Raw genomic sequence first — 72,089 nt, forward strand, 5'->3', positions numbered from 1 at the left:
CGGAGCTCTCAGTAGAATAACAAAATAACTTCCCCAAGACATAAAGTCAGATTACAGCCACAAATAAGGACTACGGAGAATACATACAGTGTGCTACTGTCTGGGTACAAATGCCAAGATCCTTAAAATATTCCCTCTACTACATCTAGAGAATCAACATACAAGACCAGAATAACAAGTGAGACAAACAGAATGGTCTTTACTTATCTGAATCTCCCCACAACCCATTTCAAAACCAGTCTGTACATTTTAAACTTCAACATGTTGGTAACCATCCTTCTTCTTCTTCCATCAATCTTACAACAAACTCAAAGGGCCCTATCTGCAACCCAGCGCACAGTGCAAGCGCCATTGCTAGTTTCCATTTGACGCAGTTGTCATTTTCATACCAAGGGCCAAGTCAAGTCTGAGAGGATGCTGGGAGTTGCCTTATCCACACCATGAAACTGCACTGGATCCTGGCTAGCAATCACCCAGGCAGACAACCAGCCTATCTTGGAAGTAACAGTCTACGTGCTGGAGCCAGGTAAAATATGGGCTTCCCCTTGGCCTTATCCAGCCAATGGGGTCCTCAACACTGAGGCACGTGAGTGCTGGATCGTGCCTTGAGGAACACACGTCCAAAATGTCATAGCGGATGCTTCCTCACAATGTAACTGGTATTCCTCATTTGAACCTCCCAAAATAAACATTCATTCGAGCGGGACCAAAGAATCTTCAGATGAGACCTAGTACCGGACATATCTAGTCATCACCTTAGGTCAATGGTTATCGTCCAAGGCCTACAACCATACAGTAAGTCAGGAAGCCGCCCCAGGACCCTAAAGACTTGTACCTTCATTGTCCTGCAAAGGTATCAGCATTACAAAGTGCTCACATTCTTTAAATTTTAAGTGCCCTAGAGCCCATCCATGTGCCTATGGGGGTATTTATCTTTAAACTGGGTGCAGTCAGGGGTGTAGGAAAACCCCCCAGCAACAAAATGTATGTTATTTATCACAATTTATTGTCAGCATAACATAGAATTTACATCCATAGTTCTGCCACTCTAATCCTAACCTTAAACACCCTGTCTTGAAACAATTCTCTTTTTAATCAGAAACTTTGCATGATATAAGTTTTGTTCCTGGGGTTTTTTATGAACCCGGTAGTCAGGTGCCGTGCTGGTGTGTTGGTATCATGATGAAGCAGAAAGCTACAGACCACAAAAGAACATGGTGAATCAAGGTTTTCTGTCCCTCTCTGCATTATTCATATGCATGTTACATATGCGGGTTCACAATGTGTGTGTATTCACTCTGCCTGTACAAACAGGGATTCACATTCTTCATTCATTCACCTACAACCACTCCAAATTAAACATGAAGATTTTAAATGAAAAAGTCAACAGAAATGGAAAAATATCTACATTTAGACATTTGGACGGATGGAGCGTAAGACTGATTTACAGATCGATCTACGTTCCGACCCTCACCTATGGTCATGAGGTTTGGCTCATGACCAAAAGAACAAGATCACAAGTACAAGCGGCTGAGATGAGTTTCCTCCGCAGGGTGGCTGGGCGCTCCCTTAGAGATAGGGTGAGGAGCTCTGTCACTCGGGAGGAGCTCAGAGTCGAGCCGCTGCTCCTCCACGTCGAAAGGAGCCAGCTGAGGTGGCTCGGGCATCTTTTCCGGATGCCCCCTAGACGCCTTGCTGCAGAGGTGTTCCGGGCACGTCCCATCGGGAGGAGGCCCCGGGGAAGAGCCAGGACACGGTGGAGGGACTACGTCTCTCAGCTGGCTTGGGAATGCCTCAGGGTTCCCCCGGAGGAGCTGGCGGAGGTGTGTGTGGATCGGAGGTCTGGGCAGCTTTGCTTGAGCTGCTGCCCCCGCAACCCGACCTAGGATAAGCGGAAGAAAATGGATGGATGGATTAATAAATCTGTTTCTGATTTTAATGTTCTTCATCCCATGACGGACATAAGACCATTAAAATCAGCACACTGTGCCTCTCCCCAGGTTAGGCTCATCTCTGCTAGATCAGATGTCACAGTCCTCCTGCACGTCATTTTAGGCCTTCCTTGTTTTCTGTTAACTAGACAGTGTCCGTTTTAGAACTGGCCTACTCTGAAAATGCCGAAGTCATGCCATAAAATCTGGTTTGTACAGTTTTTTTTCCACACTGGTTTTCTTCCTCCTGAGATTTGTAGGTGGGTAGCACCTAGACAGGGTTGGCCATAGTCTCCAATTACAATGGGGATTTTTGGGGGGGGAGGGGGGGGGGGACCTCAGTACCTCAGAGAGCTGAGGAGAACCCTTTCCTTTCCAGAAAACCTCTCACTTCTAAGTTCACCATCTAAACAGCAAAGTGTCAGCTGCTGGAGCACCTGCCTCTAAAATGGAATGATGTGAATTATTTTAAGCACAAAGTTCCTGATTTTCTTCTCAGATTATGTGCTGTGTGAATGGTAAAGTGCAGGTTGATGCCCCAGAACATTTGCACTGTGTGCTATAAAGCTTCAAGATAGGGCCCAAAGTCTTAAAATGTTAACAGATTATTTTTTAAACCAGAAAGCAAACCTAAATATAAACATGTAAAAGAAGACTAAACACACAATAACAACAGGTGTACAGAATAAGTATCCATATATCAACTTTTCATCTAAAAACTCCTGTATAGTAAAAAGAGGGTGCAAATAGAGCAGATAAAATCAAGCATCAAAGGGTCTAGCAAACTTTCTCAGCAAAGCATTGAAATTTCAACTGTCATACATCGTGTGAAAAAGTATGCATACTTCAAATTAACCTGAATATAGTCTCATTGCAGCACAAATCACGTTAATTATAAATAGAAAAATCATGAAAAATGCATAAAGTATTGATTAAAAGGTCGGCAGCAATCTTCATTAGGCAGTATATCGTTAATTACAACGTGTCACAATGTCAGGAGCTGTGAGGATTCTCTTTGACTCTTATTTCATTATTTTAGGCACAAATTTTGAACTGCATGAATGTGTATAAAGATTTCTGTGCAATACAAAGTATGAGGGAGAAAAAAACAACGCTAAAAATCCACATCACCAGCAAGTAAATCATCATGTAATTTCAATCACTCTAAAAGATAAAATCCTGACTGTTTCGCGAGCAAAAATGGAGACTGATCTACGATGTGAGCTTTAGTTTTATACAAACGATATGTGAGGTTACTGAAGTCGCGTGTAACTAACCTTTAAACACAATCTGTTCGATGCCCTCTCCGCTTCTAACATTCGTCCATATTAACTTATCTCTGCATCGCTGCATCTGCATAACAATAAACTGCTGCCGTGTACGAGAAAGTGCACATCAAAACTTATATGCCAGTAAATGGAGGAGAAACATGACGCAATAGGCCTAAATTATGTTATAATTCTAGCAGGATGCTGATGCTTTATGCCTTCATGAATAGTGTTTGAAGCTTCTATCCAGAATTCAGAATGGTGATTTTCAGTGGAGCCGGTGCCTGCACAAAACATCATAATTACAGTGCCCGACATGACTCCTAATCACAAATGTTATAAAAAGTGACATAACACCCGCCGTAAAGCTTTCGACACAGCAATGATTCACCACAAATCGCTGCGCTATAGCCTGAAAACTTAAACCGCCGGCGCCCGTAGCTGGCTTTGAAGCTGTGAAACCGTCTTCTGTATGTCATAAACATGTTGTTGACCTGCCACCGCCAGCATTATGTCATTTCCTAACAGCAAACCAGAAATAACAGAACAGTATGGAAGGAACAAACAAAGGTAGGTACAATGTATATTTGCATATGAACACTTTGTGTGTGTGCAAGTTGTTAGTAGAAGGAATGAAGAACCGCACTGATCCACACAGCATCCTCTTCTGCTCGTTTTGGTCAGTTGCTGCAGCCGTAGGCGGGTCTCCGGTTACCACAGCGACGTGTCCACCAAATCGCTGGAAGAAGGCAAAGGGTGCATGTGTGTGGAAACAGCGCAGAAATGCACACAGCCTGCTTCAAAGAGTGGGGAATGAAAGAGCGTGTGAGTGGGAGAGCAAGGGCTTTAATGATGCTGAAAATTGGCCTGTGACTGCGGTACACCCCTCAGGTAAATCATTGCTACAGCTTGCTGTCAACTTATCTGTCCCCTTGTCCTCTCATCTCGCCCCTCCCGCGCGTCTCACACGCTCTCCCCCTCCTTGCCCAGGCTCAACTTCTTTTACGAGCACATATTCAAAACTTCCATCTTCCAGCCATATTCACCCTGTCACCATAAATAATTGGCTGCCTGCATCAGTGTGCTTCAGCAAACACTGAATTCAATGCGCACGCGTGTGTGTGAGACACATTTCCTATGGGACACCAGAAGAGATAGGTAACGAAGCAGAATTAATCAGGTGTTACACTCAAGAACAACTTTGGGATCATTTATGTTTTTTGTCTGAGGGCTATGTTCCCTAATTGCTCTGCAGATTAACAATGTACACGCAAATCAAACGATGTGCCCATAAAATGCGACACATTGCTGGAATTTAAACCTGCAATCCATGCATGTGAGTGTTTTATGATTTAAGTCGTAAAAACAATTTTCCGTGGCACCACTATAATTTTATTCCATACTATTCAAATAAAGGATTTACAATCTTATATATGATCAAAATTAGCCAAACCTGAATCGTGTGGGTAAAAATTGTGACAAGACACTGCAACATGCTGGGAATCAAGAGTCAAAGGACGCCGCAAGATATATTTGCTGGTATTAGCTTCTTGAGTGAAAAGAAACACAGTAGTGCTTCAATTGTGACTGAAAGAGCAAAATACAAAAAAATAAAAAAGACCCTAACAATGCACACAACTCATAAATACGATCTCGCTGGGGAAAAAAATTCCAGATAAAACCAAAACGAATTTCCCAAACATTTTGCTGGATACCTGCTAGACCCAGGCACGGACACTGTCACACAGGTCTGCTGTGTTAGGTGTCAGTGATGAAGTCAGTTACAGTCAAAGTTTTTACTCGAGTTAGTGGGGAGGGTAACGTTTTAGCACAGCTTTATTAAATGGATTTTTCCAAGTTGGAACTTCCGAATTCCAAGTTTCACTCAGATGCAGCATAAACTTTGAACACTGGCCATGCACTTCATCTGCAAAATCTCACTATACGAGGTCTCTCAGATAATAAACCGACCCTTTTATTTATTTTTTTTAACTATATGGATTTGAATGACATGCGATTACACCAATCATGCTTGAACCCTCATGCGCATGCGTGAGTTTTTTCACGCGTCGGTGACGTCATTTCCCTGTGGGCAGGCCTTGAGTGAGATGTGGTCCCGCCCTCTCGGCTGAATTCCTTTGTTTCACACGCTGCTCGAGACGACATGCGTTGCTTTATCAAAATTTTTTCTGGACCTGTGAAGAATATCCGAGTGGACACTATTCGAGAAATTAAGCTCGTTTTCGGTGAAAAGTTTAACGGCTGATGAGAGATTATGGGGTGTTTCTGTCGCTGTAAGGACTTCCCACGGAGCGGGACGTCCTGCAGCGCTTCCAGGCGCCATCGTCGGCCTGTTTCGAGCTGAAAACATCCTAATTTAAGGCTTAATTCATCCAGGACGTCGTGAGAGAACAGAGAAGATTCAGAAGAGGCCGGCATGAGGACTTTATGCGGACATTCCACTGTTTAAGGACATTTTTTAATGAAAGACGTGCGCGCAAATTCGCCGAGTCGTTTCCGTGACGACTCGGCGAATCTGTGTGCGCCGCGACAGGAAAAACACCTCCGTGTTGAAAACCATTTGTAAAATTCAGGCGGCTTTTGATGGCTTTCAACAAGTGAGTAACTGATAAATTGTTTAACAGCTTGGGCATGTTCCAACTTGCCCGTTAAGGTTTCCAACGGAGGTGTTTTTCCTGTCGCGACCCCCCGCGGTCGGGTCCGGCCCGACATGCGACTTTGCCCGCATGTTCTTTCATTACAAAATGTCCGTTAACAATGGAATGTCCGAATAAACTCCTCATGCCGACTTCTTCTGAAAGTTCTCTGTTCTCTGATGACTTCCTGGGTCAACAGAGCCTGAAATGTGGAAGTTTTCAACTTGAAACGGTGAGACGCTGCTGCCTCAAAGCACAGATGCCGTCAGGCGCCGTGGGCCGTCCTTGAAGCAACACTACCAGACCAAAATCTCTCATCAGCCGTTAAAATTTTTTACCGAAAACCAGATGAATTTATCGAATGGTGTCCACTCAGTTGTGCCTTACAGTTTTGAAAAATTCTGATCAAACAAAGCAGCAGTCTCTGAGCCATTCCTAAACAATGAAAAAAATCGACGAGAGGGTGGGCGACTCCTCACTCAAAGACTGCCCACAGGCGAATGACGTAACCGACAGGCGTGAAAAAACTCTCGCATGCCCACGAGGGTTTAAGCATGTCTGATGTAATCACACGTGATTCAAATCCATATGGTTTTTGAAAAAAATAATAAGGTCGGATACTTTTCTAATAGACCTCGTATTTGAAAAGGAATCTCCCCCAAAATAAATACTTTTTCTGTGATATTGCATACTGCATACAGTAGTGTTCAGAATAATAGGAGTGCTATGTGACTAAAAAGATTAATCCAGGTTTTGAGTATATTTCTTATTGTTACATGGGAAACAAGGTACCAGTAGATTCAGTAGATTCTTACAAATCCAACAAGACCAAGCATTCATGATATGCACACTCTTAAGGCTATGAAATTGGGCCATTAGTAAAAAAAAAAGTAGGGGGTGTTCACAATAATAGTACCATCTGCTGTTGATGCTACAAACTCAAAACTATTATGTTCAAACTGCTTTTTAGCAATCCTGTGAATCACTAAACTAGTATTTAGTTGTATAACCACAGTTTTTCATGATTTTTTCCATATCTGTGAGGCATTAATTTTGTTGGTTTGGAACCAAGATTTTGCTTGTTTACTAGTGTGCTTGGGGTCATTGTCATGTTGAAACACCCATTTCAAGGGCATGTCCCCTTCAGCATAAGGCAACATGACCTCTTCAAGTATTCTGACATATCCAAACTGATCCATGATACCTGGTATGCGATATATAGGCCCAACACCATAGTAGGAGAAACATGCCCATATCATGATGCTTGCACCACCATGCTTCACTGTCTTCACTGTGAACTGTGGCTTGAATTCAGAGTTTGGGGGTCGTCTCACAAACTGTCTGCGGCCCTTGGACCCAAAAAGAACAATTTTACTCTCATCAGTCCACAAAATATTCCTCCATTTCTCTTTAGGCCAGTTGATGTGTTCTTTGGCAAATTGTAACCTCTTCTGCACATGTCTTTTATTTAACAGAGGGACTTTGCAGGGGATTCTTGCAAATAAATTAGCTTTACACAGGCGTCTTCTAACTGTCACAGCACTTACAGGTAACTCCAGACTGTCTTTGATCATCCTGGAGCTGATCAATGGGTGAGCCTTTGCCATTCTGGTTATTCTTCTATCCATTTTGATGGTTGTTTTCCATTTTCTTCCACACATCTCTGTTTTCTTTTGTCCATTTTAAAGCATTGGAGATCACTGTAGATGAACAGCCTATAATTTTTTGCACCTGCGTATAAGTTTTCCCCTCTCCAATCAACTTTTTAATCAAACTACTGTTCTTCTGAACAATGTCTTGAACGTCCCATTTTCCTCAGGCTTTCAAAGAGAAAAGCATGTTCAACAGGTGCTGGCTTTATCATTAAATAGGGGACACCTGATTCACACCTGTTTGTTCCACAAAATTGACGAACTCACTGACTGAATGCCACACTACTATTATTGTGAACTTTATTATTGATTATACAATATTACTTTATTATTGTGAATTTTTTTTATTAATAGCCCAATTTCATAGCTTTAAGAGTGTGCATATCATGAATGGTTGGTCTTGTTGGATTTGTGAGAATCTACTGAATCTACTGGTACTTTGTTTCCCATGTAACAATAAGAAATATACTCAAAACCTGGATTAATCTTTTTAGTCACATAGCACTACTATTATTCTGAACACTACTGTATATGATCCCTGTAGATCTTTCATGCACTTATGGGGCTGTTTCTCTAAAGGTTAGTGACATCTGGGAACTAAGTCGAATTCCAGAGGTGGAAACGGACTTGGCAGTTTGTGTGTTGTGAGTGATATGTGAGGCTACCTGAGAACCGCATCCATGTGTTCGTGCAGCAACAGTGCCGTGTCCTCTCCAGAGCTGTGCCTTCTCCTCTGAAGTTTATCTGAATCCTCCTCCTGAACACCAGAAACACACACACACAAACATCTGTGTAGCAACAAGTATTATAATCCAATAACTATCCTACTAGCAGGCTAATTGCTTTTTAGGAGATAATGTCTGTATCAAACAATCCGCTGCCCGGGTTTAATTGGTGTGCATAAAGACAGCTCATTTCCACCATCATGTGTAATTATAACCAAGATAACGCTGAGTGGCTCAGACGGCGCATCTCACCGAATCAGAGCTGTGCGCCAGAGTGTCAGTGCCAGCCTGATGTGGCGAGGAGAGCGGGGCAGGCTGGTTAATGACCACTGCGCCCCTCTGCACCTCCCTGGAGGAGGGTGGCGGGGTGGCAGAGAGCAGAGAGTCTGGCTGGCCCTGCTCGCACAGGCTGTAGTGCACCAGGTGTCTCTGTGGCTGCAGAGCCTCGGGGTTCTCATCCTCAGAGTCAGACAGCGCGCCGTCTGGAAGCTCTGTGAAATACAAACAGAAAGGAGGCGGATACGTCACCTCGCAGCGCAATCTGACTTGCTCATGACACAGGATATGCTTAAAGGTCACAGATTAGACTGAGGCTTCTTCACCTGTTGGGGTTTTTGGGGTGGCTCTCCACTCGGCGAAGTTTGCCGCTCCCACCTTCTGCTCCAGCTGACAGATGTACTCCATCAGCTCCTGCAGAGGACAATACAGCATCATATCACACGGCAACCCAACCAGAGCTCCTGTGAAGATGCACAGCTCTTACAAACCAAAACATTTTGTTTAACCATTTAATGCTCAGCCATTTGGTAGAGCATATTGATATCTACTGCACTCTACTGAAAGATATGAGGCCACTAATGGGTTAATTCATTATCTGCCTCACATCATCTGCTAACATACCGACCTTGCTCGCTGGATGTTTAAACTGACCTATACTCTCAATCAAGACCTTATCAGTCCATAAGAAACAGATCACAGGGGCACACAGAGTGCACAGTGCATGCCCTTCAACCAACTCATCTTCGAACCCTTTGACCTTTAATCTTATCAACTCATGTCATTTTAACTCATCTTTGCTGGATCTGCACCAATATTCAGCTCTAGCTCTACAACCCCAATTCCAATGAAGTTGGGACGTTGTGTGAAAGGTAAATAACAACAGAATACAACGATTTGCAAATCCTCTTCAACCTATATTCCATTGAATACACCACAAAGACAAGATATTTAATGTTTAAACTGATAAACTTTATTGTTATTGTGCAAATATTTGCTCATTTTGAAATGGATGCCTGCAACACGTTTCAAAAAAAGCTGGAAACAGTGGTATGTTTCCCACTGTGTTACGTCACCTTTCCTTCTCACAACACTAAAAATGCAATGCTAAAATACCCTCAGTGGAATCAGCATAAAAATAAGAAACAGAATGTGACGTTTAACCTCTTAAAATAGGTCAAGTTGAGCGATCTTCAAACTTGTCGAAGGTCTGTGACTCAAGAATGTTCTCTGTGAATTTGAAGACCCTGGCAGTAATAAGACTGGACTTATGCTGAGCAGACAGATGGACGGATGGATGCAAGGCCTTCGCAATACCAGATGGCCACATTTTGGCCTCTGGGAAAAATTGAACAGTGCAGCGGAGTGAGCTGAATACGCGTTTACTCAATAAACGCCATACCGTAAGTCCCATATAGTCTATTCTGGACTCTTATAAAATAAATAAATAAAACATTGACATCATACATTCACACTGTTTATGTCTAATCTGAAAACAATGGTTTCTTCACTCCCTTATTTGTTTTGGGATCAAAGTTCGATTTTGAGCTGATTCTGACCCGTTTCTCTGCAAGCAGATGCTCTTTCTCCTTTTGGGCGACCCTCAGACTGGCCTTCAGCTCCTGCAGCTCCCTGCGGGTTTCACTCAGCTGGACCTGCACATCAGGGGTCAAAGTACACCAAGATATGCCAGAACCAACAAAAACAAAAGCCTCATGTGCTTTTAATGTTCCAGAATCTAAAGATTTGTCTGACCTAATGGTAACTTCATTTAAAGTAACAGTAACAGAATTTATATATATATTTTTTTATTAAAGGCCTCTTCACACATGATTGAAGCTGACTGGTGCACAAAGGAGAAATTGCATGCCACCCGTGAAAAATCGGAGCAGCCTCGAACGCCTCGCCACAATCATTCACGCACAGCACATGCACTCTACATTCACGTGGCTGATGTGTCGATGTTATGAGTGCACGGGTTCATTCATGTCAGTCCATCAGCGTGTATACGTGCATGACCATTGGTCACGTACAGAGAGGAACAGAATGATACCACTCTTTATAACAGGAATTAATTATGAGAAACTGCGGTGTTTTCTTATTTTTTTTTTTTAGAGTGACAAAAGATTCAAGACCAGTACCATGATTGTGTTACATTTAAACAGTACATTCATTGTTCCTATGATGTTCTGAATCTGTGCTTCGCATTATTAGTTGATTTATGTACATATGTCCAGCATCTCCACTGCTGTGGGAGTGCACTGTGTTCGTGTGCTCACATGAGTGTGCACGAAACCATCACTGCGCTATCATTCACACCTGTCTGATTATGTGTCCCTCCCGACAGCAGGTGGAATTGTTCGCGGTTACCAAATTTGTTTTTTGTCACAGTTTTTCAGCCGGTTCCTGCTTTTTTTGCCCAACTTCGTGTTATGTGTGAAGGGGCCCTAAGGATCTCAGCTTTTTTTCCCCCTTTGTCTCCAAACTTTAACACAGTTTTAAGACTTCTGGCAACCTGTATTAGTCTGCTGAAAATGTGGCTAATAGGATCCCATTAATGAGCAATTATGGAACTGGACTGAGAAAACGTGTGTTTCTGTTGTGGAACATAAACTCAGGCTACGGTACTTCTAGGCTGTGGGACTTGTAATAAATATATGCTTCATTTTTCATTTTCATGCAACACAGGTGGGGGCAACCTAAAACTGGTATGACTTTGTAGGAAATGTGTCCCTGATCAGGAATATCAATGTCCCCACCCTAGGGGGAGGGTACTCACGAATTTATGACATGCAGTTGATGAAAATGCCTGTTTTCCTATGGTACACCAAGTGGATTGTGGTTAATGTTTTCCACAGATCATCGCATTGATAATTAAAATTGATTGAGAACATTATCCAAAGTATTTCGAAGTATTACAAGGTCTTTTCTTGCATCTGCAGGGGTGTGGTGGGGAAAGAGAGCAAATTTATACCACATATTTGATGAAAAATTATTATTAGCAGGTCATGTAATGATATTTCCTATTACATTTTGGAGGGGTAAAGTAAAGCAGACCATGTTGGAAAATAATTATAGATTACAATGTACTAATATTAAATTATTATAATATTATATTATGCTGGGGTGGGGTCAATTATTGTCATACCTCTTTTGTTTGAAATATGAAGTCCACAAATTTTGTAGTAATATGTTTGACAAGACTGACCAACGTGTTACCTATTTGAAATTATCACTTGACTTCTCTTTGATACAAGTGTCAGGACCCCAAAGATAGGACAAGATCCCAGGACCCTTCCCCAAGGACCCCATGGACCCTTACCAAAAAATAGTACTGATAAGTATATAAAAAGTAAACTGGAAGTATACTTGAAACATACTTGCATGTACTACTTTTTGGTAAGGGGAATGGATGAGACCCAGACTGAACAAGATCTTACAATGTACATAAACACAAAATACCAAATTTTCTGCACACTAGATCTTTATTTTTAGGCAGTTGCTACTGAAAAATGTAAAGGATTGAAATTGTAGAAACTGTCCTATTATGTGCACTGTACATCATGGTCTGCTTAAAGTTTCTTCCTCAAATCATCAGAAGGAGTTTTTCCTTACCACTGTCGTCTGTGTGTTTGCTCTAGAGGTTGCTAAGGTTAGCCCTTGTATGAAGCACCTTGAGGCAGCTTTATTGTGATTTGGTGCTATATAAATGAAATAAATTGAATGGGAAAAGTGTATTAAAAAAACAAAAACAAAAAAGAAGCAAAAAGCAAACTGGACGCTACACCATCATCTCCCGCAGACAGACGGATGCCAGGACATCATGTAAACAAAAACACAATATGACTAACAATCAACACAGACAAGTTACATTCTTAAATAGTTTCTAATTCTCACCTTTTCATCAATATACAATGAGGTACTGTAGCTTTGAACCATTTGGCACGTCAAAACATGTTTTTGAATCATATATTTTCCTAATTCTTTAAGCACCTTCAGTAATTTGGTGGCTATGGATGGTGCGTAAAACAATCAATAATACATTGTACATAACCAAGTTATTAAAGAATTAGAAAAAGATTTGTAAAAAATATTTTCTGATGTGCCAAATGGTGCGATTCTACAGTATTATGTTCTGTTTAATATATTGCATTATAGTGGAACCTATTTATGAAACATCCATGGGACAAGTAAGTTACTTGATATCCAAATTTTTATAATATTAAGGTTGCAAAAATAATGAATAACAAAAAAAAAAAAAATCAACACTTGGATGTAAAAATTACTTTATTTTATGAGGAATTTGTTATTGTAATAGAGTTATTTATAACAAGTTCCCATTGTATCATGTGCCATATAATCAACTGTAAAGAATTATCAATTGCGCAGTATTATATTTTACTGAGTGACAATAAATACTCTACAGATAATAAGTACATGTACAGATACTTGACAATTGACACTTGTATGGTGAAAATTGAGAGAAGTTAATTTAAAAATTTGATATCAAGCATGTTTTCTGTCCATTTTGTTTCGTTATCCGAGATAACGACCAAAGGTATTTTAACCTTCGTGGCAGAAAAGATTTCCATTTTAGACTAAATGTTTTGAGACATTTTTGTCATTAATTTTATATAAAATTACTGGACAACAAAAACATATTATTGTAATCCAACAAGCCCACACAGTAAATTTTGCAGAGTAAAATTAACTCTGGCAGGATAACATTTGGTCCTAGTACAAATAGAGTTAAATATACTCTATCACAGTGCTAAATCAGTTCAATCACAGGGTAAAATCAGCTTTATCATGCTGTAAATGACTCTTATTGGAGTTGAAAAATGTAATTTGACAAGACGGTAGAGCTAATTTCACTCTATAATATACTATATTTAACTCCATTTGGACTGGGACCAAATCAATCAATTCAATCAATCAATTTTATTTATATAGGGCCAAATCAAAACAAACAGTTGCCCCAAGGCGCTTTATATTGTAAGGCAAGGCCATACAATAATTACGTAAAAACCCCAATGGTCAAAACGACCCCCTGTGAGCAAGCACTTGGCGACAGTGGGAAGGAAAAACTCCCTTTTAACAGGAAGAAACCTCCAGCAGAACCAGGCTCAGGGAGGGGCAGTCTTCTGCTGGGACTGGTTGGGGCTGAGGGAGCGAACCAGGAAAAAGACATGCTGTGGAGGGGAGCAGAGATCAATCACTAATGATTAAATGCAGAGTGGTGCATACAGAGCAAAAAGAGAAAGAAACACTCAGTGCATTATGGGAACCCCCCAGCAGTCTACGTCTATAGCAGCATAACTAAGGGATGGTTCAGGGTGACCTGATCCAGCCCTAACTATAAGCTTTAGCAAAAAGGAAAGTTTTAAGCCTAATCTTGAAAGTAGAGAGGGTATCTGTCTCCCTGATCCGAATTGAGAGCTGGTTCCACAGGAGAGGAGCCTGAAAGCTGAAGGCTCTGCCTCCCATTCTACTCTTACAAACCCTAGGAACTACAAGTAAGCCTGCAGTCTGAGAGCGAAGCGCTCTATTGGGGTGATATGGTACTATGAGGTTCCTAAGATAAGAAGGGACCTGATTATTCAAAACCTTATAAGTAAGAAGAAGAATTTTAATTTCTATTCTAGAATTAACAGGAAGCCGCAGCATTTTGAATTAACTGCAGCATTTTGAATTAACTGAAGGCTTTTCAGGGAACTTTTAGGACAACCTGATAATAATGAATTACAATAGTCCAGCCTAGAGGAAATAAATGCATGAATTAGTTTTTCAGCATCACTCTGAGACAAGACCTTTCTAATTTTAGAGATATTGCGTAAATGCAAAAAAGCAGTCTTACATATTTGTTTAATATGCGCTTTGAATGACATATCCTGATCAAAAATGACTCCAAGATTTCTCACAGTATTACTAGAGGTCAGGGTAATGCCATCCAGAGTAAGGATCTGGTTAGACACCATGTTTCTAAGATTTGTGGGGCCAAGTACAATAACTTCAGTTTTATCTGAGTTTAAAAGCAGGAAATTAGAGGTCATCCATGTCCTTATGTCTGTAAGACAATCCTGCAGTTTAGCTAATTGGTGTGTGTCCTCTGGTTTCATGGATAGATAAAGCTGGGTATCATCTGCATAACAATGAAAATTTAAGCAATGCCGTCTAATAATACCGCCTATAAGCATGTATAAAGTGAATAAAATTGGTCCTAGCACAGAACCTTGTGGAACTCCATAATTAACCTTAGTCTGTGAAGAAGATTCCCCATTTACATGAACAAATTGTAATCTATTAGATAAATATGATTCAAACCACCGCAGCGCAGTGCCTTTAATACCTATGGCATGCTCTAATCTCTGTAATAAAATTTTATGGTCAACAGTATCAAAAGCAGCACTGAGGTCTAACAGAACAAGCACAGAGATGAGTCCACTGTCTGAGGCCATAAGAAGATCATTTGTAACCTTCACTAATTCTGTTTCTGTACTATGATGAATTCTAAAACCTGACTGAAACTCTTCAAATAGACCATTCCTCTGCAGATGATCAGTTAGCTGTTTTACAACTACCCTTTCAAGAATTTTTGAGAGAAAAGGAAGGTTGGAGATTGGCCTATAATTAGCTAAGATAGCTGGGTCAAGTGATGGCTTTTTAAGTAATGGTTTAATTACTGCCACCTTAAAAGCCTGTGGTACATAGCCAACTAATAAAGATAGATTGATCATATTTAAGATCGAAGCATTAAATAATGGTAGGGCTTCCTTGAGCAGCCTGGTAGGAATGGGGTCTAATAGACATGTTGATGGTTTGGATGAAGTTGTTGTCCTGGCAGAGTATATTTTACTCTGCAAAATTTACTGTGCATGACAGTCGGCCAATTTCCTGAATTAGACTGTGTACTTGGGTTTTAAATGGAATTCATGAGTATGGAGAACACAAAATGCTAAAAAGAGTGTTTTATAGATTTGGATCTCAGAATGATACCATGGTGATCAAGACTGGTTTACTACACCATCGTGTCTAATATGATATCGCTGATTGGTTGGGCGATAGACTTGGCCTCAGAAGTAAAAGTGAAAATAACTGCTGAAATTATTTGTTTTCACGCTTTTGTGAGTAGCTTTTTGATGTGTGGATAAACATTCTCTGAACAACAATATTTTTTGAATTTCCGCTCAAGAATAAAGTTGCCCCCTGTGTGTTGCACAAAACAGAGCTTTAGAGGGGCATGTATCGTGGCCAATTCTGAGTCATCTTTCTCACCCGATTGCAGTCTTTTTCTCTCCCAAGCTCTACCTCAACTTTCACTCTCTCCATCCTCTCCTCCTGCAGTTTCTCCTCCATCTTCTGCACCTCTGCATTCAGTTCTTCCAGATGCTCCTGGTCTTTCTGGTGGGATTAGACAGGAACTATAAATTTGGACTTTCATTCACTTTTAATCTGCAAGGCATAATAAATATGCACACAGGGGATTATGAGGACATCTCATCTTAAAGCCATCAGGTACTGCTTTTACAGATGACAGTATGAGGCAACATAACTCAAATGTTTGACAGAAAAGGGTCATAGCTGCGCTCAATTAGATCTCAGTGCTCATTTATAGTTTAACCCTCGTCCTATTCTTTGTCACCAGATGACAGAAAAGATATAGACTGGTTTTCTGAGACTTGGTACAGGGTGAAGCATGGGCCCAAGAAGAAGGCTTTAAATTAGAGGCCAAATCCAAATCCAACGGCAGAGGCAGACTTTTTCATCCCACATTTTGCACCATGCCAATTTAGAACATTTGTCAAAATTTTCTTCGATGTCTTAAAACAACACACAGAAGTCGATGAAAATAACACATTCAGTCAGAGGTTTGGAGTTAATAATGTTAAAGGCAGTGGTGGGCACGATTCAGCTAATCAGCTGATTAGCAAACTTAACTTTTCTGACAGCGGGTTACCTTTTCAGCTACCTTTGAAAGCCCTTAATGGACCAATTAGATTCCACTAAATTAAATCAGCTAACTTTTTGAATAAAGGTTAATGGTCAGAAATGTCTGGTGCACATATTTCCAGCAGACTGATGCTGCTCTTTTTCTCTCTGTCCAAGGCACTGACAAGACCTTTAATGGATGCTGGCCCTGCACCCCAGGATGTCAGACTGATCCCAGGAGGCCCTACACTTCCATCATCTGATCTGAGCATGCTTTTTGGGGACCTCCATGTTTATGCTTCCACATATAGAGTCTTCCCCTGTGCAGTTGCAGGGGTTCTTGTCCAATTCACCAGTTGTAAATAACGAAAATGGAATCATGGCATGTCATGCACAAGAAAAAAAGCCCCCCCAAAAATGCAAACCACCATGAAATGCTGTCACTGAAGGCATTCAAATGTAAGTTAATGTATATATCAAAAACTGCGCCTTTCTCTGCCCCGGAGTGTCTCTACATCTGGAGTTGGTCCCCGTGCACTGGACTCTGGCTGCCCACTGCTCCTAGTGGCTGGATTGTTTAACTTTAATTAGGATTCAATACAGAGGACAAATTTCAATGTATGTATGTACAACGACAAATAAAGGAAATTATGATTATTATTATATAGATTAAAATTATTTTTATTTCAAACCAAATCCCATGACAAATCACACCCACAGTACATGCCATCAATATTTCCATTCCAGAAGGCACTTATTTCCTGATAACTATGAGAAAACAATAAATCTTCACGCAACACAGCGTATTTACAGCATTTCACATTATCCATATTTTATGTTACAGCCTTATTCAAATTTTTTTCCCTTAAAAATTGTACTCACATCACCCTATAATGACAACATGAAAAAACTTTTTGAATTTTTTTTTGCAAATATATATATATATATATGTAATCTAAAAACTCCCATGTACATAAGTATTCATACACTTTGCTCAATCAATACAAAGGGCAGCAATTACAACCTCAAGTCTCCTTGAATATGATGCCACATCTTGGTGCACCTATCTTTGGGCAGTTTTGCCCATTCCTCTTTGCAGCATGTCCCAATCTTCATCAGGTTGGATGTGGAGCGTTGGTGCACAGCCATTTTCAGATATCGTCAGAGATGTTCAATCGGATTCAGGTCTGGGCCACTCTAGGACATTCACAGAGTTATCCAGAAGCCACTCCAGTGATGTCTTGGCTGTGTGCTTAGGGTCATTGTCCTGCTGAAAAATGAACTGTGACTCCAGTCTGAGGTCAAGAGCGTTCTGGAGCAGGTTTTCATCCAGGATGTCTCTGTACATTGCTGCATTCATCCGTTCCTCAATCCTGACTAGTCTCCCAGTTCTTGCCGCTGAAAAATGGCTCCACAGCATGATGCTTCCACCACCATGCTTCACTGTAGAGATTGTGCCTGGTATCCTCCCAACATGATGCCTGGCATTCATGCCAAAGAGTTCAATCTTTGTCCCATCAGACCAGAGAATTTTGTTTCTCATGGTCTGAGAGTCTTTCAGGTCCCTTTTGGGAAACTCTAGGCGGGCTCCCATGTGCCTTTTACTAAAGAGTGGCTTCCGTCTTGTCATTCTACCATATAGGCCTGATTGATGGATTGTTGCAGAGATGGCTGTCCTTTTGGAAGGTTCTCCTCTCTCCGCAGAGGAATGCTGGAGCTCTGACAGAGTGACCATCGGGTTCTTGGTCACTTCCCCGATTAAGGCCCTTCTCCTTCGATTGCTCAGTTTAGACGGGCAGCCAGCTCTAGGAAGAGTCCTGGTGGATCGGAACTTCTTTTATTTATGGATGATGGAGACCACTGTGCTCATTGGGGCCTTCAAAGCAGCAAAAATGTTTCTGTACCCTTCCCCAGATTTGTGCCTCAAGACAACCCCTCAAAGGTCTACAGACAATTCCTTTGACTTCATGTTTGGTTTATGCTCTGATATGCACTGTCAACTGTGGGACCTTGTATGTAGACAGGTGAGTCTCTTTCCAAATCATGTCCAATCAACCGAATATATCCCAGGTGGACTCCAATTAAGCTGTAGAAACATCTCATGGATGATTTTTTTTATGTTGCCATTATGGGGTGTTGTGAGTAGTATTTTGAGACAAAAAATGAATTTCCTCCATTTTTGAATAAGGCTGTAACATAACAAAATGTGGAAAAAGTGAAGCACTGTGAATACTTTCCGGATGCACCGTAGCTCTGAATCTGTGTGCATTTTTCAGACGCTGTAATTTTTTATTTTATTTTTATCAGCTACATCAGGAATCACACAAGTTAAAGAGCTGGAAGTAATGAGTCATAATCTGGTATATAATTTTTAAAAGACAGTGTTGACTGGAGTGCGATATGCCCCCTTTAAATTCATATAATAGAATTTAGGGGCTATTTGTAGCTTCAACTAAATGTTTTGGCAGTTTAATGATTTAGTCTTAATCACATTTAACTTTTCAGTTAGTGGATTAGCAGTTACTGAAATTTACTTTTAGGTTGCCTGTGCCCACCACTGGGCAGCAAAGGATTACACTGGTGGAAGTATATTATACTCGGGGCACCATACCATGCAGTACCTCAGTGGTGCGTTGCAGATTCTGCCTCTCTTGGGCCCAGTGGGCTCTGCCTTCTCTCAGGGATAAACTGGAGTCTGCAAGCTGAAGGGTGAGCTGTGCGGCCTGTAGACGAGCCTGATGCAACTCTGTCTGCCCGCGATCCCTCTGTGCCATCATGGCACTCAGGTCATTCTTCAACCCATCCACAGTACGTTCGCTTGCAATGAGACGCTCCCGTAGGCTCCGCATTTCCTTCAGCGCCGCCTCGCTCTCTGTCTGCTCATAAACGAACAAAGCAGGGTTTGTTGGCTCCTTAAGTGTTGATTTGCTGCATAATACCGACCATGAACAAAAGATAAATGCTGAAGTCGAATGTCAAAGTCATATCTAAACACTAGCGAGGATATGCTAATATATTTATTTATAGGTGCATTGGAAAACATAAAGTACAACATAAATCATGACATAAAAGAATAACGGAGAATCAAATCGCACAGCCAGTGAAGGTGTGCTGCTGAAGAAATTCTGGTGGCTACTTTGCAGAAATATTAAATAGAGCCGGGAAACAAATACCAGATAAATGCAACAATGTAATTCTAATTCCAGAAAGCATGTGAAGATGGAATAACAACTGCAAACACCATCTGCAGCAAACCTTGAGTGGTCTCAGTAACAAAGTCAGTCACAAGCAGAAAACCTCAGCAAGGTGCTGAAATCCCCAAACGTAGCTCTAAACAATAAGGTCTGCACACACTAATCGATCAGTCAACCTTGCAGCTTGACGTCAATGAGTTACTGATCATGTGATTATGACAACTGCAATGACAGTGGTAATGCAGAGGAGACTCTTTCCAGGCTACCTTCATTGCAGACAGAAGTTTCAAAAACATTTGCAAAATCCACTGCTGTGACTGCAACCCCTTTCTCTACATCTGGCACCAGATTGTGGCTGTCCACTGCTCCTAGTGGTTGGATTGTGTCTAACTGCAATTAGGATGGGTTAAATGCAGAGGACTAATTTGGTTGTTTGTATTCATATCTGCACAATGACAATCTAGGCCCTCCTTCTTCTTCTGGTCAGAACTGCAAAAATTTGCCAATGTTCTGTGCTTACCTGAACACAGCACCAGTCTGAGATGTCCTCCACACTTCATGTCAGCACCTTCCACATCCTGTTACTCCATACATGCACACAACAGAGCCTCACAGTATTCACTATAGGAGGCACACTCATAGCTAGCGGCTAACATGGACTATGGAAGGAATTAAACCAGCCGCTCAAGGAAAACAGTCCACGGGGTTTCGGTGTTATTAGGATGTTTGTACATGTGCTTTCGGTGCTTTGTGCAAACCTATGTTTTAGCAGCAGGAACCAGACAACATGGATAGCAGCGTTTTAGTAGAGTTAGGGCCTCCCCCTTTGAACCCCACCATAACTAAACCAAACCAACTTTTCTCAGTTCCTGAGAAACACAATCTTTGAACAAAATCATGTTCCCAAAAATGGCCTCAAGCTACACATTCAAGTTGGTGTGCAGGGGAGATGATGGTCTTAGTGGTTAAGTGTTGGACTTGAGACCAGAAGATCCTCTGTTCAAATCCCAGCCTGACTGGAAAATCACTTAGGGCCCTTGGGCAAGGTCCTTAATCCCCTAGTTGCGCTTCCGGTGTGTAGTGAGCAACTTGTATGGCAGTACTCTCACATCGGGGTTAATGTGAGGCATTACTGTAAAGCGCTTTGAGCGTCTGATGCAGATGGAAAAGCGCTATATAAATGCAGTTCATTTGTGCAGAGCTGCACCAAAATACAGTAGTTTTTCCCCCCGTTTCTTCTTCTTCATTAAAATTACATATAAAGGACTTAATTTTCCAAAACATTCCATGAAAAGAAAGTTTGAAATCACAAGAAATAATACATCTGTGCCAAAATAATTTTATTTGTGAGTTTTAAATTCAAAATGGCCACCAAATGACTGTTTCCCATTAAAATGCAGAATTGCAACAAACAAGAGAATTCATAAGAACAAAACATCGTATCTTGGTGGTCATTTTGGATGGACTGGTTGTTTGCCTGAGTGGTTACCATACAGGACCCAGGGTGGGTCTGTGGTATGGTGGATGCGGAAGCAGGGCAGTTCCATGGTGCAGTGGGTGCAGGAATGCGTAGCACCAGTGCATGCTTCCAGAATTGACTTGACTTGACTCTGAATGCCACCTTGAGTGTCTGGCTTGTCGGCAGTTTTTATTTAGAGAACATCCTGATTGTGTTTTAGGGGCTGTCCAAGAAGCATAAAAAAGTTGGTTTGGTTTAGTTTTGGGGGCGTCAAGGAAGTGGACCGATCTCCCCAACAGTTTGTCATTACTTTATACTTTGTAAGTGAAATGATTACTGATTAATAATAATAAACAAATAATTAATAATGACATCAGGGGTTAGTCAACCTTTGTTTGACTTTTGTGACATAAATGTCAACTTTAAAATAATGTGAAGCAGTGCAATCACTACTTAAAAATGTCTCTTTCATATCTGACATCAGTAACCGTTAGTTTTCATGTTCTCAATGAAAACAAACAGGCCAAAGCCTTTCCACTCCACCATGGAGTGGAAAGGCGAGTGTGCGAGTTCTCAGATGGTGAGAGCAGAAACTTTACTGCACAGAAATGTCTGACCTCCTTCCTGTGGGCAGTGGTGAGTTTCTGGGTGAGGGTGGTGATGGTGTTCTGGAGCTGCAGGACGCTCGTGTCCCTCTGAGCCAGCGAGGTCCTGAGGGCCTGGAACTCCTTAGACAGACTTCGCAGCTCACGTTCTGTCTGATCCAACTTGGTCTACGAGAGAATAATGAAGAAAACACATGGGAAAAGTGGGTCAGGGGGGCTCAGATGGTTGATGAAATATAAATATGAGCCATTACCTGGAGGCTCTTTCTTTCAGTCTCCTCCTCTTTTTTCTGAGCTGCTGTCTTCTTTGTTCTTTCCTTCATCCTAGGTGTAAAAAAAAAAGAAAAGAAAAAAAAAAATCAGCAATCAAAAGTAATACACACAAATAAAATAAAATAAATAAAATAAAATAAATAAATAAATCAGAAAGAAAGAAGAAAAAAAAAGTCAAACCTCTCCAACTCCAACTCTCTGTCCACCATTCTCTGTGTCAAAGTTTTGATGTCTTCCTCCAGTTCTCCGATTCGCACTTTGCTTGCCTTGCTTGCATCCAATAAAGCACTTTTCTCCTGGGCTAGCGACTCTCCTAAAACCTGCTCCTCCTAAAAGACCACAGGCATGTTCATTTTACGAGAGCCATTTGCATTTATCATGAAAAAGTTCACACTGAAGAGAAATCTGCTGTCATGTATCTGAGCAGAAATACTGGCTTGTCATTTGGGAACAAGGCCAAAGACGAGACAGGAAAGAAGGGAAAGATTAACAAATCGGTTGTAGTCAAATGATCCTGTGCCCATCATTTGCATAGCCTCAAACGCCACCTTCTGTTTCCTCTCCAGCTCCTCAATCCTCTCGCGACTCTGCTTCAGAGCTTTTTGCAGCTGGGAGATACTGATCTCCAGCTCTGTTCTCTGTCTGCTCCAGGCCTCCCTCGCCATCTTGTACTCCTCCTTCTCACTCTCCCTTTGTCTGTTCGCCACCTCCTGCATCTGCAGCAGCTCAGCATACTGCTGCAGACACTCCTGCAGTTGACTCTGTCAAAAAAAAAAGCAGGCTAAGTACTTATCATTGCGTTTTCATATTGTTTATGTAGTCATGTTCACTGCATTCACATACTAGTTGTTCTTAGAAATTTTATGGAAATTTGTAAAACTACACATTTTTGAATAGTGCATGCAATAGTCAATCATAAAATAGATGGTCCCATGGCAACTATCATATGACCAAGGATCTTGAATTCACTGGCTAAGCACACATTTTCAGGGCCAAGGAATCCAATGGTGCTAACTGCAAAAAAAATGTATATGTGGGAAATCTTGGCTTTTCCATTATGGATGAATAAAAGTATGTGTTACATTATACTATGGTATTAGGATCATAGGTAACCTGGAAACCTGAGATATTTTAATCACCCATGCTGTAAAATCCAAGATGGCCACCCATATATAAATTGTAATAACCACCATTGGATTGCATAGCCCTGAAAAGGTGTGTTTCACCACCGGAATCAAGATCCTATGCCGTCTACCAGTCGCCATGTTGAAAAACTCCCATTTTAATTTGCCATTTTTACAAATCCAAGAGAAGCACCATGTTGGCTTCCAGGAAAATGGAAGCAACCATTTTCTGACTGGCTATTTCATGCACTTTCCAAAAAAGTATAGCTTTACTAATATCCATAAAATTCCAACAAACTTATGTAACAAACCTGACTAGTGCCAGAAGTCAAAAGCTCTTGAAAATATACACAAATCAATCAATCTGTTCCATATCTGACACACCCACCTGCAGCAGTTCAGCTCTGGGTAGGACCAGCAGCATATCCGTGCTGCCATCTTCTCCATGGGGTTCCTCCTCCACAGCCACCAGCTCCTCCAGTGGCTTTGGGGCAGAGAATGTGAATGTGGAACTCCGAGAGCACACTTCCCCCCGACCATCAATATAGACAAACTCGTACTCCTGGGAGCTGGGTTTGGGCAGGTAGGACGCTGAGGAAAAAGAAGTTTAAAACAAGGAGACTCATGATTAATTCAGATTCATGATTAATAATATTTTAAAGAAGCCTGATTAGCATTCACAACTGCATTCTCATTATGTTATACAGATTTTTACACACAAGGCAACTTCAAAGCATCCAAAACAAGACAACAGTGCCCACTTGACACCAAATGTTTTGTGTTTACTCACAATGGGACCCCAGATCCACGTCGAGTTTGGTTTTAATAGACCAAAGTGTTGCTGCTATATGACCTCATCTCGTAGTTGGCAGCTTCACCACCAAATATAATTGGCTATGACAGATGAGTGTTTAAAAAACAATCAAATGGCCATATAGATAGAGTCATGAAGCTTAGTCTGCAGATCAACCACGTTAAATTTTGTAAAGACTGGATGAAAATTTTGGCTTATGAAAAATGTCAAATCTTTCTATGAAATCCAATATGGTGGAAAATTTAGTATGGAAAATTTACACTATAGGGTTGATTCAAGGAATTCAGCAGTAACTCATTTTTGAAAATTGGGCATATATAGCTTAAAAGCTGCACGTGTAAACAGACCTCCAAATTTGACCCATTGGTGGTGTCTGGGTGCTGGAGGTACAGACATCAAACTTGGTGACAAACAATGACAGAAGTGTCCCTAGCAAGTCTGCCAAATTTCACAACATTTCCATATGGTGATCTTGCCAAAAAAAAAGAAAAGAAAAAAAAAAGTGACGGATACAGACATGCACGCACTGATGGACGGAGTGTGTTTCTATATTCCCCCAATCCTCAAGGCCTACAGGTTGCTGAGTGATAATAAACTGCAGTGTATCTGTATTTGAAGATGATTCAACTAATTCTTTTTGGACTTTTGAGATTCATACAAACACACAATTTTCCAAAACTAGTTTAAATTTGTTGAACTGCATTGCAGCACTGTCTAAAACAATCATTACAAGTTTTATGAAACAAACAAACAAAAATGTTATTTATTTATTTTTTGCTAAAGCAATTTATATTTTATGCACTTATGTACACATTCAAAATAAACTGCATATGAATTTGGAACATTGCCCCCTTAAAACAGTATTAGACCAAACTGGACTTCACTCATTCTTTGTCAATACATAAAAATTTATATCATCCTGCTGAAAGTTTATGATGAGAATTAACACTTTTTATCATACCAGATGTAGCTGCTGCTGTAATAGTTTATGATCTGAGACACACATTTTGGCACTGAAAGCATAATCACCTTGAAAAGATATTTATACATGAGAACCCAGTTCATATTTGAACACTAAAGTTTATTGATCTTTGCATACAAACCGATGCAGATTTGCAATGTGCAACCAATCTAATTGTCCTTGAAATAAATACATATATTACGACAAAAATAAAACAATTAAATAAATACGAGCAGAATGCATCTAAAATATATGAACATAAAACACAAATAACAGCTGATGGTGATGTTAACCACTGGTTTATAACTTCAACATTAATTTTTGAGTGTGTGCATATACTGTATTTGTAAACCAGTATTTAATATCTATCATTTATGTTTTATGTCGACATTATATTTTTTATAATTATTTATCTGTTGTTTATTATTTGATTATTCTATCATTATGTATCTACCGTGGGTACGAGCAGGCTTTATGACTTGTCTATTAGTGTTGTTATGCTCGCCCACATTTGTATCATACAAATAAAAAAACTTTTCACAAGAAGGTACGCAAATGTAAGATATCATACTTTACATTTTAATAATTTGTTGCCGACACATTTTATTCCTTTGTCTTGTAATTCATGTTATCTGTATTGAAGAAAGCTTCATGGCTAATATGACCGTTGAAACTACGGCTGTACATTTCGTTCACTGACACACATATGCATCTTTGTGCTTTGAGTCTCTACTTTTAAAATGCAGGCATTCCTGCGCTTCTTGTGTTCTGCAGCAGAGTGCAGCAGCAGCCCACGACTTAAACCAGTCCTCGTAAAATCATTGAAATATCACACAAGCCTTAGTGTTAATGTTTGGGATGATCCCCCCCCCCAAAAAAACACGAGGTACAAATGACAAGTAAATAAATAAACTGACAAAAAAAAGGGTCATACTATGAGCTGTGCTGTTACTGATGATGCCAGTTTGTGTCCACTGGCACACTTTCTTCAGTCAAACTGCTGCACACTTGCTGATCAGCACCATGTGCAGTCTCTCTCAGCTATTCTTCCTATGACCACCACTGACAGCATTCTGACGTTTGCGATAAATCACTCTCATAGGTCAACGCCACACCTGCTGCACATGTGTACGCCCTCATCAGCCCTGTGCCGTGAAACAGCCTCATCAGCTCCCAGTGGTGAATGGGTTTATGCAGTAAGGAACGTTAGGATTCGCCGAATGCTTTCTGTGTGGACCTGAGCCCTAACGCGCTATAAAAGGCAAACTGTTGAGATCAAAAGTGCAAAAAACTAGAAGGGGTGCTCGGATTGTAACCACAGACTGCTGACAGCGAGTCGTAAAAGGAATCCTTTGTGATTCAGTGATGCCATAATGGAAGGTCCTGTGTACATTCATCATACCTGTAATATTTCATGCTTTACGTATTACAAGAATACGGCTGTTATGTAAGTTTTGAATTCATGATAAGATCTCCATACTTCGTTTTATGACAATCCAACTAATTTCATGTATTTTTAGAGCCATATGGGCTAGGTTCAGGGGTGTTTATCAGCAGAAAAGGAATACAGCATTTACACAGGTGAAAGTGAGGTAATAAGAACTAAACTTTTTTGTAGCGAGTAGGCAGAACAAGAGGAAAGTCTGTGTGGTGGTCTTATACAAAGCCCCAAAACAACAAATTGGGTGACTTCCACATGGAAATGTTTAATTTCTACATACACCAAGTAAATCTGTGCATGTGGTCACGATCAGTGGTAGCTGATGTACTTTCTTACTGATTAAACTTTTCGCTCGGCGAGTCAGCAGATGCATTTCTGGAAAACATTTTACGTGGCATTTTCCAACAGGTGGCGCCAGTGCGAGTCAATGCAGAAAAATCACAACAGCGAACAGACAGAATGAATGAACACTGCAACATCAGATGATGAAACTACTGACAGGTCAAATGAAAATGATGGCTCAGCGTTCATTCAGATCCTGTGACCACACACTTGGAAAAATTCTCATTATTTTCAGGCGCTTCAGGACTTTCTACCAACTCGCGGATGTGCATGAGTGTCACCCGCGCCGCCCGGTGTCACAGACCGAATGGTCCCCCTTAAAAATCGGCCCGCCCTGCCTTTACTGCACATGCGTCATTAGCCGTGGTTCAGATTATCACCTAATTTCTGCATAAAACTGGACTCCAGTCATCATCTATCTCAGCGACAAATATCTGAAGCTTTTGTACAACAATTATTTCCACATAAATTCAGCATTATTTCATCATAAAAGATGGAGGAAGTGATCAGAGCATTGCAGCTACACAAGCTGCTAGCTGTTGCGTTCACTTCGCGTCTGTCACTTCAAAGCGTCATTGAATTTCGCCTCATTTCTGCTTAAAATGGTCTTGTTTCTGCTTAAAACTGACTTTAGAATGATTTAAGAGGTTTTACTTTGTCATCTGATGGTAATCCCATTAAATCATTTGATCACTTTGGGTGAAGAGACTCTGTCTCAGAGCTCCGAAATGACGCATGCACAATGGAGGCAGGGCGGACCGTTCGGTTTGGGACACCGGTTCAGTGCTCCACACAGAGAGGAGATGACACACTTCTCTCTCAACTCATTTAGTTTTCTGAGCGAGTCTAGTTTTGGATCCAGATGTATGCGGAGTCTCCTGTCTGTACCGGAGCAGGACGCTGTTCAAATCCGGTTATAACTGCCACGTGAACGTGTCAGTGGAACGCTCCTCGACACTGTTTTTACAGGCTGCCTGAACACAGAGATGTATTTGTTAGACTTTTCAGTTACTGCATGGATGACAACACTTATGAGCGTGCACAAAGGCGTGCCTTTAGCGGAGTCTGTCTTTAACAGGCTGTGTTCATGACTAATCGACGTGCACGCGCAACACATCTTCTCACAGTGTAATGCTGTGAGATGCTCTGTTATCACAACTGCATCAAAATGAACACAGTTATCACTTTAAAAATGAGTCATTCTGTATTTAATCTGTGGCTCCGTTCTTAATGTTAGCAGCAGTTTGTCTAAATTCCACTCAACAGTGTGCGCTGGGACATTTGCTCAGAGTGACGGACACACTGTCAGGAAACACTTGGAAAAATGAGTATTTTGTTTTTGTCAGTCTCCATAAATGTTTGTTTTGACTGCCGTATGCTTACAGACTTTTCACAGAAGTGCACAAATTAATACAGGTATATCATCACATGACATCTAATAGCCACAATCTGAAATGTTATAAACACATCTTTTAAATAAAACTACAAAAATGGCCATAACTATATCCAAAGCAAAAAGAAAGAACTGATAGCAAATAATGTGAAATGTTTGGCTGAAAAAATGGAAATCTGGGAATATCCAGAAAACTCTCATCACTGCATTCATTACCATTTGTTCATTAGTAACGAGTTGACGTGTTTTAATGTGTTAAAATTCATTTAAGTAAGATTCATTTGTGTATGTGCATGTATGTATATATGTGTGTGTGTGTAATTATGTATGTATGTGTAGGTGTATGTTGGTGCGTGTATACATGTATACTGTATATGTATGTAAATATGTATGTAGACGAAGACACAGTGTTCACTTGATATGTTTATGATAATGGGATTTGAGCTTGTGTTGTTAAATGTGTTTGTAGCATGGCCCAAGCAGAGGGTCACCCCTTAGAGTCTGGTCTGCTTGAGGTTTCTTCCTCAATACATCAGAGGGAGTTTCAGAGGGAGTTTTTCCTTACCACTGTCGCCTGTGTGCTTGCTCTGGGGGTTGGTAATGTGTATATATGTATGTATGTATGTATATATGGGGTGGGCGTTTATAAGCTTTGCTTCTGCTCACCCCCTTTTTGGTCACACATGTCACTGTGGAATTGTCTTGTATATCAGTTTTTGTTATTGACGAGTTGTGTGCCAAATAAATAAGTTCAAAGTTCAAAAGTTCAAAATGAGCCCTGGCAGGGAGACTGCCATGTTGATACAGTAGTCCAAAAGGGACATACTTATGCCTACAATCACAGTTTGGAGCATGGCCAGAAGACTGAAGGAAAAAGAAGAGAAATCAGTGGTGGGTCCACTATGCATGGGCTACTGCTTGCTAGTGCAGGCTAACAAGTTTGTGAAATTTAGGCTCATACATACTGCTTATCACAGGGGAAAGCAAGGGAGCATGAGTCCCCCTCGCCAAAATTGTGACATACTGCAATCTACAAACTTACCATTATGAAAAAGTTTTGAAAAACACTGGTCTAACAGTAACCATAAATGTACCTTTAACCATTCTAAATATGTCTGAAATGTAAGCAGTGGGCCCAAATTCAGATCTTAGCCTGTGACCTTGAATTTGAACCATTTTTCCTCAAAATCATAACACTTTGTCACTGGATGGTCCTCAATTATTACACCAACTTGACACCAAGTCAGCCCAAAACTCTTTGAGTAATGTTCAAACACAGGAACATGCACAGCTGCAAAGAAAAATCCCACATTCAGATGTAAAAAAGAAAAAGGTGAGTACCTTGGAACTGCACACAGGCATTGACATGTGTGCCCGCCTGATAATCAGCGGGGGCCAGTGCCCACACAAACGTATGATAGTCCTTCACTGATGTCCACCCCACCTGTGGAAAGAAAAAATATAAAGTTATTCATCAGTGGAGGGTGTATGCTTCATTCACTTGACGATTCTGACATTGGCATTGTCAATGATACCTTAAAAAGCCCAATCCAGTCACTGCTGGCCCAGCTGTGCCGTGAGCTCAGTGTGTAGTGGCAATCCACTCGGCTCTGTGGAAAGTAACTGCAGCCCACATTGCTAAACTCCACCTTCCAAGCATTTTCCATGGCAACAGTAAACACAGGGGGGACTCTACGTCGCACCTACAGAAAACAACATGTAAAATTCAGTCTTAATATAGTTGAGCAAAAAAACAAAACAAAACAAAAAAACATAGTTTATGCCTAGAAGCAAGACGAGATAATCAGCAAACACAAAACAAATAAGAGGTGAGAGCTGCAGGAGGATTTGAATATTTATTTGGTGTAAGCAGATATCCTGACTGAGCGTACACTTGAGAGGACACGAGAACTCTGTGATGATGGAGCCTGTGATCAAAGCGATACGTTACCTGTGTATCACTCGGGCTGTGCATGTGTGCAATGTGCCAGTCACCCTCCAGTATGCACAGGGACTCAAACAACAAATGCAAGACAAATTCTAAGAAAATCCTGCTAGAACCATTGTGACAGAAAACATTTATTTTCTTCACTAGATAATGTTATGGATTTTATTGTTGGGCTGTGATGAACAACCGTGACCTCAGCTGACGATCAGAGCACAGCAGAGGTTTTGTGATGTTTTGAAGCAGATCTGGATCTGACTCAGATCTTTTTGTTTTTGTTTTTCTGGGTATATAATTATCAACCTTGTAACATTACAAGTTCTACATGCTAACAGGATTTACACTTTAGTCTCAAACTGCTTTATGATGTCACAAATATCCATACACCCAAGTTTAAAGCTCAATTCTGTTGGCTGGCAGAGATAATATTAGTTTTTATATTTAGTTATTTATTTTTAAAATAGAAATAAACTGATTCAAAGAAGTCAAATTATTTTGTCAGACAAGTCCAAAACCCAAAGAGATTTGGTTTACACTGGAACTCAAGAAGGGCAGCACGGTGGATTAGTGGTTAGCACTGTTGCCTCACAGCAAGAAGGTCAAGGGATCAATTACCACCTGTGGCCTTTCTGTGTGGAGTTTGCATGTTGTCCCCATGTTTGTGTGGGTTCCCTCCGGGTGCTCCGGCTTCCTCCCACATCCAAAGACATGCAGGTTAGGTGGATTGGAAACTTTAAATTGTCTGTAGGTGTACGTGCGGGTGTGACTGTTTGTCTATATGTGGCCCTGTGACAGACTTGCCCATGGTGTACCCCGCCTCACGCCTTATGACTGCTGGGATAGACTCCACCCTCCCATCGTGATGCTTAATTTGAGTAAGCTGTTAAAGCTGAGTGAGCGAGTGAGAGTCGAAATCAACTAAATGAAGGCAGTGAAGGTAGAACTGCTAAAATTACAACAACTTTCTTTAAGAATTAAGTTATTACACCATCGTTTTTTCAAGCAATTTGGAGGTGCTGATTCTTATCCCAGTCACTTCACATTTGGCCTCAAACCTGCTTGGTGCACATCGGATGTCATTCCTGACAAAACCAAAAGAACCACTTCATCCGCAAAAAGCAGGGATGCAACTCTGAGGTCACCAAGTTGGACACTACAGTCCCTGACTGTGCCTTGAAATCCTGTCCATGAACATCACAAACACGACTGTGACAAGGGGCAGCCCTGGCAGAGTCCAAAACCCACCGGAAACAGGTCTGATGTAATGCCGAGAATGCAGACACAGGTCCTACTTTGGTCATATAGAAACCAGATTGCGTGTTGCGGTGGTTCCTTGCAGAGCCACCTACAGGATACCTCGAGGGACCCAGTCGTACACCTTTTCCAAGTCCACAAAACACATATAGAGTGGTTGGTCATACTCTCAAGACCCTTGTAATATTTTTCACGTAGGTAAAGGGCTGGTCCACTGTTCCACAACCAGGAAGTAACCTGCACTGTTCCTCCTGAATCTGAAGTTTGAATAACAGTCCAAGTCTCATCTCTCGTTCCCTGTCACAGGCTTCACGGGCAAGCTGAGAAGCATGATTCTTCTATAATTAGAACACACTCTCCAGTTTCTCCTTTTTTAAAGAAGGGGACCACCACCCTTGTTTGCTAATCTAGAGGTACTATCTCTAACTGTATTCCCATGCAACATTGAACAAGCTTGTGGGTTGGTAAGGTTAGACCTTACTGATGTGACGCACCTTGAGGCAGCTTTGTTGTGATTTGGTGCTATATAAATGAAATAAATTGATTTAAATTGAAACTGATCCATGACAGCCCAACAACATCCAGTGACTTCAGCATCTCAGGACGAATCTCTTCCACCCCCGGTTACTTGCCACCAAGGAGTTTTTTGACTACCTAGGCCAACTTTTAATCTGAATTTCTCTATTTACTAGTTTTAAATGTTCAGATTTGTTAGTCTGTGGGAAATGTTGATTTGCGTGACATCATTAAAAGTGGGCATAGATATTTTTAAACATGTTTTCAACAGGAAAAGGCTCAAAGGGAGCTGTCAGTCATGAACAGGAGTGTGTTAGAAATTATCTGAATTTAGAGCTTGATGACTTCCAGTTTCCTTTTCTGAATAACATGCACAAACTAGCACTATAGGTCCATATTTGGACTTCTGCTAGCTGTGTGGAACACGCTCACATGTTCTGGAGGATTTACATTGTGTTCCCTAAATTTTACAAGTACATAAACTTCCCCACCAGAGGCAATAATATCTTGGATCAGGTATACTGTAACATCCCTGGTGCTTACAAGGCAGCAGCAGCACCACATCTGGGCATGTCTGACCACATTTCAGTGGAGCTGATTCCTGCCTATAAGCCCCTGGTATGTACATCAAAGTCAACCATTAGGACAGTTCAAGTTTAGTCTGAGGAAGCCTCCTCTGCACTCCAGGACTGTTTTGAGGACACAGACTGGAGTGTGTTTAGGGATGGGGCAGACCTGGAAGAATATACATAATCTGTCCTGTGTTACATCCAGTTCTGTACTGATGCTACCTTCCCTGTAAAAACCATTAACCCTTTATCTACGGCGATGGCGCCCACGCCATATTTTCTATATGCGTTTTTTTTTTTTTACCGTAACTCCGCCATAGTTTGTCCAATCCGAATGATTCAAAGTGCATTGTTAAGCTAACACCAAGGGCTTTCCAATGATATATAGTGTATTACGGTAAACATAAGCCTGTGATGTCAACACGCAGAGGAAAAACACAGAAGTCTCACACTAGTGCGCCGCTGATTCTCATTACCGTAAATTCGCATGTAAGCCCTCAATCTGAAAAATTTCAACACTGACAGCAAGCCAAGAACCTGTGCTTTCCAACAGTATGCTATATGTTGCATATATTACGGTAAAGTGCGTTCGGTGACTTTTGAAACGAGGGAAAAGTATGAAAAAGAGTGCAAAAGTGACAGAAAAGTACAGAGACAGACAGCAAACATAAATGTAGTAATTTTTGAGGAAAAGGCAGGGTGTTAGTGTCATTTGTGAAGGTGTGTGTGCGTGTTTGTGTGGGTGTGATGGCTCCATCAGCCACAAGCCACTGCCCGGTGCCAACAAGCAGTGGAAACCCAACTTGCCAGCGATCCATAAAGGGGCGGCGTTCTTACAAGGTTTGCAAGAGATCAACCTGCTGGATGTGCAAACTTTGTAAAATTGGCCTCTGTCTTCAGCCAGACAGAAACTGTTACAAACAGTACCACACTAACAATGGACTGATGTAGTTTAGATCTAATTTTGATTCTTGGTTATATATTTGTATATAGTTTGACACTTTATTGTTTTATTCATATTGTATAATTTTGCACAAAATGAGTGATCAAATGAGTGATTTATTGCACATTTTAATAATACAGATAATAATTGATATATTTATATATAGTTTTGCACTTTGTTGTTATTCATATTGTTTGGTTCTGCACTTTAAAACTGGTTACTTTTTGAATATTTTCGCCTTGTAAAATGTTTACTTTTGCACTGTTTCTGAGTTCTAGACACACAAAATTAATTATTTTGATTGTAAACACGTACAGCTTCCTGTTAAAAATGTGAAATCCAAACTTCCTTTACATAATCATTTTTCACTAAAAAACTGAAAAAAAAAAATCAAGTTCGCTTTTGTGTTTTTTCTCATTTTAAATGCTAAAACTTACAAATAATGTGTATAAATAGTTAATCAGGTGTAATATAATTGAAATTCAGGTACTCTTGGAAAAGGGTACCAAAGCACAAAAACATAGAACATTATTTCTTAATTTTATTGCTATAATAAAAAATTATAACCAATCGTCCATTTATAGCCTCAGTACGTAAAGGGTTAAGGAGTTTCCCAACAAGAAACCATGGTTGGATAGCACAGTATGGTCCCTGCTGAAGGCCCAAGATGCTGCCTACCAGGCTGGAGACAGGCTGGTTTACTGCACGGCTCGATCTGAACTGAGGAGTGGAATTAAGCAGGCAAAACTCCGGTATAAACAGTGCATAGAGGAGCACTTTAATAATAATGACCCTCAGAACATGTGGTGAGGAATCAGGACCATGACGGATTACAAGCGCAATAATCAACTGGCCAGCCATGACCCCACCCTGCCTGACACTTTAAACAACATCTTTACCTGTTTTGACACTTCAAACAGCAGGTAGGCTGTACATTTACCCCAACTTGAGGAGCAGCACCAGCCCCTTGTCCTGCAGCACCATCAGGTGATGTCCACTTTGCAGAGGATCAACGTCCGCAAAGCTGCAGGACCGGATGGGGTGTCGGGTCGGACTCTGAGAACATGTGCTAATCAATTAGCAGGAGTGTTTTCAGATATTTTCGATCTGTCCCTGTGCCTGGCCATGGTTCCTGGGTGCCTCAAGTCCTCCATCATAATACCGATACCAAAGAAGACATCCATCACCTGCCTGAATGACTACCAGCCCGTCGCTCTGACCCCGGTAATCATGAAATGTTTTGAGCGGATTCTTCTAAGGCACATCAGAGACCTCATCCCTGCGGACATGGACAGCCTTCAGTTCGCCTACAGAGGGAACTGTTCAACATAGGTTGCTGTTTCCATCTGTCTGCACACAGTCCTGACCCATCTGCAGCATCCTAACACATATGTTAGGATGCTATTTGTAGACTTCAGCTCAGCTTTTAACACAGTCATCCCAGACAAGCTGACACTGAAGCTACACCAGTTGGGTTTGCCTGTGCTGCTGTGCTAATGGATCAGAGACTTTCTCACCAATAGGCCTCAGGTGGCGAGAATAGGTAACCTTACATCGTCTTCTCTGGTCCTTAACACAGGCACTCCGCAAGGCTGTGTGCTCAGCCCAGCCCTTTTCACTCTCTGCACAAATGATTGTACAGCCATCCACCCCACAAACACAGTTGTGAAGTTTGTAGACTACACCACAGTAGTGGGTCTCATTTCAGATAATAATGAGACCCACTACAGAGAGGAGGTCCAGCGTTTAATTCAGTGGTGTTCAGCCAACAATCTGACACTGAACACCTCGTCCCCCTCCTCATAGGCAGAGAAGTGGTGGAGCGTGTGGATAATATCAAATTTCTGGGCCTCCATATCACATATGATCTGTCTTGATCCATGAACACCTCCCATCTGGTGAAGAAGGTACAACAAAGGCTCTTCTTCCTCAGGAAACTGAAATGCGCTGGACTATCCTCCCGACTGCTGGCAAACTTTTACAGGGCCACAATAGAGAGCATCCTCTGCTTCAGCGTGAACGTGTGGTACGGCAGCCGTACGGCCCAGGAGAAGAAGAATCTGGTGCAGGTGGTGAGGTCAGCACAGGGCATTGTTGGCTGTCCCCTCCCAGATTTGGATTCCATTTACGAGGGTCGTGTCAAGAAAAGGGCCAAATCCATCGCTGTGGACCCCAGTCACCCGGGCCACAGACTGTTTGTACCGCTTCCATCAGGCAAGAGGTATGGAAATATAAGGGCCACTACAAACAGACAGAGACAGTTTTTTCCCTAGGGCTGTCAGAGATATTAGCCCCCCCTGCAGCTTCTCATATACACCCAACCACCCTGTAGTTATTGACACACAGACACACACACACACTTCTTCAGGGACTGTAATTATGCATTCAGTACACCTGGGCTGCTCTATTTACTTACAGGGACTGCAACATGTACACAGCACTTTTGAACACTTTTAATACCTTTTGCTGCATTTTGCTGCCTGCTGTATCCTTTGTGTATATAGATATTTATTTATTTTATCCATAGGACTGTCATGCACACAACACTTTTGATATCTCTGCCTGCTGTATTCATTGTATACATATATTTATTAATGTATCTACAGACTGCCATGCACACAGCACTTTTGATACCTCCTGCTGCATTTATCTGCCTACTATATTCTCTGTGTATATAGTTGAATGTGTACTTTTGTCCTTTGTCTTAAATTATTGTATGAGGTTCTATACTAGACAAGGTAAAGCTGCAACTCAAATTTTGTTGAATTTTATTCAATGACAATAAAAGGCATCTTATCTTATTTGAGACATTTTTCTTCTTGCTCAGCCAGGATAAGTAGCGGTAACAGCTTATTTATTTGTTCCATGTAAAGACAACAACAAAGCACGCCTGCGCTACTGCAGGCATCCATATTGCTGACCAAGTTGATCAAGTGAACACACAAATTTTTTGCTTTTGTCACTTCACTGTTGTCTTGAAGGCAGCATTAAGGCACCTTGACACTTGCACAAATTTGATCCCCACACTACGCAATCTGCTGTGCCAGAGAGCAAACTCGTAAACTGAGCGCAGCTGCATGCAGGTGCACAAAGACAATTTTTAGATATTCAAAACCTCTGGCATGCATTAATTTTGTGAACTACACGGGAACATTGCGCAAACAATTCAAAACACTGTGTCACTGCGAGTCAATGCTTCAGCGCAGCACATCCCAGCGCAGCTCATCTGAACAATTATGATAGATACTCATGTTAAATCTATAATAAACATAATTTTATAGATACTCATAAGAAGGAATGAAAATGCAACTTGTTTTACCAAGCCATTACAATATAAATATTAAAAATAATTACTTTTGAGACAATTCCAAATGCATTCTCCACTTCATGAAGCGCACGAGAAAAGCTGCAGCTGTAGATAATTTTTCTATGATTCCGGGAGCAATTAGAGGTGGTTTCATCAGCCAAGTTCTGAGAGCAAATGATAAATCCACTACGAAATAATTATTTTATATAATGCAGCATCCAGCGGCACAAAACGGGTGGCACTGACATGCCAAATTGTGTGGCAGTGCGGGGGTTAAATGCGTGCAAGTGTCAAGGTGCCATAAGACTAATGAACAGCTGATAACAGGTAACATAAAAAAAAAAGAAAAGCTAGCTGTATTTCTTCAGAAAATTTGTACCATTAATGTAGCATGTGATTACAAGGTAGGTTGGTAGCATTATTTTATTGTTGTTTGGTTGGTTTCAGTGCATAAGTCTCCGGGTTCAAATCCCACCCGTGCCACATTTCTCCAAGTAATGTGGAGTTGCGCCAGGAAGGGCATCTGGCATAAAACCTGTGCCAATTCAACATGCAGGTCCACCTTGGATTTGCTGTGGCGACCCCGAGTGCAAACAAGGGAGCAGCCGAAGGGACTTATAGGTGCAAAGACAGATTTGTAACTCTGGGTCCACTTAACTCAAAAAGCAGTTTTCGAACATGGGTACATTGCTCACATTTTATTGCTAATTATTTGTTTTAAATGACTAGGGTTGTAAAATATAATAATAATAATAATTATTATTATTATTATAATAAAATGATCCTGTGCAAAATGTTGTGTCCTCTAGTGATGACATTCCAGATTGCATTAAGTAACTGGCGATAACATTTTTGCTTGCCTTCACATTTTCTGCTTCTTTGGCCATGGGGATTCGTGCTCCTTTACTTTCTCTTGTGATAACAAATATTCATGATCCTCAGTTTAATAAAAAAGGAGGGTTCTCAGACTTATTAGCTGACACTAAAAACCAGCAGATAATGTGCAGGGGAACAACTACTGATTCCTCTTGTTTTGTTTTTTTCCCCAGTCTTCCAGCTGTGTTGCAAAATGTGAAAGGTGAAGCAAGTATGTCCCCTTTGTGCTACCATATCAACAGGGCAGTACAACGGTACAACGGTACAATGAGGAGGCCCACTCTCCTGTAAATGTCAAGGGTTCATTCTAAGCTTATGAAAACACACAAATTCCTTATTGCATGTAATTATCCACTAATAAACCGATGGTTATGAATTTATTGCTGAATGTTCCATTTCTGCTAATAAACGCCCCTATATTCTACACACTGTAGCCTTAATGGCCCGAGTTTTTTTTTTTAAAGATGCATGTATTTTTGGCTTTAATATCTAAGGTTTTTAGACAACCTGAGACCTAAATTAGCTGAAAAGATCCATCACACAACTCTTTTAAATATCTCAAAGATGCATTTATAAACCAAGTCACGTACAAAAATAGAAAGTTGTAGGGGAAAAAAAAAAATCACAATTTGGACGTCTACAATTAATGATGTGATTTTACCACACGTTTTGTCTTACCGTCATTATTATATTTATTTCATTTTATTTATTATTGTATATTTATGCCCTCTTTGTTAAAAAAGGACAATAAAAAATTCGTAGAGGATTCACATTACAAGGCTTGAGGCCCAACAAACAGCAGCACATACCAAGAAAACTGTCCGTGCGCGTCGAGCTTCCAAAGATCATCACTTATTCAAATCCAGTTAACTTTGCAGATGTGAAATCTTTTTTTTTTTTTTTTCCAAACGACCGCTTTGCTTTTTTTTTATAGCAGAGCGCGTGCCCGTCAGACTAGACAAAAAGACGTTTTGTTCCAAGCATCTGCGCACATTTCTGGTAAGCCAGTCTCGGGAAAATTCACCTACCTTACTGTGCGTCACTTCGCCGCGAACAATCCGCTAGTGTGCGCTACAGGACAGCGCAACATGAGCGAAACAAGCGCAACGTTTCCTCCTATAAGCCCCGCTAAGCACAAACAACAACAGAAAACCAAAGCAAAACACGAGCACGACAACCTCGCTTTGCCCCGCTGAATTGTGGGAGATGTGGTCCTCAGCGGCTACGAAGCTAGCTGAAAAGCAGTGCTTAAAAACTACAAGCCCCAATGTCAAAGGAGAAAAACAAAGAAACTGAACGTAACATGACGCTTCTTTTTTGTTTCACACCTCCGCCAGAATAACAACGGCCAACCAACATTATAGGGTTCAAGCATGTGGGCGGAAAAACCAGCAGTTCAGGAATCCTATTGGTTTGTATTTTAATTTAATTTAATTTTATTTTGTTAAAGGTCCGAGCAGATGCCTAACAAAGCCTATTGCACATTAAAGATGTGAATTTGTGTGGACCTTGGAAAAATTATTTTATTGCTTCATTTTATTTCACCAACTCATTTTTTTCTTCTTTACATGCGAACTTTAGAAACTTAATTTGAGAAGCTCAACCTCATCACATTTTGTAGTTTGAACTTCACATTTTATTATTTCAATTCCATGTGTATGTTTGTGTTTTGAAACAAAAAAGCACTTTGTAAAAATGTGTTGGAAATCGTGTCGTACAAAATTCAATGTTTCTTTGTTTCTGTCTGTCATAATGCGCCCGTTCAGTGTTTTTGTGCTTTCCCACACGAACCTTTCAATCAGCCAGTTAACTGATTTGTCATGTTTATTGTGGACCCAATTAATCGATGATCCCATTACAACATAAAGCAGAAACATACCCAATCTGAGCCTCCGCCAACACTCATTACCAATTCCACAAATTTTTACCTTGGAAAAAATTCCAACACTAAAGTCCTGTTAGAAGTGGCTTTTCATAAGCTAAATAAATATAATACAAAATATAGATCAAAAGGGCTTCTCAATGTTAAAATCAAATAATCCGCTAAATCAGCAATACAGATGCAGATCAAACTTAGTCTATTCATTGAGAGTGCCAATTTGCACCTCAGTGTCACAAATGAGAGTGATTGGGGCACTTTTGATTGAGATATAACGCAAAATGTACACCAAATGAGCTTTCAATATTAAATTCAAATGTCCACAAAAGCCACAGTCCGGATCAGATCTGGATCAGACTTTGTCAGGCAACAGTGAGTACCAGTCTGCACCTCACTTTCAAATATCAGAGCGATTGTTGCACGTTTGATTAAGATATAATGTAAAATATACATTAAATGGGATTTTCAATGTTAAATTTGAATGGCCACAAAATCTGTAGCCTAATGTGGATCAGATCCGGATCAAACTTTGTTAGTCGATAAAGGATACCATCCTACATAACACTCTCAAATATGAAAGAAATTTGAACTTTTTTGATAGAGTTATTAATTTTTGAAAATTAATTCAATGTTAATGATAGAGATTTTTCCAACTTTCCAACAAGATTTTTGCTGACTTTGCCCTTTGACTTATGACCTTGAAAACTGAATCAGTTCTTGCCTACCAGAATATGACTCTTCTGTAGAAATTTCATATGAATATATCAACAATTGTGGGCTCCAGGTCGTTCACAAACAAGCAAACAAACAAACAAACAAACAGAGGCAAAAATGTAAATATATGCACACGTCCATATAAATACTTACAAATTTGCACTGCTCTTTATGCTCAGTACAATAATCCACACCAAGTGTCTACACAGAGCAGACTGAAATGACATGTATTGAATTAGCAGAGCAAATGCTCTAAGGTTTTCTAAACATCAAAGACATCTGTTGCATCACCAGACAGCTTCATGGTGGAGTGGAACAAAGATTTCCACACCAGAAATCAGATCAAATCTAGGAGGATGTGCCTTCTGGCAAATTAGCTGGTTTTTGGTGAATCTGACTCTGTGCTACTGCACCATGAAGCTGTATGGACCATTACTGTGCAGTAACCTCTGCACAAATACACTTTGACAACATATGCACACATATTAAACTTCATATTATGCTGAGCATATTGCTTACGTGTTTGTCTATATCGCAATGTTCGGTTAAAAACAATGTCGAAGATCTCTTTTCAACACTGTATCAGGATGATTCTTACAAAAAGGGCATTAAATGCATTTGATGCATTAAAGGTAAGTCTGTGTACAGTCTGTACACACATGTATATTGTCGCACTCTTACTGTACTTGAATATTAAAATCCACACACCGATCACCACCAAAATTTATTGGGTTATTCATCTTGATAACTTCGATCCTTCTAACAAATGTGATGCAGATTGGTTGATAAGTTGCAGATATATAGACAAACAATCCATCTAACAAGAACAAAGGAGAACATATGAATCCAAACAGCACTGTATTTGTAAGCATACAAAAAATTATATTTGCCACACACGACTGAGAAAACCCCAACGGTGCTCATTCTTGATATTATTTGAAATGAATTTAAGCTTAAGCAGTATGACATAAATTTCATATTCAAGGGTTTCTGCCATCTTGTACAGGAAAGGTTTGTGAAATATTTGATTTAAAAGTGTCTTTAAAGTGCTTCAGGTTTTTTCTGGACATATTTCATCACATCTCTCCCTGCAGATGCTTGCTTGAGATAAAGGGAGTGATGATGAGATATACACGTTTTCTCCCTGATCAGAGCCCACAGGTGGATGGTCGAGTGGAGGCAGGGCTGAGCAGCAGCAGTGATGTGCTGCAGCAGGCAGCGTTTGGCAGGCAGATGGGGTGGTGGCAGTCCAGTTTAGAGGGAATTTTAGAGGGTCATGTGAAAATATGTTTTAGCCGGACGTATGTGGTAATTATGTGAAAGGGGCATCTGTATTATAATAGCCAAGTGGCCTATGTGTGCATGTATGCGTGCGTGCGTGTGTATGGCTTGATCATGGAGAAACTGGGAAAATCTGATGTTTGTCGTTTGGTATGCTTGTGTATTTTGGGTCAAGGATGAATGCTGTGAAAATGAAAATTGATAGGAGATCAATGATATTTTTGGAAAAGTTGGCAATATTAGCTAACAATGAACAATGCACAGTGGGCTACAATGCACCATGGGAGTTCAGGGTTTGGGGGTTTCAAATGTTGTTATTGTGGTTCATCTTATTTCAACAGTGTTGTTAGTGTTATTGGTTTATTGTGTTTTTGTAGTTCAGTTGGTTAAGTGTCATGCTGCCATTACCATGAGTGAAAAGTGTTGTGCGTTTTATGTCTTCTGCCACCCTCTGTTTGGGTGTGTAAAAATAAAGGCACCTGCTTGCTGCAGAATGCAGAAAAGACAAAAAAAAAAGCTGTGCATGCGTGCGTGTGTATAACTTCAATCATGGATAAGCAGGGGAGAGCTGACATTTTGCATTTGGTATATGTATTTTAGGTCAAGGATGAATGCCAGCAAAACTGGATGTTGATAGGACCAATATTTTTAGAGAGGCTACAGCTATTCGCTAACAACACTGAACAATGGACATTGATTACATTTACATTTTGGACTCAACACAACATTCCAGCAGGGGGTGGTAAATCATCTATGTATTAAAAGTGTGTGTGTGTGAATTTAATGACTAAGTTCAAAGTAAGTACATAATATAATTGAAAATACATTAAAAATACATAAATGACACAAGAAACTGAAAAAACTTATTTCCATTCTGGTCCATTTAAAAATTAAATGACAAAATAGAAGTAGTAATAAATTAAAATAAAATAAAATAATAATAATAATAGTAGTAGTAATGATGATAATAATAATAGTATGTATGTGATAACAAAAACCTAAACAATTTATAAACACATTACAACAGTAAATTAACATAAACATATGTAATTAAAAGGAATAAAAGGGCTGAGTTCTTCTAAAAACTGTTTAAGTCGAAGGTTCTAAAAACATTCTGGACTCACACACCATTCCAATTCATTATAGAAACTTTGCATAAGGCAATTCTCAGACTTGCAGACAATATTTCATCAGATGCTTCTCATGTACTGCACTCTGAATATATTTTACTTAACTCCTCTTTGTAAATATAACCAATATAAACATTCATTTATTCCATTGTCAGGGAAGTTCATAAATGAGCAGATAGCTCAGGGAAGATAGCATAAGGTCATGTGTTGCTGAATTTGCACTAAGATGCTAATATGGTTTTTGTTGATTATGTACAACCCCAATTCCAATGAAGTTGGGACGTTGTGAAAAATGTAAATAAAAACAGAATACAATGATTTGCAAATGCTCTTCAACCTATATTCAATTGAATACACCACAAATACATTTAATGTTCAAAATGATAAACTTTATTGTTTTTGTGCAAATATTTGCTCATTTTGAAATGGATGCCTGCAACAAGTTTCAAAAAAGCTGGGACAGTGGTATGTTTACCACGGTGTTACATCACCTTCTAACAACACTCAATAAGCATTTGGGAACTGAGGACACTAATTGTTGAAGCTTTGAAGGTGGAACTCTTTCCCATTCTTTCTTGATGTACGACTTCAGTTGTTCAACAGTCTGGGATCTCCCTTGTCATATTTTTCGCTTCATAATGTGCCACACATTTTCAATGGGCGGCAGGTCTGGACTGCAGTCACGCCAGTCTAGTACCCGCACTCTTACTATGAAGCCACGCTGTTGTAACACGTGCAGAATGTGGCTTGGCATTGTCTTGCTGAAAAAAGCAGGGATGTCCCTGAAAAAGACGTTGCTTGGATGGCAGCATGTGTTGCTCCAAAACCTGGATGAACCTTTCAGCATTGATGGTGCCATCACAGATGTGTAAGATGTCCATGCCATGGGCACTAACACACCCACATACCATCACAGATGCTGGCTTTTGAACTTAGCACTGGTAACAGTCTGGATGTTTTTTCCTATTTTGTCTGGAGGACACGATGTCCATAATTTCCAAAAACAATTTGAAATGTGGACTCATCAGACCACAGCACACTTTTTCACTTTGTGTCTGTCCATTTCAAATGAGCTCAGGCCCAGAGAAGGCGGCAGAGTTTCTGGATATTGTTGATGTATGACTTTCGCTTTGCATGGTAGAGTTCTAACTTGCACTTGTAGATGTAGCAACGAACTGTGTTAACTGACAATGGTTTTCTGAGGTTTTCCTGAGCCCACACGATAAGATCCTTTACACAATGATGTTGCTTTTTAATGCAGTGCTGCCTGAGGGATCAAAGGTCACGGGCATTCAATGTTGGTTTTTGGCCTTGCTGCTTATGTGTAGAAAGTTCTCCACATTCTCTAAATCTTCTGATTATATTATGGACTGTAGATGATGGAATCCCTAAATTCCTTGCAATTGAACATTGAAAAACATTGTTCTTAAACCGTTGGACTATTTTTTCATGAATTTCACAAAGTGGTGATCCTCGCCCCATCTTTATTTGTGGATGGCTGAGTAAGAGGTGTTCTTTGTGCATTCAACAACTTTCCCAGTCTTTTGTTCCACTGTCCCATCTTTTTTGAAATGAGTTGCAGGCATCCATTTCAAAATAAGCAAATATTTGCTCAAAAACAACAAAGTTTATCAGTTTGAACATTAAATATCTTGCCTTTGTGGTGTATACAGTTGAATAGAGGTTTTGCAAACCAGAGGTTTTGTATTTGTATTTTAATTTTGATCTTTTATGTGGTTATTTTTGATGCATGACCTCTCTGTCCACAGAAATTCCTCCTTAGGGAGACTAATAAAGACACTTTGACTTTGAAATATACAACAGAATCGGAAAGTAAAACTGTAATTAAAGAATAAATAGAATGTGTGGCTGTGGATGGTACAAACTCATTCATGACTTCTTACTCCAATCAAGGGTCATTGGGGGGGAGTTTTCCCAGCTGTCATACACTGAAAAAAGAACCAACTTAACAAAGCATTACCATTGGTAAAACCTGAATAAATTAAGTTGTTTGAGCTTAAGTTTGTAAGTTAGAGTTGATCTAGATTAAATTATATTAAATTATACAGTATTTCTTGTCTTTCTGATGCCTGATTTTGATCTCTCTGTTTAAGGTGCAGCTCCATCCAGAGATGGATGCTGTATTTGTGCTGGCGACCCTGCTGTCCTGTGCACCAACAGCATTTCCTGTATATTCGTTTTGTGAATTGTTCTGTGAATTGTTCTGTAATTTATGTCTGTAGCATGGCCCAAGCAGAGGGTCACCCCTTTGAGTCTGGTCTGCTTGAGGTTTCTTCCTCAGAGGGAGTTTTTCCTTACCATTGCTGCTCTGGGGGTTAGTAAGGTTAGACCTTACTTGTGTGAAGCGCCTTGAGGCAATTCTGTCGTGATTTGGTGCTATATAAATGAAAATAAATTGAAACTGAAACTGAAAATCTAGAGTTGATCTAACTTACAAACTTACAAACCGTGTACTGTACATAAAGTAATTAACTACTAACTCTGACTAAAATTAACTATAAAGCTATACTGTCAGATTTTGTTCATAGATTACACAGCACTGTTTGCTATATTTGTCTTATCTATTTAATTAAACTGAAAAAAGCAAGCAAACAAACAAAAATCCCAGGAGCAATTAAAACTGAAGGTCATGCTCCAGATTTTGAGGAGCCCAACCTCAAAGAAAGACATCCAGATAACCTACAGCGTTTTTTGGAAGTTGCCCTCGATTTTCAGTGTGATTATTCTGACACTTCACACTGCATGTTAAATCTAAAATCACACATTTCAGTCATTTTATAGTACTGCCAAGCTGTACAGCAGATGGCAGTATTCCATTTTGAAAACTCAATACTTTGCATTCAAATTGTCACAGAGACAAATATTACGCCCAACCACACACTCTGTGCACACTCTTCAGCCTCTTCAGGGTCTTATACAGAGATGTCCTGACTCACATCAAACATATGTTTGCATTCATTAAAACTGCTGCGGGTCCAGGTGTTTTGCAGAAGTGAGGTATGTGAGGCTCTATAAAGACAACAGCATAATACCAGGAAATAGCACAGCTCTAAAGCTGCTGTGCAGGTACTTTGCAGTATCGACAGTTAAAAAGATTAATTAAGAAGTGCTTGAATGCAACATTTATCTATTGGATTTCTTACATTTAGGAGCAGTAAACAATCACCTCACAGAGGTCTTGTAGTATTGTATTGTATGTAGTATTTCTGTTGAACCATCCCAGTAAAACCATCTGAAAAATAAAAATATTCATCCTACATGACTATAGGTATTGATGTTCTCATACTGCCTGCAGCCTGCTTATTTATCAGCAACTCAGCTTTACTCCTCCTCAATTAGTAAGTCCAGTTTGGCCAATTTAGCCCATTGAAGATGTTATAAGGAAGCTCCGTGTAATTTTTATGCCAGCAGACAGTCGATGTTGAGACCCTATAAATTGTGTTTAAGTGGATTAATAGTGTGCTGAGCACATCTGAGCAAAGTAGAGCTGCACATTGTGGCTCTCTGTGCAAATAGGCTCTGTTGCAATGACGAGATTAATCAGTAACAACTTGTTTGTGTCTACACAACACAATATAAGAGGTTTGGGACAAAATATAAATGCATTTAAATTCTGCTGCATCTGTTTCAAGTAGACTCAGAGCGATTTATTTATTCATTTATTTTACCTCTTCCTTGTTTGTATTATGACTTCATATAGAATGCCCTCTTCAATTCAGTTATATAGGCAATAATAACAATAGATGTGTTTGCACATGCATCATGAAATACGATTCCTGCCAGCTTTGTACTTTTATGCTATTTGCGATGCTGTTTTTCTGCAAGCATTCCTCAGACAGCCTTGACTTTGAAGTGCCACTGCTGTGTGTAGATGGCGGTGGCAGGAATGTGAGGCTTCTTCACCCCAGCAGAGGCTAGACTGAAACGGGGGGGAGTGGGGATTGTCCGTGAAACTGCTTGATCTTGACCCCGACTGTCTCCTGTTGCAGTCTCACACCCCTTTTCCACACTTGTGCACGCACTTGCATGCATACTCAAATGCACAAGCTCTCTGCCTGGCCTCAACTCTCTTACTCCTGTTAGCACAAACGGCCCTAATATGAACTATTTTTAGTGTTTAGCAGATAAAAACGTCAACCGATCTGATTGTTTACTTGCCAAATTTAATCCCTCTTTTGTCGACTGAATTCTAGCATCTTGACGAGGAATTTGTCTCAATTTAAGAAAATGGCATAACCCCAGAGTGCTGCTGCAATTTAATTACCTGAGGTGGTCTGTCTGAATATAGCTTACCACATGTTTCATTCAAAGGGAATGGCAGGTATGAGTCTCTAGTCATAAATCGCAATTTGCCATCAGCAGTTGCTTAGGAAACCTGAAAAAGGATTATGGCCTTCTGTTGCGAAGTAAACTATTAGATCTGTCAACATCCAAGAGACAAACATAAAAGATTTATATCCGCTATTTTCCCCCCCTCATCATTCTAAAGTAACATGTGATGTATCTTGTCTGTGCATGTTTGTGCAAATCAATTTTCTTATATAGGATATAGCAAACGAAATACAGACATTTGCGAGTAAAATAATGGCCATTATTGAGATGCGAGTGATGTCATCAGTGATCATTTAGTCAAGCAAAGGCATTAGAAGGGTAGGAAACAAAGAGCGAGGGAGCAAAACCGAAGTGCCTGGAAGGAGGGTGGAGATGGAGAAATGGGGGACGGCAGTATTTAGTATGCACGGCCAAGCTGCCCCATCTGCTTAGCGCAGCAGTCCCTGTCGTATAACTGTCTACAGGCCGTGGGCCACATAAAGAATGTCTCAGATTTGATGTAATTCCGCAAAATTAATGACAGCTTTACTCGGTATGGGCCGTGAGGGAATGATTAGTGTTTGATCGTCCATCTGATCAGCTCCCTCGGCTGGCTCTGGGAAAGATGCGCCGCTATATGTCGGCATGCTGCCTATGGCAAGCTCATACGCACAATCGTGCATACACGGACGCTTCAAACCGTTCCTGAGCCCCCGCGCTCTAGTTTTGGTTCGGGTTTGGGTTTCTTTTTTTTGTCAACCCGAACAAGCGATATCTTGTTAAACTCCATGTGCTGTGACGCTTCACGCTGAAATGAGAATCTACTGATGAGCTGGATGCAAGTCCCACTGGTGGTGTGATTGTGTACTGTTGGCACTTTTTATATTGCGGTGTGCAGTATTTCAAAGGAAAGAGGGCCAACCAGCATCCAATTTAGAGAACTCAGAGGTCGCACTATGACCTTTTACAAGATATGCTTTATTGCAGTTGTGATTGGAATTGAGTATTAGTTTTTAAAGCAGATGGGGGAATGGATTGGAATTTTGAGAGAAAAAATTGATCCACTAGATGGATTGTAGGAGTTGGACAAGTGGAATTCCTTTCCTCCTTTTAATCCCCACCTCAGCAGGCCCAACCCCCATCTCCTTCCTCCTCTGGGCTGGTGGGTTTACAAGCGAAAGGGGCATTCTGTTTTACAAGTGAGCCTGGTGCGTCTCGGTGTGCTAGCAACATTAAAATCGAGCCCGTCTTATCTGTGCAAAGCGTGAAGCTGTACATCAGAGGCTGTCGTGCCGCTGCCACGAGGCTCCTGTGTGCCTTTATGTAATGTGGTGCAGTCAAAAACCCAGCGGACAATTAAAATGAGCTGATAGATAAACAAGTGATTGAAGGCACCGATGTTAGTTTGCGGAATGATGGCAATGGCGTTGTTAAAAGCGGCGCCGGCACGTATTTCTCCACAACATCAAACATCATCCCATCCAAACACGCAGATCTAAAGAGACATGACATTTTGAAAGTCGTACCAATGTGTGCGCTGAGTTGCATATGGCAAAGCTAATTTCCCATCTGACCATTGGCACTCTGGTCCAGACCCGAGCACAGGGAGACTAATTCAGCCATGGCTTGAGGAGGGTTGTGTTTTTGCCAACACAGATTGTTGGACAGATTGGTAATCCTTCATTTTGTATGTAAGCAGTGTTTTTTTCTCCCCCTCTGAAATTGTAGGCCATTATAACAAATTGCTTGCAAAAACATCATTAAAGTAAACAACAACAAAAAACTTGCATCTGTTTCAATGCACGGCTTGTTCCAGTTCAGTTGAAGTTCATTTCATTATCCTGCTTTCCTTTCTTCCTCAGCATTTTTCCATTTTTGCTCTCCCCTCCATAACGCTGTCTTTCCAAATTACTTGAAAGTTGTTTCCTCCCGCCTTGCTCCCCCCCCCCCCTCCTGATCGGCGTCCTCTGATCTCCTTTCATTCTGCTCTCCTTCTTGGCCCACTCCTCCTCCCCCACTGCTTTCTTTTTCTCTTGCTCATTTTATATTTTTGGCGGAGCTGAGGACCTTTCTTAGCGTACTGACCTTTCTGGTTTTAAATTAAGCCCCACTGCGGCATGTCTCTCTTCATAGACCGCCGGTTACGAGCCTTCAGAGAACCGCAAAAAAATAACGATTCTGATGAAATGGCCCCTTTAAAAAGCTCTTCCAAATTCTTTTTACATTTTTCTTACATCACCCCCCCACCCCCCTTTTTTCTGATCACATTAATATTCACAGTAATGAGGAACATCCTAAAGAGCAGGCCATGGAAAATGAGAGATGGGGCGCATGCACATGCCTCCTCATATGCACACACTGTTGCTCGTTCCTCATGGGTTTGAATCAAATGCCATGCATGTTTGAAGTGATTTATAAAACTGTGGCAGCCTAAGCTTACAGTGTGATTGCTTAATCAGAAAGAGACCATTTTTTGGTGGATAACTCAGTTTGTGGCCTTTTTGAAGAGACTATGTTTTACATTATGTGATTAATAGGCTGCTATTAAATTGTATTTAGATGATTAAGAGCTTTTTATTACAGTGAGGTCATGATGTTACCTGGTATTTCAGGATTTGCTCCAATACTTTACATATGTCCACACTGATGTGAACCAGTTGTATAAAGAATCATGGGCATGACCATCTCTGATGACATGCAGTCATCTAACTGGATCTCCAGAGTGAAGAGTAGGTGTGTGATAATGGTGGAATGGCTTTGTTCACTGTTACCATCCTATGGTCTCTTTCATAACTCTGTCTCCAATGTAAATTAATCTGTGAACTGGCAAATCCTTTAATAATTTATGAGAACAAATTTGCATTGGATGACCTGATGATTAATTGTGATTAATTCTGATAATGGTTGTGTTTCTGTTAAAATTGTTAACATCTGGAATAACTATCCTGACAATATTAAAGTACTTTGTACTTTAGTTAGCTTTAAAAGGCATTACAAGAGTAATAAAATTGCTTGCTGTAGTTTGAAGACTTCGGTTTATCGGTTTTTGTTATTGCTCTCAGGCTTGTGTGTTGTGCGCCATTGTTTGTCTGGTTGTGTTATGTAAATTTGAGTTCATTGACTAATTTTGCATGTTTTTTTTGGTATATATATATATATATATATATATATATATATATATATATATATATATATATATATATATATATACACACGAGGGCTGTCAATAAAGTATAGGTCCTTTTTATTTTTTTCAAAAACTATATGGATTTCATTCATATGTTTTTACGTCAGACATGCTTGAACCCTCGTGCGCATGCGTGAGTTTTTCCACGCCTGTCGGTGACGTCATTTGCCTGTGAGCACTCCTTGTGGGAGGAGTTGTCCAGCCCCTCGTCGGAATTCCTTTGTCTGAGAAGTTGCTGAGAGACTGGCGCTTTGTTTGATCAAAATTTTTTCTAAACCTGTGAGACACATCGAAGTGGACACGGTTTGAAAAATTAAGCTGGTTTTCAGTGAAAATTTTAACGGCTGATGAGAGATTTTGAGGTGATACTGTCGCTTTAAGGACTTCCCACGGTGCGAGACGTCGCGCAGCGCTCTCAGTCACCGTCATCAGCCTGTTTCAAGCTGAAAACCTCCACATTTCAGGCTTTATTGATCCAGGACGTCGTGAGAGAACAGAGAAGTTTCAGAAGAAGTCGGTTTCAGCATTTTATCCGGATATTCCACTGTTAAAGGAGATTTTTTTAATGAAAGACGTGCGGACGGGTCGCAGCCGGCGCGGTGCGGCAGCACAGGAAAAACACCTCCGTGTTGATAACCATTTGTAAAATCCAGGAGGCTTTTGATGGCTTTCAGTGGAGTGAGTATATGAGAAATTGCTTAACAGCTGGACATGTTCCAACTTGTCCTTAAGGCTTCCAACGGAGGTGTTTTTCCTGTGGCGGAGCGTCGCGGCGGCTGCAAGCCGACGCTGCAATCCGCCCGCACGTCTTTCATTAAAAAAATCTCCTTTAACAGTGGAATATCCGGATAAAATGCTGAAACTGACTTCTTCTGAAACTTCTCTGTTCTCTCACGACGTCCTGGATCAATAGAGCCTGAAATGTGGAGGTTTTCAGCTTGAAACAGGCTGATGATGGCGCCTGAGAGCATTGCGCGACGTCTTGCACCGTGGGAAGTCCTTAAAGCGACAGAATCAAGCATGTCTGACGTAAAAAAATATGAATGAAATCCATATAGTTTTTGAAAAAAATAAAAAGGACCTATACTTTATTGACAGACCTCGTATATATATATGTGTGTGTGTGTGTGTGTATTTATGAAATTGTGTTTATGTGTGCATACATGTATATATGTGTGTATGCATTTCTTATTTTTATATAAGCGAAGCGGCGCAAAGCTCACTCATGGTACAGGGCATCCTAAACAGGAAGTGCCAATTTTCAAATCCACAGTAAAACAGGAAATGTTCAAATATTAAACACTTCCTGGATTGACAGACGAGATCCCATGGAATCTCGTGGGAACTCAGTGGCAAGCTCACACTCAAACAGGAAGTGCCAACTTTTTAGTCACAGTGAAACAGGAAATGTTGAACACTTCCTGGCATGGGTGGAGCGACAGCAGAGGCCAGGGTTTCACTGGCCTCCCCTGAAATCTGATTGGACACAGATGACTGACATGTCACGGCACCACACGTGTGGTTGAAAGAGCTGCATTTTCATATCAGCGAGTCACATTGACTGCTAGGTTCCTCCTGTCAGGTAGTTTGTGCTCTGTACCACAAAAAGTTCTAATCCACCTTAGTAGAAGAAGAAAAATGTTTGCTTCAGATCTGAACTGAACACGTCGTTTGAAACGTGGACTTCTAATCACATCAAACTTATATTGGTGAGTAAACAACCGTATTTTATGCCAGAAATGAGGTCTAGGTTGTTAAAAGCAGCATTTCTCCTTTAATTTGGGTTGCCTTATATACAGTGGGGTAAAAAAATATTTAGTCAGTCCCTGATTGTGCAAGTTCTCCTACTTAGAAAGATGAGAGAGGTCTGTAATTTTCAACATAGGTACACTTCAACTATGAGAGACAAAATGAGAAAAAAAATCCAGGAAATCACACTGTAGGATTTTTAAAGAATTTATTTGTAAATTGTGGTGGAAAATAAGTATTTGGTCAATAACAAAAGTTCAACTCAATACTAATCTTTGTTGGCAATGACAGAGGTTAAATGTCTTCACCAGGTTTGCACACACTGTAGCTGGTATTTTGGCCCTTTCCTCCATGCAGATCTCTTCTAGAGCAGTGATGTTTTGGGGCTGTCCCTGGCCAACACGGACTTTCAACTCCCTCCACAAATTTTCTATGGGGTTGACATCTAGACTGGCTTGGCCACTCCAGGACCTTGAAATGCTTTTTACGGAGCCACTCCTTCATTGCCTGAGCGGTGTGTTTGGGATCATTGTCATGCTGGAAGACCCAGCCACGTTGCATCTTCAATGTCCTCACTGAAGGAAGGAGGTTTTGGCTTAAAATCTCATGATACATGGCCATTGTTAAAGATTTTGTATATATGTTATCACTGTTAAACATTTGTACCTTTGTCTTCTTTCTCATGAGAACGGTGTTGTGCTGTTTGCACCTAACCCCGAGAATGTACGTGTTATTCAACCTTGTTTTAGCATGCTGGGGTCAATCTGAACTGGGAATGAAGAGCTGGATGTACTTATTATTATTATTATACAACTTGTTTTCGTAGCCGCTAACGACTGGGAGTGAAGCATGACGGGGTCAGGCTGAACTGGGAGTAAAAGAACTGAAGGTTGTTTTGACTGTTGTGATGTGATGCTTAGTGTGAAGACCAGGACACTCCAGGCAGATGCACAACAGCTGATAACTGCAACAGATGAACGGGATGTGCTGACCTTCGACGATAAGAGTAAAAGAAAGAAACTGTTTTTCCTTACAGCTGCACTTATTGACGTATGTGTTTATGTTACGGGAAGAAACTTGTCTCACGTTGTCCCCCCCCCCTTAGGACAAGTTTTATGATGTAATGAGGGCTTCTCTAATAAAAAGAGCGGGAGCACAGGCCAGACTTTAGTGTAGCCTTGGTGTACAGCCTGGCCGCACTCCGCGCGTGATTAATTTGACTTTCTGTCTCACTGGTGTTTCTTGACTCTGTTTGTCTTATCAAAGGTTTTAAGAATGTTTGGAGGAGAAAATACCCAACATTGACTGGGGGCTCGTCCGGGATCTCAACAACACCGGAGGTGTCCGGCGGAGGTCGTCAAGTCCAGACGTAAATCCTTGGCCAAGGTCCGATCGATTGATCGTGTCTGCAATTGTCGACCACCGTTGGCATCGTCTGGTTGACGAGATTTTCCCGAAGAAGACAGACAGGAGGTCGAGTCAGTGAGTAGAATTTCTTTGTAACAGTACTGAGTGAGTGGTGATCAGATCACATAAAACAGTTAAACTCCGTAAGCGATGGCATGGAATCGTCTGTTAATGTAAAGCAGTTAAAATCCGCGAGGAGGGCGCACTCCTCTGTTTTAATACGTAAAGGAAATCCCGGGTAGAAATACGTGCACTGTAAAAAAGCAGTTAAATCTGGCAGGGACGGCGGAGTCCCCTAATGCAGGACATTAGTTAAATTTCACGGGAGGGCGAGCTCCCCTGGCATAAGAATACGCGTACGATTATTAAAAGTGTTTCTATGTGTAAATAGTGTTTTGTGTAAGTGTAAATAACTGTGTGAAAGTGTAATACTTTGGACAACGTTAGTGACAACCGTGTGTGTGGAAGCGAAGGCAAGTGATTCCGCTTCCTACGGGGAGGTGAAAGGAATCAACCACACGACGGCAAATTAATTGTCACGTCCAAAGAAAGTGAAAACTTCAGATTTAGAACACCCCAGGTGTGCCCCCGTCTGAAGTCCAAATTATAACAAGGGATAATAAAAATGGGGGGTAGGACGTCTAAAAATAAGGAAAATTTATCAACTGACGACTGGAAATTTATGGAAGCAAAAAATCCAAAGCAACAAAGAAATTGGAGACCTGGATAAATAAACATGACTTTGACGGACGACTGAACCTGATCAGTATACAGAAGCTAAAGAAGGAGTTAGAACAGGAACATAAAGGTGATGAGAAAAAGATGCAGAAAGTAGGGGCAGATTTAGTGGCATTTTGGGAGGAGGAAGCAGAGAACAGACGGAAGGGAGCAGAGAAGCGACGATTAGAGAAAGCAAGGAAAAAGAAAGCTGTAGGTAAGGCAGAAGAAGATGTGATAATTCAGCACAGAGAACCAGAACAGCCTCAACAACCACCGCCGGCTGGATCGTCGGTGACAACAACACCTTTATATCCCTCTCTACCAGAGGATGACAATGTACCGCCACCACAGTATGATTTGGCAGTAAAACCTAAGGTAAAAAGTGAAAAACCAGAAAAACCACAAACACGCAGTCAAGCGAAAGTGCCCACAGCCCCTCCCATGGTGGAACACAGTGACCAGGGAGGTGCCTATCCTATGATAGAAGTACCAAATCCTCGTGCAGGAACAGCAGGACAGCGATCAACCATGCTCGTATATCGAACATGGAATGCTGATGATATCAAAGCAGCAGTCGACATGATACCATCGCCACATGTCGACATGAGGGATTTATGCAGGATATAGAAAACATTAGAAATTCTTACCACCTTAGTGGACCTGAAGTCCAACAGGTGTGGATGAAAGCATGTGGCCCTAAATGGAGTCAGATACGCGGAGACTGGAATCCTGCAGACCAGGATGGCGTACCGTTGCCACATGATGATCCAGTCTTGAAAACAAGAGTGGAAGCTATGATTACACGAGCAAAAGGTGTGTTAGGGCCAAAAATAAATTACACAGAAATTACCAGGACAACACAGAAAGCAGGAGAACCATGGACAGAGTTTAGATGCAGATTTGAGAGTGTATTTAGAGTCCATAGTGGCATATTGCCAGGAACACCTGTGTATGAACAACAATTGAAAAACGCTCTGATCCAACATTCCAACAAGGATATAAAAGCTTGGATACAGAAACATTGGATTGGATTGCCTACAGGCACATTGGAAGAAACACATACACACTGCTGTCATGCAGAAGGAGTCTTGAAGCAGAAAAAGACAGGGAACAGCAACAAAGGAGTGTATGTAGCACACAGAGATGATGAAATATGTTACCAACAGGGTAACTTAAGACAGCAGAAGCAGTGCAAACGCCCCCAAAAGCCATGGCAAAACAGACAAGGTGGACAGCCACAACGTCAAGGACCATGGCAACCACAACAGCAGCACAGGGAGGGCCACCACATGGTCCCCTGATTTGTTGGAACTGTGGGAGAGAGGGACATATGTATAGAAATTGTCCGAATCCACCTACTGAGGGAGCAGCAGGAGGAATTCCACAACGGAATAATCCTCCGCAGCCACAGTATCCACAATGACTAGAATCCATAATCCATGATTCCACATCAGATAGGCAGTCTGATTGTGATATGGATCTGTGTGCCTTACTGGGAAATCCGGTACCAAAACCAGAAGTGACTTTGTTGGTAAATGGACGACCAGTGACATTCCTTTGTGATACAGGAGCATGTAGAACCACATGTAATGACAACATACCTGTCCATCAATTGAGCAACGAAATCTTTAGGGTTCGCTCTGCAAATGGACAAACATCAGACGTCCCTATCACTAAACCCATAACGTTGGCAGATCCATTTGGCCTGACATGTACTATGTCAGTGTTGAACATGCCACAATGTCCAGTTAACCTTTTAGGACGAGACGGATTGACTGCATTGGGCTTGTCCATAATTGTGGAACAAGGGAAATTAGTTGTTGAACACACAGGAGGCGTTAACATGGTAAGAGAAGAAAGCGATGACCCCACATTCCACTATTACTATACATTTGACATTTCAGAAGAAGATGCTGCAGGATGGGGTAAAGATGTCGTCTTGCAAGCGACAGCCCTACTAAAAAATCCTGAACAAAAGATGTCACCACCTGACCTGCATGTCACAATGTGGCATAAAGATCCTCCAGGTCCGGATGGTGACTATGAAAACAAATTGAAAAACGTTTCACCTGTGAAGCTGACAATGACCGATTTGATTCATGATGGCAACTCAACAGCTGTCATAACAGTGACAGGTGCCACTGAAGACATTTTAAAATTGAGATTCACAGGTATGCCTTTGCATGTGTCACTTTGTAAGCCATATTTGACAGAATGGCAAGAATTGGGACTGACAGTCATAACAGCTTTGTCAGCCACTGATTGGAGCAGAGTTGGACCACGAACGGAGTTCAGTCCATCAACTAAATTGTACAAAGTGCCAGTTAATGTCTCATTGGTGCTGACAGCTGGAACACACATTGATGTGTCCACTTCACAATCCTGAGTGTTTCAGTTGAGTCCTGAAGAAGATGATTTTCTCTCTTCGGTACCATCAGGATTGTGGACAACAGGTCCTTCAGACGTAAGACTGATAAAAAATGCACAACCTGTAGTTATAAGACCAAAAACAGAATACAGACCATGTGTAAGACAGTATCCATTGAAACCTGATGCAATTGAAGGAATCAGGCCAGTAGTAGAGAATTTATTAACAGCAGGAGTAATAGTGCCATGTCCAGATTCACCATGTAACACACCCATATTTCCTGTAAAAAAGGCTCCGCCCTCAGTGGGGTGGAGAATGATTCAAGATCTGCAGGCAGTAAATGCTGCTGTGATTAAAAGAGCACCATGCGTTCCAGATCCACACACCTTGTTAAATTCGCTGAGACCAAATTCTAATAGTTTCTCAGTAATTGACATAAGTAATGCATTTTTCTCTGTGCCAGTACATCCAGATAGTTACTTCTGGTTTGCTTTTACCTTTAAGGGACAACGATATACATTCACCAGATTACCGCAGGGTTACGCAGAGAGTCCAACTATTTATTCTCAAGTCATGTCAGCATGTTTAGCCAATTTTGTTCCACCGGCAGATAGCCAACTATTGGTGTATGTTGATGACATCTTGATTGCCTCTGACACACGAGAAAACTGCATAACTGACACAGTAGCATTATTATGTTTCTTATTTGATAATGGCCACAAAGTGAGTAAAAACAAAGTTCAGTTGTGTAGGGATAAAGTAAAATATTTAGGACATGAATTATCAGCCACAGGGCGCACGATCCTGTCTGACAGGAAGGAAGCAATTTTGCACGCTCCAAAACCACAAACCAAAAAGCAGATGATGTCATTTCTTGGACTGACTAATTACTGCAGGGCATGGATTCCCTGCTATGCAGAATTGACTAGTCCACTTTCTGATTTGATGTACAAGGATGATATTTCAATGTCAACCGTGTTGGAATGGAACAAAGATGCTGAGGAAGCTTTTGTAAAAGTAAAACAAACATTAGTGTCATCCACAGTTTTGGCACTACCAGATTATAGTAAACCATTCATTCAAACAGTTGATTGTAAGAATAAGTTCATGACTAGTGTTTTGGTTCAAGTGTATGGCTCAAAATTGAGGCCAGTTGCCTACTACTCATCTAAATTGGATGCAGTGGCAAGTGCTCTACCACCATGCGTACAAGCTGTTATTGCAGCCTCTATGGCTGTTCAAAGTAGCAGTAATGTTGTTCTATTCCATCAGTTGACACTGAAAGTTCCACATGCAGTTTCTGCACTTCTGTTGCAGACAAACATGAGCCTTTTGTCCCCAGCAAGACATCTTTCGTGCATGTCCTTGCTATTATCACAACCACACCTTACGGTAGAGCGCTGTACAACATTGAATCCGTCCACATTGATACCCTTACCTGAGGATGGTGAGCCGCACAATTGTCTTGATGTAGCTACAGTCTGTACGAAAGCACGCCCAGACCTCCAGGACACACCCATCCCAAACAGTACAATTGTGTATGTGGATGGTTCTTCCACTAAAAACGCTTATGGACAAACACAATCTGGATATGCTGTTGTCACAAATTCAGAAGTATTGGATTCTGCTTCATTGCCATCGTCATTTTCAGCACAAGCAGCTGAATTAGTTGCTTTAACTGCAGCTTGCTATCTGTTTTAAAGGTACGGCTGTAACAATTTATACAGACAGCCAGTACGCTTTCAGCACAGTGCATGTGTTTGCAAAACTGTGGGAAGAGCGTGGAATGGTGACATCATCTGGAAAGCCAGTGACTCATGCCACTCTCCTAACTGCACTACTGAAGGCTGTGAGATTGCCTAACCAAATTGCTATATGCAAATGTGCGGCTCACACCAAAGGCTCTGACAGTATTTCAAAAGGAAATGATTTTGCTGACAGAGCAGCAAAAGAGGCAGCAGCGGCTTCTTCTATTTTTGTTGTACAGGACACCACTCCAGATTTGCATTTAGGTCGTACACTGCTTGCTGACATGCAACAGCAGGCAACTGAAAGAGAAAAACAGATGTGGATAAATAAAGGCGCTACGTATGCAAATGATTTGTACGTATGCCCACAAAAGAAACCCATATTGCCAAAAAATATGTTTAAATGGGCAGCTATTATGAGCCATGGCGTGACGCATGTCTCATCAGGGGGTATGATATCGCAATTGCAATCTATTTTTTGTCTTTATGGGTTCGATGCATATGCAAAACAGCATTGTAGAGCATGCATGATATGTGCAAAACACAACTCACAAGGCAATTTGAGAACCCAAAGAGGCAAATTTCCAACACCACAATATCCCTTTCAAGTGATTCATATGGATTATATACAGCTGAGTAAACATGAAGGGAAGGAATTTTGTTTAGTCGTAATTGATGCCTTCTCAAAATGGGTAGAATTGTTCCCTACAAAACATGCAGATGCACTTACAGTGGCTAAGGCATTGTGCAAAGACATCATTCCACGATTTGGAATACCAGAAACAGTTTATTCAGATAATGGAGCGCATTTTGTTAATACAATAGTGCAATACGTAGGAGAAGCGCTACAGGTCAATCTCAAAAATCATTGTGCTTATCATCCACAAAGCGCCGGATTAGTGGAAAGGATGAATGGAACAGTAAAAAACAGACTTAGAAAGACAATGGAGGAAACAGGCAGACCATGGACACATTGTGTAGATTTGGTAAAATGTATATAAACATAACTAGTACCATGGGGTTGACACCGTATGAAACATTGTTTGGCAGAAAATATCGATTGCCATATTATGGGCAAATTTGGGATGTACCTGAGGAAGCCAATTTGGCGGATTACATGAGAAAAATGTTAGAAGGACAACGAGGGAGAGTTCCAAACACTGATGATCCATTTCTCCACAGGAGGACCCTAAAGTGGTACCTGGAGACTGGGTGTTGATAAGAAGCATCAAGAGAAAACACTGGCATTCACCTAAATGGGAAGGGCCCCATCAAGTACTACTCACAACACCCACAGCCTTGAAAATTGGGGAAAGAAGTACATGGATTCATTTGACTCACTGTAAGAAAGTCATTTCTGCAGACACAGACAAACAGTAAGAACAGTAGGACAAGACTAGTAATAGTGTGTGAGCTTGGTGTTAAGATCCAGGTTAGACACGAAAGCTAGCAGAAGACATTAAGAAGCCACTGTTCTGAACATAGGTGTGCTGTAGTGTGCAGAAATGGCGAAAGAAAAAAAAACAAAGAACGAGGGTTTCTGGACCCCATGGACAGTCCTTGTTATGCTACTTTTCTTTTTTGGATTGGGCTTATTATTAAAAGCCATAAGCACGGGACATGATAATAAGGATCACCTCCGCAGATTGCAGAGACCAAAAAGAAGTAACGAAGACCCCAGTCCGATAATAAATGCCACAGTACATAGCTGTGATAGGAACAATGCGTACCGATTTGGTATACAAGCCTGCATTCCTAGAAAAGCTTCTGTGGTCATCTCTGTACCATATAGTGCTCTTACCCATGGAATATGGGATGGTGGGGATGGTGACAGAGGGACTAATTACGGAAATAGTTTCTCATGGTATATGACCAATGATCAACAAGATAAGAGATGGGAAACGTTGGTAGCCGATGAATGGAGTAGATGGACACCAAGATGGGCACAAACCGAGTGGGCTAAGTACCAGAGTCAAATTCTCAAAATGTATCAAACAGATGATAAGCTGTCTATAGTGGTGAATACCACAGAAAAAGGAACCATATTCCCACCTGATATAGAGGGAGACTGTTGGTTGTTCCTCCTTTGGGTATACAAACCAGGAAAAGATCCGTATTTCCATTTTTTCCTCTGTGAAACAGATAGAGTACAGCAACCAATATTGACAGAATTAAGTACGTCAAAGGGGGTGTCCATACAAGCAAAGGGGGGTGCCCATACAAGCAAAGGGGATGTCCGTACAAGGCACAAAAGACATGAAGGCAGATGACTGGTTCCTAGTAACTACAGGAATTAGTGGACAAAATAACAATTGGCTTTTAATGGCAGAACAAGCAGGACTAGCAGCAAAGAAGGACTGTGTTGTATGTATGGGACCCAGACCTATATTACAGGTGATACCGGCAGCATTACCCAAAGACTGTCTGCTGACTGTTATGACACAGACATACATTGCAGCAAACAACAATTGTGCTGTTTGCACCTAACCCCGAGAATGTACGTGTTATTCAACCTTGTTTTAGCATGCTGGGGTCAATCTGAACTGGGAATGAAGAGCTGGATGTACTTATTATTATTATTATACAACTTGTTTTCGTAGCCGCTAACGACTGGGAGTGAAGCATGACGGGGTCAGGCTGAACTGGGAGTAAAAGAACTGAAGGTTGTTTTGACTGTTGTGATGTGATGCTTAGTGTGAAGACCAGGACACTCCAGGCAGATGCACAACAGCTGATAACTGCAACAGACGAACGGGATGTGCTGACCTTCGATGATAAGAGTAAAAGAAAGAAACTGTTTTTCCTTACAGCTGCACTTATTGACGTATGTGTTTATGTTACGGGAAGAAACTTGTCTCGCGTTGTCCCCCCCCCCTTAGGACAAGTTTATGATGTAATGAGGGCTTCTCTAATAAAAAGAGCGGGAGCACAGGCCAGACTTTAGTGTAGCCTTGGTGTACAGCCTGGCCGCACTCCGCGCGTGATTAATTTGACTTTCTGTCTCACTGGTGTTTCTTGACTCTGTTTGTCTTATCAAAGGTTTTAAGAATGTTTGGAGGAGAAAATACCCAACAGCCATGTTCATTCTTCCTTTAACACGGATCAGTCATCCTGTCCCCTTTGCAGAAAAACAGCCTCAAAGCATGTTTCCACCCCCATGCTTCACTGTAGATATGGTGTTCTTGGGATGCAACTCAGCATTCTTCTTCCTCCAAACATGACTAGTTGAGCTGGTACTAAAAAGTTCTATTTTGGTTTCTTCTGACCACATGATATTCTCCCAATCCTCTTCTGGATCATCCATATGCTCTCAGGCAAACTTCAGACGGGCCTGGACACATGCTGGCTTAAGCAGGGGGACACGCCTGGCACTGCAGGATTTGAGTCCCTCTCTGCGTAGTGTGTACCCTTTGTTACTTTGGTCCCAGCTCTCTGCAGGTCATTCATCAGGTCCCTCCGTGTAGTTCTGGGATTTTTGTTCACCGTTTTCATGATCATTTTGACCCCAAGGGATGAGATCTTGCGTGGAGCCCCAGATTGAGGGAGAGTATCAATGGTCGTGTATGTCTTCCATTTTCCTTACAATTGCTCCCACAGTTGATTTATTCACACCAACCTGCTTGTCTATTGTATATTCACTCTTCCCAGCCTGGTGCACATCTACAATTTTCTTCCTGGTGTCCTTTGACAGCTCTTTGGTCTTGGCCATGGTTGAGTTTGGAGTCTGACTGTTTGAGGCTGTGGATAGGTGTCTTATATACAGATAACGAGTTCAAGCAGGTGCCATTAATAGAGGCAACAGGTGGAGGACAGAAGAGCTTCTTAAAGAAGAAGTTACTGGTCTGTGAGAGCCAGAAATCTTGCTTGTTTGTGGGTGACCAAATACTTATTTTCCACCACGGTTTACATTTAAATTCTTTAAAAATCCTACAATGTGATTTCCTGGATTTTTTTTCTCATTTTGTCTCTCATAGCTGAAGTGTACCTGTGTTGAAAATTACAGACCTCTCTCATCTTTCTAAATAGGAGAACTTGCGCTATCAGGGACTGAATAAATACTTTTCCCCCCTTACACATGTTTAAGCTAACAGGCAGCAGCTGGTTCATTCTCTGTTGGCTTATTCATGCAGTAGATAACTGAAACAATCCTTCAAATGGTGATACAAGCATCGAATTGAGCACAAATACAGCTGGAGCAAAATCAGCTTTAACTTTTGACCCCTGTACAAACTGAAACTGACGTTTGTCACCATTCTTGCTGCTTTTACCTCATAACTCCATAACATTCAGTCACAGATTGTCCAAACTATACCTTATTTGGAATCTTTATGATCAGGCAAATAATGTGGTGCAGTTTTCTATATGGCTCGAGCATCTTTTAATTTTGACCCCTGTCTAATTCTTCAATTGACCCCTACCTGGCTGCCTATTGAAAATGCAAGTGGCCAATCAATTTTTTTCAAAAGATTTAATGTCTATGGATTATTTGTGCCAAATTTGATGCTTGTATCACCATTTGCAGGATTCCACTCTAAATATTCTCTTATCTGCTGAGATATAAGATGCTGTTCCTCAGTGTTTCTCAATTTCCCTCAAAAGTATTGGAACACTTGGTATTTCACACATTTTAATTTGTTTATTCCATTTTTTTCTAAAATTATCTTCCTTAACTCAAATTGAAAGCAAATCTCTACAATTTCATATACGAGGTCTATTAGAAAAGTATCCGACCTTATTATTTTTTTCAAAAACCATATGGATTTGAATCACGTGTGATTACATTAGACATGCTTGAACCCTCGTGGGCATGCGAGGGTTTTTTCACGCCTGTCGGTTAAGTCATTCGCCTGTGGGCAGTCTTTGAGTGAGGAGTCGCCAACCCTGTCGTCGATTTTTTCATTGTTTAGGAATGGCTCAGAGACTGCTGCTTTGTTTGATCAGAATTTTTCAAAACTGTAAGGCACAACTGAGTGGACACCATTCGATAAATTCAGCTGGTTTTCGGTAAAAAATTTTAACGGCTGATGAGAGATTTTGGTCTGCTAGTGTCGCCGTAAGGACGGCCCACAGCGCCTGATGGCGATCTGCGCTTCGAGGCGGCAGCGTCTCGCCGTTTGTCGGGCCGGACCCGACCGCGGGGGGTGGCGACAGGAAAAACACCTCTGTTGGAAACCTTAACGGGCAAGTTGGAACATGCCCAAGCTGTTAAACAATTTCTCAGTTACTCACTTGTTGAAAGCCATCAAAAGCCGCCTGAATTTTACAAATGGTTTTCAACACGGAGGTGTTTTTCCTGTCGCAGCGCACACAGATTCGAATTTGTGCGCACGTCTTTCATTAAAAAATGTCCTTAAACAGTGGAATGTCCGCATAAAGTCCTCATGCCGGCCTCTTCTGAATCTTCTGTGTTCTCTCACGACGTCCTGGGTGAATTAAGCCTTAAATTAGAATGTTTTCAGCTCGAAACAGGCTGAGGACGGCGCCTGGAAGCGCTGCGCGACGTCCCGCTCCGTGGGAAGTCCTTACACCGACAGAAACACCCCATAATCTCTCATCAGCCGTTAAACTTTTCACCGAAAACCAGCTTAATTTCTCGAATAGTGTCCACTCGGATATTCCTCACAGGTCCAGAAAAAATTTTGATAAAGCAACGCACGCCGTCTCGAGCAGTGTGTGAAACAAAGGAATTCAGCCGAGAGGGCGGGACCACATCTCACTCAAGGCCTGCCCACAGGGAAATGACGTCACCGACACGCGTGAAAAAACTCACACATGCGCACGAGGGTTCAAGCATGATTGGTGTAATCGCACGTCATTCAAATCCATATAGTTAAAAAAAAAATAAAAGTGTCGGTTTTTTATCTAATAGACCTCGTAAATTAATTAAAAATATAAAATCCAGCTTCCTGATGAAGTGGTACAGAGGAGGATTTTCTTAAAAAAAAAGACCTGAAAATTCAGCTACAATTTGACAGAAAGTACATTTGAGATGAAAGCCTAGATTTGATATTTTGGTGAAAGAAAGTTTTGTATTTCTTCATAATTGGTGTAAATAAAGTCCAAGACATATTCAGTGACTTGGAAATGTTCATGTTTCCATCACCTGACTTGTCTAAAGAAAACTGGCAATAAAACTAATTATTATATACAGGTTTTATCAAGTTTTAGAGATTTGCTTTCAGTTTGAGTTTGAGGAAGATAATTTTAGAAAATTGTATTCTTTATTCTTTTGTATTTCTTGTATTTAAAATGGCATAAACAAAGTAAAATGTGTGAAATTCCAAGTGTTTCAATACTTTTGGAGGGCACAGTATCCTAACCTTATGATGAGTCCAAAATGAGTGTGGTATTATTACTGTTTTGTTTAAGAATGTTTAATTTTCACTGCACTTTATGTGAAATCATAGTCATATCGTATATCATATTGATATGACAATATTGAGATATGATAATTTGGCCATATTGTACAGCCCTCCTGTCAACTACCTGAAAACTTTGAATATTAATTTACATCTACATTAAAAAATCCTTAAAGTGGCAGGGGGTTAAGAGGGCTGTAATTAGAGGGGTCAGCTGAAAGGCAATAAAAGAAAAATGCTTAAAAGGTGGGGGGTATGGGGAGCAGAGCACCTCTAGAAGCTGAAAGGCAAAATAAGGAAAATGCTTAAAAAGGCAGGGAGTCTGCCCCCCCCTCCCAGAAGCTGAAAGGTTTTAGTCATGCTCCTGCTCCCAAGAACCGTTTTACTGAAAAAAAAGTCTGAAGGACCTAAAGGACATGGTTAGATGGCAAAGAGCTTTTCCAGGCATGTGAGAGGCAAATAAAGAAAAATGTTTAAAAAGGTGGGGGGCCAAAAAGTTTTTTGCCATGCTAATGCTCCCCAAGGGCATTTACTCAAAATAAAGTCTGAAGGGCCGAAATGACATGGTGAGATGCTGACGAGCTTCACTCATTCATGTCCTCGACATATGCATGTTAGTATAAGGGGCGGGTATTTATAAGCTTTGCTTCTGCCCTCACCCTCTCGGTCACACGGGTTTGTTGTTTTATTATGAGTTTTTGTTATTGTTGATTTGTGTGCCGAATTAATTAATTAATTAATTAATTAAGGTTGTCTCATTCCAAACAGGTGCCTTGGAACCAGTTGTAGGTTGTGTCAAAATTGCGCCTAGCTTGGTCTCTATGAGCCATAATATGATTTTTCACTCACACCCTATCACCTAATTCATATGCAAATCAAGTCACTGTTGCTATGGTGATTATTCCTGCTACTGCAGCTACACATGTGCCAAATTTGGTTGGTTTTTGCCAAAAGACCTTGGAGATATTGTGACCAATGATGGACACCCTTGAGTATAACCCACACCATTAATGTGTTCGGACAGACATACATACGAGTATGTCCATAAAGTTCAATTAAATTCAGTTAATTTCAGTACCCTCTTATTCCATTAAAGGGTCATAGGGTAGCTGGAGTCTATCCCAGCAATCACAGGGTGAGAGGCAATTTCAGTTCAATTTCCATTTCAATGAGGCAGGGTGTCTTTGTAGGTGGGTGGAAGCTGGAGCACCCAGGGGGGAATCCAAAGAACACAGAAACTCATACGGAAAGGACAAGACAGGAAACAATCCTAGGACCTTGCTTCTTGCTGTGAGGCAACAGCACTAACCACTACACCACCGTGCTGCCCCTGTCCTACTCAATTCATACATCCATTTTCTATACTCTCTTTCTCCAATTAAGGGTCACAGAGGGGCTGGAGTCTATCTGAGAAGTCATAAGACGTGAGGTGAGGTACACCCTGAACAGGATGTCACTCTGTCGCAGGGCCACATATACACAGACAAACACAGTCACACCCGCACGCACACCTACGGACAATTTAAAGTTTCCAATTCACCTAACCTGCATGTCTTTGGATGTGGGAGGAAGCCGGAGCACCAGGAGGGAACCCACACAAACACAAGTAGAACATGAAAACTCCACACAGAAAGGCCACAGGTAGGAATCGATCCCATGACCTTCTTGGTGTGAGGCAACAGTGCTAATCACTAAGCCATGTGCTGCCCAATTTGATTTAATTTAATTTAATTTATTCATATAGCACCAAATCAAGACATACAGTAAGTCGCCGCAAGGAGCTTCACAATGGTAAGGCATAACCTTACCTAAACCCTGAGCATGCACATTGGCAACAGTGGTAAATAAACCTCCCTCAGGTGTGGTTATTTTTTTATTTTTTAAATGGAGAAAGAAACCTTAGCACGCCAGACTCAGAAGAGTGACCATCTGCTCTGGCTATGTTACCAATAACAAATTAACAGCACAAAGCATAATAAATAACTGCTGAACATGCAAGACAGAGAAGATGAAGCTAAGCATCCAATCACTTACAAGGTCTAACGGTGTTATTAACTAGTTGTCCAAACAATCAAGCGGTAGACAACATGGATCCATGAAGTTCTCTCGAATGCAGCCCTTGACAGTACTATGTTTGGATGGATGGTTGGGTGAAGGTTCCCGGTTCAACTACCCCCCTGCTCATTTCTCCATGTAATGTGGAGTTGCGTCAGGAAAGGCATCCGGCATAAAGCATGTGCAAAATCATGACCCAGAGTGAAAAACAAGGGAGCAGCCGAAGGGTCTTACTTTTACTTTGTTCAGATGGAAGGGCGGTGCAGTTGACTGCATTCTCTGCTGATACTCGCATACATAGGATGTGTATGGTATTGTCCTACACTGATATTTTGTTTGGCTGGATGATATCAGCTTGGAGATACTGTGGATGGATAGTGCTCTTGAATATATCCCATACTGATATTTTAATCAGATGGATGCGCTCAGTAATATCTCCCACTGATATATTCAAACAGATGTGCAGATGTATGTACAGTGCTTTTGACAATATCCCACAATGTTACAGCAATATTCTTTACTGTATCTCCCGCTGATATTTTGTACAAACCTATAAACCACTGCTTGCAAGCCACCTTCTCAAGACTTTAAGCCACTAACAAACATGAAGCAGTTGCTGCAGAAATGAACTCACTGTTATGAAATGCTTGAACCACAACATTGGTGACATCTAGTGGAGAGGTTGGGATTTCATGATTTGGAAAATGCTTCACTGTTCCAGCCCACTCCCCAAAAATGAAAAAAGAAAAGAAGAAAAAGAATAAAAAAGTATTTATTTTAGAAATGATTTATAGTGTTTTGAAATGCTTAATATTTGGGATTTTTTGATTCAGAAAATGATTCAGTCTATAGAACATAAAAACAAAACCTATATGAAACACTTGTTTCAGAAAATAATTTTGCATTTCAGAACAAATGAAACACAAAATGAAAAAGTCACTTCATGGAAAAAGTAGTTTTTTTTCCTAAAAAGTTCAAATCACTGAATGACTGTAAATACTCTAATGGTTATGAAGAAGGAATAATCCCAGTGGTACCAGCAGTTATTCCAGGATTATGTAGCAGAAGAGAGTCTATTCCTGTATCCAAAAACATTCCATGTACTTAATACTGGTTAAGTCCTTTCAGTTTCTCCCTTGTTTTCACTCAGGGTCACCACAGCGGATGCTGCATGTTCACTTGGCACAAGTTCTACACTGGATGCACCTTCCTGATGCAACTCCACATTACATGGAGAATGGGCGGGGGCGGCCTTGAATTGGGAACCTTCCACACTGCAAACATGCGCACTTAACCGACTGGCCACCACCACTGCCACTTAACAGTGATTAGTACACATCTGTTACTGCAGTATGTACTAGTGGTAACCGAGTGAGTAGAAGGGACACAATTCAGACATACTGTACTACTTCACCTTCTTCTTACCCACCCTTTGACCTGGATGTTAACAAATGCACATGCACATATGATGTATCCACATATGCGCTGAAATTTTTTTTTTTTAATTGCTCCTGATGTATATTTGTCCAAGGCCACGCCCTTTTGGACGCTGCTACCATTTTGATGTATGCCTACTATTTTCTTAGAATTTTCCTTTAAAGTTCTTGAAAGTGTCCCGTATGGTCTAGTGGTTAGGATTCCTGGTTTTCACCTAGGTGGCCTGGGTTCGACTCCTGGTATGGGAATTACAACTTGTATCCAGTTTTGTACATACTTTTCTCTTTTTTAAAAATATATAATCTCTTTTTTTGCTACTATGTACTTATAATGGGTTAAAAAAACAGCACGGCGGCTTAGTGGTTAGCACTTTTGCCTCGCAGTAAGAAGATCATGGGATGGATTCCCACCTGTGGTCTTTCTGTGTGGAGTTTGCATGTTCTCCCTGTGTTTCCATGGGGGTGATCTGGTTTCCTCCCACATTTAAAGACATGCAGGTTAAGTGAATTGGAAACTTTATAATTGCCAAGGTCTCCCTGGCAAAAGAAATCTCGATCTCAATGGGACTAACCTGGCTAAAGTAAAAATTAAAATTAATTTGCGCTTTTAACACACCTTGTCCATTCTGTTAAATGCTGTGTTTATTTTCTTTCATCCCCAGGCCTTTTAAGTCTGTGTGTGATTTACTCAGGTTTATATTTGCACTGAAAGGCTTGCACCTTGCCTTTCGTTGTACTTGTTACAATGACAATAAAGTATCTGTGTCTGTACTTCGTTGTACCACCAGCTGCCACTGTTTGACAAGATGCTAATCCTTCACAGTGTACTTACCCAACCAAGTGTCTTGTCCAAGGACAGACAGGCAGTGTGACGAGGAACCAAACTCAGGCCTACGTATTGGGTAGTCCAACTCCTATCCCACTCAGCTACCTGCTCTATGGTAATACAGTCGATAATAGACACCCCCCCCAAATTAATTCCCGACTACACCCCTGGCAGAGATAAATGTCTTGTTGTGTGTTGGGGGGGGCGTGGCTGGATGTTTTGGTGTTCTTTTCTTTTCTTTGCTCTCCAGGTGGCATGAGGGCTGATTTGTCTGTGAAGAAGGTGCTGGCTGAAGAGTCTTCACCCTCATCAACATCACGGAAAGCACCTGTGCTTGGTGCTCACGTGCAACCTGGACGACTTGCAGCTGAAGCAGATAATTGGATGGCGTTCTGCATTTAAGTCATGTGTGATTCAAGCAGAACTGCCGGGAACTCGACCTTGTGACGTTCGTTTGTGAGACGCTGAGGACCGCGCCTGGGTTTTGACACATCGAGCCCGTGAAGCAGGGAGGGGTGAGGACACATGCTGTCAGCACACACGAAAGGTAATTAAGTGTTTAAGTACTTGTTGATAGTAACTTGGTGTTTTGTTACACAGTGTACTGGAATTGTAAAGAGAATTGCGTAGTTTGCTTCTCACTGCTGTGGCGTGAAGGATAAGTGATCCTCCACTTGTTGTGAGAGGCTGCTCATTTGCATAAAGTAAAAGAAAGGACACTGACCTGAGTGTGTTGCTGGCAGCGTGTGTTTATTGGAAGATATAGTTGTATCTGTTGATTTACCTCACCGTCTCTTTGCTTCACAGAGAATCAGTTTGTCGTGTCCACCTGGGGGGTGTTTGGCGGTGGTAGGAAGTCCAGGAGCGCCGGCTTTAATCCTTGCGGGCGCTGGAGAGCGAGCCACGATAACTCCACCAGAGGGACGTTGTTTTTTTTATGTTTTTACACTTTTAAACACAGGTGTATAATAAATAGTTTTTGTTTGGAACCGTTTTCTGGTTATTTTTAGCGCTGGGTCCTGTCTGACGCAGGTTCGCTCCTCAATCCGCGTCGACACATAACATGTCTCACCAGTATTGGCCTATAAAGACAGAATTTCATTAATGAAACAATATATAGGATGTATAGCATCCCATATTAGAATATCTAAAGCACATTTAATCCTGAAAAGACAGCCTCTGTCCCTGCCAGCATGTACGCACATGCTAATTATATGAAGAATCATAAAAATCTAGCAGCAGAAATGCACGAGGCCTCATTATCCCTTTCAGGTCAAGACACGTTTAGCTCACTGTGGTGACGTTATGCTCAGTGGGCTTTGAGAACACAAGTGTCTTGATTATGAGCACAGGTGTATATTGCGAGCTTTTCAGTGCACCAGGGGTCTGCAGTGTGACCGCAGCAGGTTCTCTTCCCTCCCTGGTCAGATGATGACCCTGGCAGATCCGATACAGATGCCCCAGGGGACAATAGAGTGTGACAAGCAGTGGGGGAGGTGAGAAAGACTTCGAGACAGAAACAGAGGTGTAAAGAGTAGGAAAGAGGAGAGAAATCTAGTCTGATGAGATCAGTGATTCATAGGCACCCTGGAGGGCACACACTCGAAAGGAGTAATATCACACGTTTTAACTGGGCTAGGCTATAACTCATTAAACCCTGGTCCCACTGAATAATGAAGGATGAATAATGAGCCATGCAGCATTTTTTTTTTGTATGAGTCCAGTTATTCAACAATCGTAGAGATTAGTGGCTCTGAGAGGCTCTTAGAGGCAGAATATTCAACAAACGAGGCTCATCTCTGACCATGGCGCTAATTTCAAGAAGTTCAAAATTTAGCAACAACAGCGTGGGGCATTTTGTGTACGAGGTACTACGAGGACAAACAAGCATTTTAGAGGCATGTTTGTGGTGAGGACGAGGCTGTTAAAAGCCCATTATCCAAGCACATGGCGGCTACGAGGACCGGACAGGCTCAGCCCTCTTGCGTAATACAATCCCACCTGCCTTGTGCGCTGGACGCTGTATATAAAATAATTATTTTATAGCGGATTAATCATTTTCTGTCAGAGCTTGGATGTTGAAAACACCTGTAATTGCTTCTGGAATCACAGAGGACATTTGGAGCTTTTTTCCTGTCTCTGTCTCGTGCGCTGAGATGGAGAATGTATTTGGAACAGCTTAAAAGGTAAGTATTTTTAATGTTTTTATTGTAATAGCTTGGTAAAACAGTTGCATGTTCATTCCTTCTTGATAAGCAGCTGTAAAAGTATGTTTACGATAGATTTAACATCTTGTTTTAATGGATCTGATGAGCTCTGCTGTGTGTGTGTGTGTGTGTGTGTGCACAAATGCAATGAAGCTCAAGACAAGCATTTACGCAAAACACCAGCTCACAAAAGCGTGATTTTGCAGTGAATAATGGATGAACACAAAGTTAAAAGTTGGATCACGGTGTCAAAATGACTGTGTGTTTAAAGCCACGGAAGAAATAAAGCCAGAGAGAAGTGGAGAGGTGACTGTCCAGGAACGCACAACGCCAGCACACAAAAGAGCAATTTTGCAGACATTAATGGGCAATGACAAAGTTCAAAGTTGGATCACGGTGTCAAAATGACTGTAAGCCGCGGAAGAAATAAAGCTAGTGAGATGAAGTGCAGAGGCGACTCTTCAGGAACCCGTTTCGGTTCTAACTGGTCTGGTGCATTTAATGACTATGGAACACATGTGAACCACAGCCTGGTACACGGATCCGGACTGTACTGGAGCGTCTATTTTTGGACTGCATTTAAAAAATGTGACAACATCTTGAATGGATGCTGTGAATTGAAGACCCACACTTTAAAGGGACCAAGTGTGGGAGGGCTGGAGGTTTGGACCAAACCCATGCCTAAACGTGCACCAATGTCGCGTTACATGGCACTACATGGATCATATGTGGCTTGACGTGGATCATATGCGCCGACACAAGCCATTTGAGGCTGGATGGGCCTCTAATGACAGGTCAGTCATGGCTCACGAGAGGGTGATACGTGGCACATGTGAGGTACAGAGAGGCACATAGAGGCACCTTAGTAGTGGATATGTGATAGCTTATAACATCGATTATTCTTTGAATAATCACTGACACACCCATGCGTGGCTCATTATACATGGCTTATTATTCGGTGGGACTGAGGCTTTAGGATTACCAAGGTTTTAGGATTACCAAGCGTCTGTAAGGTGCGAAAATTAATATTCAAGGCAGTTGTGTGCACAAAGTGGAAAAAAGGCATTTAATGCAAGAATATTGTTTGCAAATTTCCACATAAAATCACAGGTTAATCAGAGCTTTTCCCTTATTTTCTTCTCTCGAATGTGCCTGTCTGAGAGCGGACGTAAGAAAACTTCTTGAAAAGTCTATCTTGAAACGAGTGAAGAACCAAACAGTTCTATGGTGGGACACA

General features: G+C 41.1%; 1 protein-coding gene and 1 non-coding gene across 5 annotated transcripts; one reads left to right on the top strand and one right to left on the bottom strand.

Moving 5' to 3' along the window:
• Positions 1-2,159: 2,159 nt before the first annotated feature.
• On the bottom strand, positions 2,160-38,656 carry calcoco1a (calcium binding and coiled-coil domain 1a). 4 transcript variants are annotated; one of them, XM_034172440.1, is made up of 15 exons: positions 38,483-38,656; positions 29,580-29,747; positions 29,386-29,488; positions 23,482-23,684; positions 22,515-22,730; positions 22,150-22,298; positions 21,951-22,020; positions 21,709-21,864; positions 19,060-19,314; positions 15,785-15,910; positions 10,069-10,164; positions 8,836-8,923; positions 8,486-8,724; positions 8,174-8,265; positions 2,160-3,938 (listed from the first exon to the last, which is right to left on the bottom strand). In XM_034172440.1, the coding sequence occupies exons 2-15, from the start codon at positions 29,709-29,711 to the stop codon at positions 3,911-3,913; spliced, it is 1,953 nt and encodes a 650-aa protein (XP_034028331.1). In that variant the 5' UTR covers positions 29,712-29,747; positions 38,483-38,656; the 3' UTR covers positions 2,160-3,910. The 4 variants fall into 4 exon arrangements, with proteins under 4 accessions (XP_034028331.1, XP_034028329.1, XP_034028332.1 ...); XM_034172438.1 differs by having other exon boundaries at positions 8,486-8,733; positions 38,483-38,655; XM_034172441.1 differs by having other exon boundaries at positions 22,518-22,730; positions 38,483-38,654.
• A 29,340-nt stretch (positions 38,657-67,996) lies between these two features.
• On the top strand, positions 67,997-68,068 carry trnae-uuc. The gene has a single exon. It is a non-coding gene; the product is annotated as a tRNA-Glu (tRNA).
• Positions 68,069-72,089: the final 4,021 nt, after the last annotated feature.

This window comes from Thalassophryne amazonica, chromosome 6, assembly GCF_902500255.1.
Source record: "Thalassophryne amazonica chromosome 6, fThaAma1.1, whole genome shotgun sequence".
Lineage (NCBI taxonomy): Eukaryota > Metazoa > Chordata > Actinopteri > Batrachoidiformes > Batrachoididae > Thalassophryne > Thalassophryne amazonica.

Excerpts from the sequence above, each read along its gene's own strand:
- calcoco1a (XM_034172438.1), bottom strand. The coding sequence starts at position 29,711 with ATGGAAAATGCTTGGAAGGTGGAGTTTAGCAATGTGGGCTGCAGTTAC. Across the intron at positions 22,299-22,514 it reads TGGAGAGGAAACAGAAGGTG|GAGGAGCAGGTTTTAGGAGA; the intron begins GCGTTTGAGGCT and ends GTGGTCTTTTAG. Across the intron at positions 15,911-19,059 it reads ATCTGCAACGCACCACTGAG|AAAGACCAGGAGCATCTGGA; the intron begins GTACTGCATGGT and ends TAATCCCACCAG.